This window comes from Jatropha curcas, chromosome 11 (genome assembly GCF_041381405.1).
Source record: "Jatropha curcas cultivar XTBG-Jc1 chromosome 11, XTBG_Jcur_1.0, whole genome shotgun sequence".
In the NCBI taxonomy this organism is placed as follows: domain Eukaryota; kingdom Viridiplantae; phylum Streptophyta; class Magnoliopsida; order Malpighiales; family Euphorbiaceae; genus Jatropha; species Jatropha curcas.
The window spans coordinates 23,201,797-23,273,885 of NC_143161.1; the positions used below are offsets into that span (position 1 = coordinate 23,201,797).

Here is a 72,089-nt window from a genome sequence, read left to right on the forward strand (position 1 = left end):
TAGTCTACTGCGACTAGAATGTATCTATTGTTGAATGATGGTTGGAAAGGTCCTATGAAGCCAATGCCCCAAACATTGAATAGTTCTACTTCCTGAATTCTTTTTTGTAGGATCTCATTTCTTCTGGATATATCCCCTATTCTTTGGCATTTGTCGCAGGTGGCAATGAATTGCTTCACGTCTTTAAAAAGATTAAGCTAAAAGAAACCAACATGTAGGATCTTAGCAGCTGTTTTTGCAATGCCGAAGTGCCCTCTGTATGGTGAAGAATGGCACTTAAAGATAGTGTGTAGTGATACGGATCGAATCAAAGGATGAGATGTAAGTTCGCCTCTATGGCACCCCTCGTTTATAATGAAACGGAAACACCAATAATCGAGATTAAATGCTCTATGGCACCCCACGTTTATAAGGAAACGGTAACATCAATAATCAAGCAAAGAACAAGATAAACGCCACAAACGAATTGATAAGTTTACCTTAAATTCTTGATGCAATTAGAGGAAGCAATCTCTCACTGTCACTCTAAGCAAATGGAACAAGCAAAGCTTGATCAAATGAAGTTTTTCAATTTGTCAAAAATTCCGTCCTTACATGGAAGACAAGTTATTTATACTAAATAAGGAATCTAGGTTTAACAAAGCATAAAACACACAAAACACGCCTAAGTCACTCCAAGCCTTCAAGTCGATGTCACTGTAGCGAGTCAAAGTTACTGTAGAAAAGTCAAATTTACTGTAGCAGTCAAGCTAGTTGGCGCGGGCACTGTAGCAGGCGTGCTTCCCTCCACTGTAGCAGGCGTGCTTTCCTCCACTGTAGCAAGTCAAACAAATTTATTGGAGTGCTTCAACTTCACATGCCACCAACAACATTAGAAGCCTAGGAATGCCTTCAAGTTCCTCACAACACTTGTTGAATGCGACATCATGAAGTTCTTGTGTTATTTGGGCTTGAACAAATAATGATATGGCTGCCCCATATCGCTTGGCACGGCTCCTTGTAATCGGTCCAATAGGAAGCACCAATGGATCTCCTTCGTCGTTCACCATGCCTCCTTGCGATCCAGTGACGAGTGATGATGGATCCATATCATCCCCCCACTTCATCTTCTAGGAGACATCTGTGGACAATTCTGTCCATGCATCTTTTGTAAAGGAGTGGTTCATACCAATAATAACTCCTCACCTCTCTGAGAAAGCATCTTCTTTGGTTAAAAGTGAGTTGATGGGGAATTATTTTGCTTGCTAAATTATTGGCGTAGTCTGTGAACCACTGTGCTCTTTTTTGATGGACAATAAAGATTTGCTCTCCTAGAAATGAATCATCAATGGGCACCAAAGAGTCGTCTTTGATATCTTCTTCTCTTCTGATTCTGGATAGATGGTCTGCTACAACGTTTTCTGATCCTTTCTTGTCTTTAATTTCATAGTCGAATTGCTGTATCAGCAGGACCCATCTAATCAATCTTGGCTTTGCATCTTTCTTCTCAATTAAGTATTTGATTGTCACATGGTCTGTATATATGGTAACTTTGGATCCAAATAGGTAGTCTCTGAATTTATCCAAAGCCCATACAACAACAAGAAACTCTTTTTCTGTTGTTGTGTAATTGGCCCGTGTCTAATCCAGTGTCTCACTTGCATAGAAGATGGCGTATCCTTTCTTATCTTTCCTTTGCCCAAGTACAGCTCCAATGGCTACGTCACTTGCATTGTACATCAATTCAAAAGGAAATGGCCAGTCCGGTGGCAAGATCACTAGTGTAGATATTAATGCTTTCTTTAACTTGCAAAAGGAGTTTATACAGTCATCGTCAAAGAGGAAAGGAATATCTTTACCTAACAGGTGGCACAATGGCTTTGATATTTTTGAGAAATCCTTAATGAATCTTCTGTAAAATCCAATATGTCCTACGAAGCTTCTGATTTCTTTTATGGATGACATTGGTGGTAGATTCTCTATGACCTCCACTTTAGCTCGATCAACTTCTATGCCTTTTTCTAAAATGATGTGTCCAAGGATAACTCCTTTTTGTACCAGAAAATGGCACTTTTCCCAATTTAGCACAAGGTTGGTCTCTTCACATCGTTTCAAGACTTTAATTAGATTTTCTAAACAAGCTTTAAATGTGAAGCTATAAACAGAAAAATTGTCCATAAGAACTTCCATGCATTCTTCAAGAAAATCTGAAAAAAATAGCCATCATACATATTTGAACACTAGTAGGCATTGCATAATATAAATGGCATACGTCTAAATGCATAAGTACCATAAGGATAAGTAAATGTGGTCTTTTCCTGATCTTGAGGGTGAACATAAATTTGATAAAATCCAGAAAATCCATCAAGAAAATAGAAATAAGAATTACCAGCTAGTCTTTCTAAAATTTGATCAATAAAAGGTAAAGGAAAATGATCATTCCAGGTGGCTTTATTTAATTTTATATAATCAACGCATAGTCGCCAACCGATCACAACTCTAGTGGCTAGGGTCATGTCATCTTCTCTTTTAACTACAATGATTCCTCCCTTTTTAGGCACTACATGAATTGGACTGGCCCATTGACTGTTGGAAATAGGATAAATGATACATGTGTCTAACAACTTAGTTATTTCCTCTTTAATAACTTTTTTAAGATTTGGGTTCAGTTTTCTTTGTGGCTCAATTGAAGGTGTAAATCCATCTTCAAATAAAATTCTATGCATGAAAATTGATGAACTTATACCTTTTATATCCTTAAAATTATACCTTATAATATTCTTATGTTGTTTAAGCAAATGCAACAGTTTTTCTTCTTGGTCCGCATTTAAAGAAAAATTGATTATCACAGGATAAGTATTATTAGAGGCTAAGAAATCCATACCTGAGTTCCTTAGGTAAGGGTTTCAGTTCTACCTTTTGTTTGATCTCTGCAATTGATGGCATGATTGGATCTCCTGTTGATGAATCATTAGGTGGAGGGTCTATTTTTATTTGTTTAGGATCTTCCTCTTCATCATTGTAAATAGTTGGAATGAACTTGTCGAAGCGATTTATCACACCCCAAAATTTATCACACCTCGTAAAACCCACAATTGAACCAATCAAATTGCACACATTACTTATCTTGATTAATTACTTAGGTGGGCTAATCAATTTATTTACTTTCACTTAATTCCAGGATCATTGAATTCAATCTTTTACACACTTTATATGATCATTTATCACACTCTTAAAGTACTGTTCACATTATAGCTTACATAGATACAATACTAATATCATTAAGAAAGATACTACGGAGCAACTAGAGTTCATATAACTTATCAACAACTTATAATATCTAACAACTATTTACATTATTCATAGGCTTCTTGTTAGAAGAAGGAAACCATAGATAACACTGAAGAAAACATATCACTATGTACATTCCAGTGCTATCACTGATAGAGATATACTATTAACCATGCATATGTAATAGTATAGCTATGAATGATTTTCTATTGACAATTATTTCTTTGTATTTAATTGGAAATTTGCATTAAATAAATGTTATTAGCATATGAACAATAATTGTGATTAGTACATTTTGTATGTATTTAATTGGACCAAGTAGAGAATGGATGTTTAGTACTGACTGTTAAACATATTCTCTAGGACATTAGAAATAATGTTTATTGTTCTTAATCTTGATTTATTTTAATATGAGCAAACATTGATTGTCTTGTGCTTTGATTCATTAAAGGGTGAGTTTCATTATTGGAATAATATTCTCGGTGAATTGGGCAAAGATATTTTGTGTTTGTGAAATATTAATTAATGATAGAATCCATGTCTCGGTATAAAGATTGATGATGCACTTTAAGTAAGCTTATAAGGTTTTATAGTGTAAACCCTGCAGATGGATATTGAATCCGACACATGAAATAAGTTGAGCGACAATCTTAAAGTTATATTGTGATTTAAATAAATTGTCAGTAAATTATTTAAATGACAGCATCTGTAATCTTAACGTGGGGAACATTATTTTATTATGTTGTGGAATTGTAAAATAAATAAGGAGTTCAGTCATGAGTTTTTAGTGGAATAATTCATGATTAATTATAATAAGAATATGTTGGTCTACATAGGTTCTTATTATAATTAGTAGCCTGATTTATTTTATTCCTGCAGTCCCTGTAGTGCCCTAATTATTTGGAAAGTTAAGGGTGTATTAAATAATAGATAAATTATTTAGTTTTAAAATAATTGATAATTATTTTAATTAAATAATTTTTTATTTAATTTATTTTATATTAAAAAATATCTTCCTATCGAAGAGAGTTTTTTTTTTAATATAAAATTGCAAAACCCTAAGAATAAAGAGACGCACGATATTCTATTCTCTGCCACTCAGAGAGTTCCAAAAGAGAGATAGTTAGGGATTACTGCAGAAGATCGTGGGTGACTCCAAGATCTCTGGAAAGAAGACCGGTGAGCGATTTTGCGCTTCAAGAGGTCAGTTTATTGATTTGTTCGATAATGTTTTTAGTTTGCCTCATATGGTTTCGAAGAGGGTTGTTTCCGCTTTATACCCGCTCCTATCAATTGGTATCAGAGCCATACGAAACTGTATGATGGTGGCTATTTTGTCATGTTTCAATCGTGTATCTATAATCTGTTTTGATTGTTTGATTGGTACATGGTTACAAAAGCTTCAAGAGTTTTTGAAGGACAGCAGCACAAAAGTGCAGTACCTGATACAATCTTTGTTTTTGAAACTGTGGTTTTTAATGGGCATTAATATATATATATATATATATATATATATATATATATATATATTAATATTTTGGGTTTTGTTTCGATGAAGAGGAGAGGGGCAAGAAAAGACGGAAAAAAAAAAAAAGGAAAAGATCAGTAAATGGAGGTTGAAGGGAAAAGGGGTAGCGGCGGCTAGGGCTCACGAAGCAGCTACTGCTTGCCAAAATTCCCGTCTGGTCCCTCAATTTTTTTAAATTTTATATTTTTGACCCTTGATCTTTAAGTTTTTATTTTTATTTTTTGACCCTGAATCTTTCTGTTTATTATATTTTAACCCCTGGACTTTAATTTTTTACATTTTGACCCAGAAAGTATCAGTTATTCTGTTTTGGCACCCTGGAGTTATTTAAATTATAAAGTGACCCTGATTGTTTTTGGTTTTATTAAAATTGCCTAGACTATTTCCGGTTTTTGCAATTTTGGCCCAATAGTTTCTGTTTTATGCAAAATAGTCCAAACAGGTTCTGAAATTTGCGAAATGGCCCAGACTTTTTCTGCTTTTGCAAGATAAACCCAGAATGTTTTAATTTTTTTTGCATAAATAGACCAGAACACTAAATTTTTAACATTTTCAACCAAAAATGTTAATTTTATTTGCAAAATTGTCTTAAAAATATATTATTTTGCAATTTTGATTATAATTAATTTATTTTAATTATATGAATTAATTTGTGAGTGGTTTTTTATTACTTTCTAGTTGTAATTATTTGCATTTCTTCCCCATCGGAAGATGTCATGTTTTAATATAATTACTGAACTAGTCTAATTTGTCTGTATTGATTTAACTCTCCATCTGAGTAAATTAATTAGTGACATGAATCAGATGTAATATTTTCTCACACATTAATGTTAATTTAAGAGGCATGTTATCTCCCATCGAGTAGTATGTGCCGGTCTTATCTAATTATAATATGCAAAACATGTGATTGGTTGAATTCTCCCATCGAGGTTGCTATTCATGAATGTTGTGAATGTGTATTTTTTTTGAATTGTGATATCAATGTTGTATATTTGCAATTTTGATTTATTCAATGTTTATTATTGATATGCTATTTTTGTTTAATGCATGATATAGAAATGGCATCATTCAGTCCCCTTGCAAACATCTTAACCCAAAACAAACTTGAGGGTCCAAACTATGTTGACTGGAAGAGGAATTTGGACATTTTGCTTAATGCTGAGTATAAGTTTGTGCTTACTGAAGTTTGTCCTGAAAAACCCGGTGAGGGTGCCTCTGAGGAGGTGACCAGAGCTTACCAGAAATGGGTTAAAGCTGATGAGATGGCGCGATGTTACATTTTGGCTTCTGTGTCAAATGTTTTGCAACATCAGCATCAGAAGATGGACACAGCTTTTGACATGCTCGAAAATCTCAAGGAGATGTTTGGAGATCAAACTAGTGCAGCAAGGCAAAACGCACTGAGGGAGATTCTTACTTCCAAAATGGAGGAGGGAGCTCCAGTTAGAACTCATGTCTTGAAGATGATGAGTCTTCTGAATGACATGGAGGTTCTTGGTGCTGAGGTTGACAATGCTACACAGATAGAAATGATCTTGAACACTTTGCCAGCCAGTTTTCAGCAGTTTCGTTTGAACTATAACATGAATAAGTTGGATTTCACTCTGTCTAAGTTGCTGAATGAGCTGGTGGCTGCTGAGACTATCATTAAGCAAGGAGCTGCACCTGTTGTGCTTAATGTTGAGCGAGGTTCTTCTTCTGCCCAGAACAAGGGTAAGAAGAAGAAAAATGCTCACAAGGCTAAGCCTAAAACAAGTGCTGCATCTACTAGTGCAAGTGTTGCTGTGAAAAAGCCTAAGGGTAAGTGTTTTCACTGCAAGCAACCTGGGCACTGGAAGTCACAATGTCCAATATGGTTAGCCAAGAAGAAGCAAGGTATGTCTCTGTTTTATATGCTGATAGTTGAAACTTGTTTAGCGGTGTTGACTACACTCCAATGGTGTGTAGATTCTGGAGCCACTAATCATGTCTGCAATTCACTGCAGCAGTTTCAGGTAACTCATCAGCTAAATAAAGGAGATGTAAGCATTTTTCTGGGAGATGGCACAGAAGTTGCAGTTCTAGCTATAGGAAATGTTTCTTTGAATTTTGAGAATAATAGAACATTATTTTTGAAGGATGTTTTATATGTACCTTCAATTAGAAGGAATTTAATTTCAGTTTCTAGTTTGAGCAAGAATGGATATTCGGTTTGTTTTAATGAATTTTATGATGATTCTGTCGTTATTAAATTTAGAAAACAAATGATATGTTCTGGCTCAATGATTGATGATCTTTTTATTCTCAAAGTTTCACCTGAACTGCGAATTCCTAATTCTGAAGTTAATAACTTTGATGTCATTGTTCCATTGAAAAGAAAACGTCCTATTGAATTTAGTCATACCTATTTGTGGCATTTAAGGCTTGGTCATATTAATTTAGATAGGATTTCTAGGTTGGTCAAGGATGGACCATTGAGTTCATTGAAAGTGGAGGCACTACCAACCTATGAATCTTGTTTAGAAGGTAAAATGACTAAGAGGCCTTTTCCTATAAAGGGTAATAGAACTAATGATGTACTTGAATTAATTCATTCTGATTTGTGTGGTCCAATGAGTGTCCAAGCTAGGGGTGGTTTTGAGTATTTTGTGACTTTCACAGATGATTACTCAAGATATGGATACATTTACCTGTTGCGCCGTAAGTCTGAATGCTTTGAGAAATTCAAAGAGTTCAAGGCAGAAACGGAGAAACGACATGGAAAATATATCAAGTCGTTACGGTCTGACCGTGGTGGCGAATACCTCTCTAGGGAATTCATTACTTATTTATCAGAACAAGGAATTACTTCACAGTTGTCTGCACCTGGTATGCCACAACAGAATGGTGTAGCAGAAAGAAGAAATAGGACGCTTATGGAAATGGTTCGATCAATGATGAGTTATTCAGATTTGCCCATTTCGTTTTGGGGGTATGCCATAGAAACAGCAGCATATATTCTGAATTTGGTTCCATCTAAGTCAGTACCTAAAACTCCTACAGAACTGTGGACTGGGCGAAAGCCAAGTCTAAGACATGTTCGGATGTGGGGTTGTCCAGCCCATGTGCTGAAAGGGAAAGCAGACAAGTTGGAATCAAAAACAGACTTATGCTTCTTTATTGGATATCCTAAAGGAACGAAAGGTGGTTTATTTTATAGTTCTCAAGATAAAACGGTCATTGTTAGCACCAATGCACATTATCTTGAGGAAGACTATATTAAAAACCATATTCCCAAAAGTCAATTAGCCTTGTATGAATTGAGAGGAGAAAATATACCAACTAGAACCTTTCCATTAGAACAACAACCTAAACCATCAATGGTTGGAGCTGACATTCCGTTGCCTAGTCGTAGTGGAAGAAATGTTAGTCGACCAGTAAATCAACATCAGCCTGAATATTCAGTACCTAACATTTCACTACCACCTGAAAGTAGTGGGAGTTATGTAGAAAGTGAAGTGGCAACTGTTGATCCAAATATACAGGAGCACAATGTTGGGGCTTCTAACATTTCATTGCCTCCTGGTGATGACAGACATGTTGAAGTTCCAGAACATGATCAAGATGTAGTCCCACCAGTCATGGACTTGCCGGCTTTACAGCCACAGCAAGATGAAGGTGTGATTGCAGAACCTGTAGTACTTCGTCGTAGTGGGAGAATTAGATGACCACCGGTTCGATATACACTTTTGGGAGAAGCTTTTGATAGAATCCCTGAAGAAGTGAATATTGAACCTATCTGTTACGATGAAGCACTACAAGATAAAGATGCTGATAAGTGGCTTGTAGCTATGAAATCTGAGATGGAGTCCATGTACTCTAATCAAGTCTAGGAACTTGTAGAACCACCTGAAAGGGTTAAACCCATCGGATGCAAGTGGATCTATAAGAAAAAGAGGGGTATAGACGGTAAAGTGCAAACTTATAAGGCAAGGCTTGTTGCGAAAGGGTTTACTCAGAAAGAAGGGATCGATTATGAGGAAACTTTTTCGCTGGTAGCCATGCTAAAGTCTATTAGAACTCTTCTATCCATTGCAGCTCATTATGATTATGAGATTTGGCAAATGGATGTCAAGACAGCTTTCCTAAATGGAAGTCTAGATGAATGCATCTATATGAAGCAACCAAAAGGTTTCATAAACAATGGACAAGAAAATTTGCTTTGCAAATTGAATAGGTCCATTTATGGGCTTAAACAAGCATCTAGGTCATGGAATACTTATTTTGACCAGGCGATTAAAAGTTTTGGCTTTGATCAGTGTCATGATGAGTCTTGTGTGTATAAGAAATGGAATGGTAGTAAGGTTGTTTTTCTGGTACTATATGTGGATGATATTCTGCTTATAGGGAATTGTGTAGGTATGTTGAATTCTGTCAAAGATTGGCTATCCCAACGTTTTGATATGAAGGATTTGGGAGAGGCTGCTCATATTCTTGGGATTAAGCTTATGCGAGATCGCAAGAAAAGGATGATTGGCTTATCTCAAGCACTTTATATTGATACCATTCTTGCTCGTTTCAGCATGCAGGATTCCAAGAAGGGTTTTCTTCCCTTCAGACATGGAATCACTCTATCTAAGGACCAATGTCCTAAGACACTTGAGGAGATAGAGAACATGAAGGCAGTTCCATATGCTTCTGCAGTTGGAAGCCTTATGTATGCAATGTTGTGTACCAGACCTGATATCTGTTTTGCTGTTGGCATGGTTAGCAGATTTCAATCTAATCCTGGGCGAGAACACTGGACTGCAGTCAAGCATATAATCAAGTACTTGAAAAGGACTAGGGATTATATGTTAGTTTATCAATCTGACGATCTTGTACCCATTGGGTATACAGATTCGGATTTTCAGACTGATAAGGACTCTCGGAAGTCAACCTCTGGTAATGTTTTTGTCTTGGGAGGTGGAGCCATAAGTTGGAGGAGTATTAAGCAAACTTGTGTTGCTGACTCCACCATGGAAGCTGAATATGTGGCAGCTTCTGAAGCTGCAAAGGAAGTTGTATGGCATAGGAACTTCCTTATGGATCTAGGCGTAGTTTCTTCAGTGCAATTGCCTATTACACTTTATTGTGATAATAGTGGGGCAGTTGCAAACTCGAAGGAGCCACGGAGCCATAAAAGGGCAAAACACATTGAGAGGAAGCATCATTTGATACGAGACATAGTTCAAAGGGGAGATGTGGTAGTGACAAAGATTGCATCGAAAAATAACCTGGCAGATCCTTTTACAAAAAGCTTACTAGCAAAGACTTTTGACAGTCATGTAGAAGGAATGGGAGTTAAAGTTATAGATGCATGGTTATGAGTCTAAGTGGGAGATTGATAGAGATATACTATTAACCATGCATATGTAATAGTATAGCTATGAATGATTTTTTATTGACAATTATTTCTTTGTATTTAATTGGAAATTTGCATTAAATAAATGTTATTAGCATATGAACAATAATTGTGATTAGTACATTTTGTATGTATTTAATTGGACCAAGTAGAGAATGGATGTTTAGTACTAACTGTTAAACATATTCTCTAGGACATTAGAAATAATGTTTATTGTTCTTAATCTTGATTTATTTTAATATGAGCAAACATTGATTGTCTTGTGCTTTGATTCATTAAAGGGTGAGTTTCATTATTGGAATAATATTCTCGGTGAATTGGGCAAAGATATTTTGTGTTTGTGAAATATTAATTAATGATAGAATCCATGTCTCGATTTAGAGATTGATGATGCACTTTAAGTAAGCTTATAAGGTTTCATAGTGTAAACCCTGCAGGTGGATATTGAATCCGACACATGAAATAAGTTGAGCGACAATCTTAAAGTTATATTGTGATTTAAATAAATTGTCAGTAAAATTATTTAAATGACAGCATCTGTAATCTTAACGTGGGAAACATTATTTTATTATGTTGTGGAATTGTAAAATAAATAAGGAGTTCAGTCATGAGTTTTTAGTGGAATAATTCATGATTAATTATAATAAGAATATGTTGGTCTACATAGGTTCTTATTATAATTAGTAGCCTAATTTATTTTATTCCTGCGGTCCCTGTAGTGCCCTAATTATTTGGAAAGTTAAGGGTGTATTAAATAATAGATAAATTATTTAGTTTTAAAATAATTGATAATTATTTTAATTAAATAATTTTTTATTTAATTTATTTTATATTAAAAAATATCTTCCTATCGAAGAGAGTTTTTTTTAATATAAAATTGCAAAACCCTAAGAATAAAGAGACGCACGTTATTCTATTCTCTGCCACTCAGAGAGTTCCAAAAGAGAAATAGTTAGGGATTACTGTAGAAGATCGTGGGTGACTCCAAGATCTCTGGAAAGAAGACCGGTGAGCGATTCTGCGCTTCAAGAGGTCAGTTTATTGATTTGTTCGATAATGTTTCTAGTTTGCTTCATATGGTTTCGAAGAGGATTGTTTCCGCTTTATACCCGCTCCCATCAATCACACACTACACACATTAGAGCAGTAACTTCTCCCTTTAATCACAAATCTCTATGTGCACGTAGTCTGATGGTATAGCCCCCATCAAGTTTGGATTCTGTCATATTGGCTAAACAAAACGCTTGGTATAATCAAATATGCCTAGAGGCCAAATAGGATCCACAATTCATAATCTCAATATCACAATTAACAAATGGTTTCAAATACCAATAATGGTATGCATTTGATCAAAAGTTCCAATGCAATAAGGAAGGGTTAGACACTATAACTCACCTTAAACTTGAGTATTCGATTCCTTTCGATCACTTACAATTTCGAAATGGTTTCGTGGCAAACCTCGACCAATATTCACATTTACACATATGTAGCACGCTTAGTTTTGTTTCTAGCTCTTTATAGACTACAAAGTTCTTTAATATTCTTATTCATTAAATTTACATTTGAAGTTTTAGGGTCAGAAAGTATGCATATTGAGCTTAATGTTCATCCACTTTATACTTATGTTCATGGTCAAATCATTTATATTTAAGTTTGCTCAACTTTAGTGCAAGTTAAGGAAATCCAGAATTTTCAACATGTGAGCTACTTGCATTCTTTTGATTATATCTTTATTTCACAAATCCTTTTACTCTGAAATTTTTATACAATATTCCTAACATCTCAGGTCACTTCTATATTAAATTTTATCAATTTTGGAGTTCATCAACCTATTCAAATAAATTAATTACATAACCAGAATTTTCAGCTTTCTCATACTAAGTAGTCTTCTTTATTTTATCAATATCTCCATTTTCCATTATCATTTGGACTTTTCCTTTTAACACAACTTATTAATATCTTAGCCTATATCTCTATAAAATTTCATAATTTTTGAAGTTCATTTACACGGTCAAACAGCCTAAACACAATACTGAAATCTGTTTAGAGTGTCACACTGAGCAGTCTATATTCACTTAGCTATAAATTATTTTCCTTCTATCTTCTGGACTTGTTCTTTTGCTAAAACCTTGCCAACATCCCAGCCTAGCTCTCAGTAAAATTTCATTAATTTGGAAGCTTGTTTACATATATTACTTAACAAAGTATAGTGGCTGAATTGAAGCAGCTTCATTGAGATAGTTTTGGAAATTGTAATTTGTAGCTTTCATATGATCAATTCTTTCAATCCAAATAAATTTCTAGGATTATAAATGATTAATTAACATGTTTAAAAGATAATTTCAACTTTTTAGTTATCAAATAAAAGATAATTTCAACTTTTTAGTCATCAAATTAAATATTTTAGTTTAGGAAAATATGAAAATCAAAGGTAGAATTTGAATTCCATACTTTTCTTTTAATTTCTTTTGCTTTCTCTTCTCTTGTTTCTTTCCTTCTTATATCTTGAACTTTGTGAGCTTTTGCAATTTCACTCTCTTTTATTGGTTCTATCAATTTTACATCAATTTCAACTTTGTAGTAATAATACTTTCAATTATAATTAAGGATGGAATTGCAAATAAAAAAATATTTCTTAATAATAAAAATAAAATTTTAAATGTCCTTTGGATAGCAAATTATATTCACATTAATTTGTGGTACATTTATAGAATTGAAATTATGACATTTGAGACGTGCAATTAAAAGAATTTTAAGAACTTTTTTATTTTTTTAACGAAGACTAATTTGACTATATCATTAATTCAAAAAATAACAAAAAATTAAGATTTTTTAATATTAAATTTATAGATGAAATGAAAGTAAAATATATAATTGGAAAAACTACATTCTATTAATTTAATGCTTTGAGATTTTCGGGCAAGTTACAGAATTGAAGTTATTAAATTGTTAATTAGCACAATTATTTCAAAATTAAAATTTAATTTGTGCAATTAATTGGATTGATTAATGAATTTTTTTAATTTTATTCTTTAAATTTATAACAATATTGCATGATGATTTAAAAAATGATGAAAATACTTTTTTTCTGTGCAATTTTATTCTTAATCACCGTTGAGGATGCTACTACTATAAAAAGTCGAAAAAGGTAAAATTGATAGAAATATCAAAATAGATTGAAATTGCAAAAGCTTAAAAATTAGGGCGTGTATATATAACTTTAAAAATATCAATAATCAATGCAATTTTTAAATGAAAATTTACTTTACATTGATTAATATATATTATAATTCCATACCAGCAATATCCCTAAACTATGCACGGTTAAAGAAAATAAAAAAAAAAAATTGAAAGAAAATAATATAATGTATATAGCTTGTTGAAAAGTTCTGGAATAAATTTTTTTATATTATGTTATTAAAAGATATAAACAATGAATAGTAAAAAATGTAGTTATGTTTTTTTATTATGAGAGTGAAATTAGTAGATAAAGATGTATGGAAGAGTATGCACCGAGAACGTGGAACTTAGAGATAAATAAAAAAATGGACAAAAGGTGAATTAATTAGTTTAATTTATTTTCTAATTAATATTAAAAATAACTCTTCATATCATTATAATCTACAAATTAAGAACCTCCTCTGTGTCTTTGATTGTTTATAACCTCTTCGGTGTTTCCAGTTCCTAAAATGTCTATTTTTTTTTATCTCTTCTTATTTTACTAAAACAAATATACAAATTAAGTAATTCATTTTAATTATGAGAAACTCCACCATATTTACTACAATTTAATTTTAAAAAGTAAATAATTATACAATTTACTTCCAAATTATTTATTCTAAAAGTAATATAAAATAATAATTTGAAATTAATATAAAAAAAATAATCGTTTGTATAATTAAAATCCATAAATTAAGTAAATTATTTATATCATTAAAATCTATATAAATTGTTACTTTATATGTTATTAATTTTCTAATCTTATACAATTCAGTTATACTTAATATAATTTAATTCAATCAATAAATAATTATAAATTCAATTTATGTTTAAATAGATATAAAGATAAACAATTAATTAAATCACATGTTATTACTTTGCAATTAAAATAAAGCCAAAAACAATTATAAACATTATACATGTCAATTTTTTAGAATCTTACCTGGTGCCACCATAGGAAAACCTACTTATTATGTATATATTATTTTACTGAAAGGACCTACCACAATATATATATATATATATATATATATATATATATATATATATTATAGTATAATTATTTTATTGAAAGTCCACATAATAAAATTTATTTATGAAATATTTATTAATACACATTATATATACATTATATATGAGTTATAAACTACAGTATGATAATTTTTCTTTAATAAAAAAGTAGAAAGAACAAGACTACACAACAATATATCAACATTTGAATTATAGATAAATAAACTATTTCACCTAATGACTGGATGAATAATTAAAATGTGAAAATTAATATATATATATATATATTTCAAGGTAAAAAAAGGTCCAATTTTTCTTTTAAAAATTTGGCATGTATACAAAATGCCTACATTTCAGTTTTTTGGCCATAAATCTCCATAACTCGTTTTAATTGACCCAATTTGCATAGTATTTTAGCTAGAGAGTGGCGTGGAGTACACACAGTCAGCATAAGCAAAAGAAAGGTAAATAATTATTTAAATAAATATTAATCATTTGTTGTAAAAATAGAGAGAAGAATTTTAGAGCATAGATCTCCAAAATCCTTGACTGGAGAACAAAATCTCTAATACCAGCAAACTGTCTGCGCCTGGCTTGATTATTTGTCTTCTCCAATCATTCTCTCTCTCTCTATCAACTGTAGTAGATAATTACGTCTCTTCTCTCTTCTTCCATATCTTCTCCAAATCCTTCTTCTCTTTATCAATTGCAGTAGATTGTTATGCTAGGAGGAGATTACATTTAGGCCAAGAGAGAATGATAACGAGGAGAGAAGATGATATAAATAACCTAATTTTGTAAAAAATTGGCATGTATTCAATTTATGCTTTTTCTCTCTCAACAGAGTCCTAATAGGCATCAATTCTTTTCTAAGTTTTTTCTTTTTTTTTTTTCTTCAAGAGTTCAATTGTCTTACATTTCTTTTTCAATTTTTGCACTGATTTTATATAAGTTTTACAGCCTAATTTTCCTTTTTTTTTTTGGTTTTTTTGTCGATTGATTTCTTTAAGAATAATTATAAATTTAGTGTTTAAAATTTTCTATTTTGGTGTCTGAATGAAAAATTTTTGTAATTGAGTGTCTAAATCATAAAAAAAATTTTCAATAAAGTATTTTACATGTATGTTACATACCTGAAAAATGATTAGGAGGACAATGGGCCTCCTATTTCATTTGTGAGCTATTGAGTTGTTAAAATAATAGTGATGTGGTTAAAATTCACCTGAGTAACACAAGACTATAGAAAGGAAAATATGTATTTGCCTATGTTTGAAAGAGGGTGAGATTGATCCATTGCATTTGATGTTTTAAAGAAAAGGGAGAGTAAAAGCACGATAAATTAGAGAATACAATGAAGGTGGAAACAAGCTTATGCAAAAAAGTAAACTATTTTTTGCCAAATTCGTTTCTTAAGAAACTTTATTCTACTTGTGCATTACTTTCTGACTCAAACAGGTCCAACTATTTATTCAACTCATACATAATAGGTTGAGCTTACTACTCAATACGATTAGTTTAAACATGTTGGCTTGCTTGATATGTTTGTGTAGAATAATAATTATGACTTTAATATATCGAAGAATAGTTTAGATACTGCCAAAATTTTGCAAATGATGTCGGTCAATAAATGGATCCCAAGTAATTATTTTTTGAATATTTCAATTATATTATATTTATATTTTTCTTTTGTTTTGTGTTGTTATGCCTAATTTTAGATTCTTGAATTGTATTGAAATAAGTTTTATCGCATTATGCATTCAATAAGATTCATATTTTCATTTTTCACATGTCTGGTAGTATATTGGCATTGTTTTCAGAATTTCTTGGTGCTAAAAATATATTCCATCTATTTGTAGATGGCAAGTGCTTTTTTTTTTTTTTTTTTTAACTTATAAATTTTTTATCTATTCCTTTTTTACTAATGATATTGATTCATATTGTTTTATTGGTAGTAGTTTGAAGGAATCCTTACTTAAATCATCATGGCTAAAATTGAATGAGCTCTTTGATTGAATAATCTTAACTTGACTTTATAGACTTTCTTTACATTTTACATAACCTTTTTAATACATACAAGATATGCAAGATGTTTATGCCCATCCCAAGACGGTGAATTAATAAAAAAAAAAACTCTCTTGGTCCATCACGTTCATCAATAAAAATGACTATGGTATTGTCGCCATTGAAAATATTAAGGAGTATGACATCGTCAATAAGGCAACTGGTGAGAGATAAATGTATACGAACCAAAATTTGCCATTTTTGGTTTAGTGAAAGAAATTGGTGAGTTGCCATCCATTTTTGGTTTAGTGAAAGAAATTGGTGAGTTGCCATTTTACAAACAATCACCCACCGAAGACTTCTAGATGTTGTGTCTCTAAATCCTTTACAAAAGAATATCATCTGCTCTTTTGAGGACTTCGAATAATTCAACATATATACAAACACATATGATATGTATATTTATTTTTATACTTAATTTCTAGATTCTTGGACTTTATTGAAATTTGTTTCTTCATATCTCACATTTGATAAGATTCATGTTTTTATTTTGGGTTAATTACAACAATGGTGTTTGCACTTTTTGAATTTTGCTATTTTGGTGTCTAAATAGAAAATATTTGCAATTAAGTGTACACAGGTTAAAATTTTCTTCAATCTGGTGCTTTTGTATATGTGGTAGACCTAAATTCACCTCTGGCTCAAAGAAGGCAACACGTTTGGGAATGATTTAATGAAGTCTATTTTAAGTAAAATGGCATGTGCAAAGCATGTGACGATCTTATTGGCATTATACGGTACACATCAGATAGCTTATGTGTCAAATTTTTAAGTCCCACTTTGAGCCAGAGGTGAATTCAGTCGTGCCATGTATGCAAAAAACACTAGATTGAAAAAAGTTTAACTGGTGTACATTTGATTGCAAATCATTTTTTTTTAGACACCAAAATAGCAAAAGTCAAAAAGTATAGACACCATTGTTGTAATTAACCCTTTTATTTTTCATCTGGTTGAATGGTATTGCTTATTTTCATTTGGTTTATCCATAAATGAGTTCATGGACTCGGTCGAAAGAAGTCAATCTCCTCCACTAATGCCCAAAATTTACATAATCACATTACGCAGGCATGAGCAATCCGTCTTACGCTGCTTCTAGAGAAAAATCTTGGACATTAATTTTATGAAATGAAGTTACCAGAATAAAAATTAGGGAAAAGTTTTTAATCCTTGAGTTTTGACCTAATTAACTAACTCGTTCCTCTGTTTTAGTAAATCTTATAAGTAGTCCCCTAGTATGGCTCCGTTGGATAAGTTAGTCCTTCTGTAAAAAAAAGAGTGCTTTTTTAAGTCAAATAAATAAAGTGAAGTTCAATGTGAGAGAATAAAAATTAAAGACCAAAATAACCTCAAGAAATATTTTTCTTTCACTTGTTGTATTCAACCTTCCATCATCATCAATGGCAATCACCGTATAGGAAGTAAAATATCATTTAAAAATTATAATTACAACAAGAATTTCTCTAAACCAATCCTTATTTTTATGCATTATCATTCCAACAAATTGTGCTAAACACCCCAATGTCTAGTAAATCGTATCAAGAAAAAAGAAAGATTGAATAATTTGAAAAAAAATTATACATCTCCCTAACTACTATTACAAATCATAGACATATGCATCTCCCACACCTCCATTTCTTTAATTTAAAACCCTATAATTCATTTAGCAATGATAAAAAATGACATAAGGTTTATATTATAATATTCATTACCAATTTCTTCGTTGTCTTTGTTTTCCAGCACCAAATGGGAGTTTTTTAACTTAGCCATATCTCTATTTCTAAGTTTTTATTAAGAAAAACTACTCATATGAAGCTGGGGATGCAGGAAAAATGGACTTGATCCTAAATCAAAAAGACCCCTAATTATACCTCAATTTCAACCTAGATTAAAATCTCAAATAATCAGGTAATAGGTTTTGTGAAAGAATTTTGAGCTTAGCATATCAGAAAAAGCTATAGAAATCTCTTAGTACAATTAGAGATCTGATAGTGATTTTCGCAAGTGTACGAAATTGCAACAACTAATATAAAGCGAGTAGAGTATTGTTCCTATGAGGATTGTATATTAAGTACCAAAATTATGTTAACCTACTATTATTTAAACAGCAATAAGGGAAGTTATCTTAAAAAATTTAAATTTAACAAATAAAAGAGAAAAGAAATCAAGCAAAGCAATTTTGATTAAAAGAAATTAAGGTTTAAAAGCTACTAGGGATTTTGACTTCACTTAATTCTATCCAATTTATTTTATTAGTTTGATAATCAATTTTAATTGTTCAAGTAGGGGAAACAACCCTAAAATCACTAACAAGCTCTCCCGATGTATTATTAGCTATTTTTAACCCGGTCTAATTACCTATCTTCCAATAGCGCAATCAAACATGAATTAAATCATTAAGTTTTGTGGTTTGTTTTATGAATTTATAACCTAAGGTTATTAACTTATGAAAATCTCCCATGAGTCAAACCATATAGCTTTCGCATCAAGTTGTTATTCTCATGTAATTTATTACCTTTTTCACATCAAAAACTCTTCTGCTGATAGTGATAAATGAAATAAATCAATCTAGGGGAGAAATTCTACCTGGAAGCATTAAGTTCAATAATAAATTATACTTTGAACAAAGAAAAGCAAATCTAATATTATAAATTGGAAAAGAAATTAAGCTACATCAAATTCCTAGTATGAGAGTTTAGTTCGACATAATAATTAAATAAAACTCAATTAAACTTTAATATAATTCCATAATCAATCTAAATAATGAAAGATAAAAACATGATTAAGAGTTTAGAGATAAAAACTAGTCAAAAAATAATGTGGACGGCTTCCTTGAATCTTGACACAAATCTTGAACACTTGAAGTCTTGGAGAGAGAGAGAAAAATAGAACAAAAAGATAGACATACAATGAATGGATTCTCTCTTTATATAGACTTCCTGGGAGAAAATCTGACTTCATTTAGGAAATAGAGTCTTCATTAAGTAAGAAATCTTTTGGAAATAGGAAACTGTTTAGGTTTTGAATTTCATCTCAATTAGGACTCTCCCATGTGCCTAAATAGGATTAGAAATTGATTTGCATTTCAGGAAATCATCTTATGTGGGCCCTTGCAAGTGGTAGGGACTGGCTGGCGTTCTCAACTCAAAACAAAACTTGATTTTCCGCATGGGTGTGCTGCGCGGCACCGTTTGGGCGTGCCGGAGCCTGAGTTCTAAGGATGGTTTAGCACAGGCCGTGCTCAGGGGCATGTCTAGAGAGGAATCTGTGGCACAGGGGTGCAAAATAGCTTAGCTAGGGCGTGCTAGGGTCTGAGTCTCCATGATGGAATGCAGCACGGGCCGTGCTCAGGTAAGCACGCCTTTGGATTGATTTCCTCTTGCGGCATAGGCGTGCTAGATAGCATGGCTAGGGCATGTTAGGGCCTAAGAGTTTCGCTTTATTTCGCTCTTTTCTGTGCGAAAATCCTACAAATTTCCTTAAGATCAAGCAAATTATGTTTCAAGGAAGCTTTGAATAAAAACATAAATAAAACTAAATAAAAATTAATTAAAGTAATTAAAACTACTAAAAAAACCTAATAAAAACTATATTAAAATACTATAAAAATAACACTTATCAAAATTCTCCAAACTTAAACCATTACTTGTCCTCAAGCAACAAAACTAAAAACTAAAAAGAAAAACACAAGCTAAACAAACGAACAAAACTAGTTTAATACGGTTGGGGATAATTGTTCACAATTTCAAAAGTATCAAAAATCATTAACATGAGAACAAATCAAGTGTTTCCTATGTTAATTATATTCCAGCAAAAATTCAATTTTCAATAAAACATATTCCTTAATTTAAATATGAGTTAATAAGATTTTTAACGCCAATAATTATTCAACCTATGACAAATAGAATATGAATTTCCACAAAAAATTATTTAACCATTTAATAAGATGTTTTAGTATAAGTTCAACATTCCTATAGGCAAAATTAGTCATCCATTCTCCACAATTGAAATGCATACAATTTAGAAAGATCAACAAATCTTTATTTCTGCTGTAATGGGATTTAGAGGTATAATTTTAGCTAAACAAAGAAAAAGGATAAAAAGATAGACAAAAAGCACAGAGAATGCATAATATCAAGATTTTCATTTATATCAAAACAAATTTTTATTTGTAAAAGGAGATTAGTCTTAAAGTTTCTTCACTAGCTCAAAAATTAGAGATACTTCACAAGGGCTTTTCATAATACGTTCATAATTTCCTCCTTGCTTTAATTTCCCAAACTTGAATTCTTGATTGATTGCTTCTTTTAAGGGGTGTTTCTCTTTAAGTTTTTCTACTTTGCTTCACTTGCTAGTATTAATGAAATTTTCTCCCTTTTGTTGCTATGTTTTGATAAAAATCAAATCCTTCAATTATACATTATTGCACTTAGGGCAGGAAATTAAGTTTATTTAATGGCTAGGTTTAATAAAGATGATCAATAAAATTTGGATATAGGTTTCAAATTGGATTCAAAAGTCATACTTTAATTTAGGTGGCCTAGGCTAAATATGAAATTCAACAAGGAATGCCTAAATCATCTCTTTCAAATGTAAACATTTAAAATTTTGCCTCAAAGAAAATTCTAATTTATTCTAGAAATGCCAAGGTTAAATAAATTTTGATTGAAACATATCTATATATCATAAAATTCATAAAAATTAGTATTCATAATCTTAAAAATAAATGGTTAAATCAAAGAATTATGTTATGTTAAAAATTAAAAATTAATCTAAATAGCAGCTAGCTTCGAAGAACAACTAAAGTCATCGCAGTTTAATGAATTATGATAATTTTCAAGCTTGCTCACAATTATTCCAACCATATTAAACCAATGAAACAAAAGAAAACTAAAATTTGAACTAAAATTTCCCTTCCCCCAACTTAATCTAGCACATTGTCCCCAATGAGCTTAAAATCAATTTCCCAAACTTATCATATTATCAATTATGTAATAAAAGAATATGAGAGTGTAGAAACAATTACCATCATTGTATTGCAAAATACAATAAGATTAAAGAAAAAATACGATAAGAGCCAGGTGCTGAAAATTATCAAAGCTATGAAAAAGAAAACACTAAAAACAAGAAAACATAATATCCAAATAACTTAGTACAAATAGATAAAAGGAACAAAAATAAAAAAAAAAAAACGAACTAAAAAGAACCAAAAATAATTAATCTTCAGGTGGTGGAGGTGGATGTGGATGCAGTAATTGAATCACTGTTTGGAGTTGGCTAGCAATTCCCTGATATTGGCCTTGCATGGTGTGTATACGAGAATCGAGGCTCCCATGCATAATCTCTATTGATTGGAAACGGTCAGTAATCATGGACTCCATTCCATTAAGGCGGGTATCAAACTTGTCCATTCTAGACATCATACGTGCAAGAACTTCATCATTAGATAAATTAGACGCTCCCTTAAAAGAAGGACCAGCTCCAGAAGTACCTGCACCAGAAGAAATACCAAAACCAGGGAAAGGATTCGGATTACCCTCCTCCATATTAGTGTCACCAACATCCTCAGCCTCCTCATCATCAGAACTCTCTTCTCGGGATCCCACAATACGGAACAAATCCCCTATCTTCTCTACCAGCTTCATATGCACCATGACATCTTAGTCAAGTCTAGTGCCCTTTCCTCCTCCCACACTATCATGAATTGGCCTAGCAGGGTTCCAAATTCTCAAATAAGATGCAATTCGGGTCACAAAACATCCCATCATAATAGCTCCCTTGTCAGCCTTTGCAACTCTAGCCCATCGTTGGCATAACCAATAGCAAACATTAAGAAATATGCCTTGATCTATTGCCCAGATAAAATATAATTCATTTAGACTCAACACTCCATCACTTTCGCTTTACCCAAAAATAATGTTGGCCAAAAATTTATGAATATACCTATAGGCTGGGTTTCTCAATTTAGACGCTTTTGACAATTTAGGATTATAATTATTCTCCCCAGTCAGTGTTGTCCATCTGCTTCGAGCTCTAAAATCCTTAGGTATTTATTAAGGGCATTTTCAGTGGGGAACCTAAAGATATGAATAACTTCGTTTATTGAAAGTCAATAATTTCTCCCGAAAAGCCCAAATTTAATTATGATAGGGAAATCAACAAGCAACAGACGAATAAGAGCAGAATATGAACTCAAATGGGATGGGCGTGCTAGGGTCTGACCTGTAAGACCAATTTACACCTTTTGAAGTATGGGCGAGCTGATTAGCATGGTTTAGGCATGCTAGACCCTGTGTCTCAACTTGTACCTAAAATAACTTGACTAAAAACAGAAAAACATGCATGATTTTAAAAATTTTGGGAAAAATGATAAAAAGAAATAACAAAAATAAACCAAAAGAAGAAAGTTAAGGAAAAGAGTATGGGTTGTCTCCCACAAGCGCTTTTGTTTAACGTCGTTAAGCTCGACACACTAGACCTAATTTAGGCAAGATTAAGCAACGCTTATAACGATTTTGATAGGATTGAAGTCTCCACTTTGGTAAACTTTTAACTGTTGAGCATTGATCTTGAAACTTCAATTTCCATCCACTATTTCAATTGCTCCATGTGGAAAAATTTCCTTAATTGTGAATGGTTCAGACCACCTAGAGTGCAATTTACCTAGAAAAAGACAGAGTCTAGAGTTATAGAACAATACCTATTGGCCTACCTTTAGATCCCTCAGAATAATATGCTTATCATGCCACTTTTTGGTGCGGTCTTTATAGATTTTGGCATTCTTATAAGCATGGAGTCTCATTTCATCCATCATATTCAATTGAAGCAACCTCTTTTGACCTACCTCTTTAGCATTAAAGTTAAGAAAATGGATTGCCCAATATGCCTTGTGTTCTAACTCAACAGGGAGGTGATAAGCCTTACCATAGACCATTCGATATGGATACATACCAATTGGTGTTTTAAATGCAGTTCTATAGGCCCAAAGAGCATCATTGAGTTTCTTGGACCAGTCCTTCCTTGATTGGCCAACTATGGTCTCTAACATCTTCTTGATTTCCCTATTTGTGATCTCATATTTCTTAATGAAGTTCATCACACTCTTGGCATCATTGTTTGGAAGTGCAACAGCTTTCGCCCACTTCAAGACATAATCCACCGCTACTAGAATGTATTGGTTGGAATAAAAGGATGGGAATGGTCCCACGAAATCCAAACCCCAAACATCAAAGATCTCCACTTCAAGGATATTATTTAATGGCATCTCATGTATCTTGGAGATATTACCTAACCTTTGACAACGATCACAAAATCGAACAAAGTTAAAAGCATCTTTAAATAAGTTAGGCCAATACAAACCGCTTTCTAAAATACGTGCCACCGACTTGCTTACTCCAAAATGTCCTCCACATTCCATTGAATGATAGACTCGAAGAACACTTTCCATTTCCTCTTCTGGTACACATCATCTAAAAAGTTGGTCACTACAATACTTGAACAAGAAAGGTTCCTCCCAATAATAATATATAAGATCATGAAAGAATTTTCTTTTGTTGATAAGAAAGATTAGGAGGAGTAATCTTACAAGCAAGGTAGTTAACTATGTCGGCATACCATGGAGCTTGTGGATTTGCTAGAAGAAGAAGAGGTTCATGGGGATAGTCTTCATTGATTTGCAACTCTGTCTACTCTTCTCCTCCCAACCCAAGCCCAGATAAGTGATCAAGCTACTAGGTTCTTGGTTCCCTTTTTATCACGAATCTCCAAATCAAACACCTGCAAAAGAAGAACCCAACAAATTAGTCTAGGCTTTGCATCTTTCTTTACTAACAAATATTTAATAGCTGAGTGATCTGTGTAAACTATTGTTAGCTCCAATTAAATATGCTCTAAATTTATCAAATGCAAAAACAATAGTTAGAAGCTCTTTTTCATTGGTGGCATAATTCAATTGTGCATCATTCAATGCTCGATTAGCACAATAAATGACATGCAACTTCTTTTCTTTTCTTTGCCCAAGAACAGCTCCTATAGCATGATCACTTGCATCACACATAAGTTCAAAAGGAAGACTCCAATCTGGTGTAGCAATGATAGGCGCTGAAATCAATTCTTTTTTCAACCTATTAAAAGCATTCAAACACTCTTTGTCAAAATCAAAAGGAACATCCTTAACTAACAAATTACAAAGAGGTTTTGTGATTTTGGAGAAATCTTGATAAATCTCCTATAGATTCCTGCATGGCTAAGAAAACTTCTTACTCCTTTTATTGAATTTGGAGGTGGTAGCTTTTCAATTACGTCAATCTTTGCTTTGTCCACTTCAATCCCTTTTTCTGAGATTTTTTGCCCTAAAACAATACATTCACTAACCATAAAATGACATTTTTCCCGATTCAAAATAAAGTTAGTGTCCTCACATCGCTACATTACTAAAGAGAGGTTATAAAGACAAGAATCAAAAGAAGAACCAAACACAAAAAAATCATCCATAAATACTTCAATGAACTTCTCTACCATGTCAGAAAATATGGACATCATGCACCTTTGAAAAGTCGCAAGAGCATTGCACAACCTAAAAGGCATTCTCCTATAAGTAAAAGTACCATAAGGGCAAGTGAAAGTGGTCTTCTCTTGATCCTCAGGAGCTATAGGTATTTGAAAATACCCTAAATAACTATCTAGAAAGCAATAGTAGGGGTAACATGCAAGTCTCTCAAGCATTTGATCAATAAAAGGTAGAGGAAAGTGATCTTTGCGTGTTGCTTTGTTCAATTTTCTATAATCAATACACACGCCAACCTGTGACAGTTCTAGTAGGAATTAACTCATTATTTTTGTTAGAAATAACTGTCATACCTCCTTTCTTTGGGACAACTTGAAAGGGACTTACCCAATTGCTATCGAAAATTGGATAGATAATGCCAACATCCAAAAGCTTTATGATCTCAGCCTTGACTACCTCTTTCATGTTTGGATTCAATCTCCTTTGATGCTCAATTGAAGGTTTATAGTCTTCTTCCATCAAGATCTTGTGCATGCACACATTTGGATTTATTCTTGCAAATCTGAAATTGACCATCCTAGGGCTTTCTTATGCTTTTGTAGAACCTGCAACAACCTTTCCTCTTGATCAAGTGTTAAGTGAGAAGAAATAATAACAGGAAAAGAATTATTCTCACCTAATAATGCATATTTTAAATGAGATGGAAGTTGTTTTAATTCTTGCTTTGGTGATTCACTTTCTTTCTTGTCTTTGATGCTTTGATTATTAATGTCACCTTTATCGGAGGTCAGTTTATTTTTATCATCCAAGGTGTCTTTTACACATTCATCAACAACATCAATCCTAAAGCAGTCATTATAATCCATGGGAAGTTTACAAGATTTAAGAACATTAAAAACAACTTCCTCTTAACCTACCTTCAAAGTTAATTTACCCTCATACACATCAATCAATGCTCTTGCAGTTGCAAGGAAAGGTCTTCCAAGGATTATGGATCCTTCTCTATCTTCATCAATGTCAAGAATAACAAAATCAACAGGAAAGATAAATTTACCTACCTTGATGAGCACATCTTCTACAATCCCTCTTGGGTATTTGATTGATCGATTTGCCAATTGCAGAGACATCCTTGTTGGTTTTAACTCTCCCATCCCTAGTATCTTAAAAACTTCATAAGACATAAGATTAATGCTAGCACCTAAATCTGCCAAAGCTTTTTCAAAATCAAGATTTCCAATATTATAAGGGGTAGAAAAACTTCCTAGATCTTTTTAAATTTGGAGGCAATTTATTTTGAATGATAGCACTACACTCTTCTGTCAACATTACCGTTCCTTGATCATCGATCTTCCTTTTCTTGCTCAGGATCTCTTTTACGAACTTCGCATAGCTGGGCATTTGAGTAAGGGCTTCAGCAAAAGGGATATTGATTTGAAGCTTTTTGAAGACAAAAAAAAACTTGAGGAAACTCTTGTCATCTTGTGTTTTCTTTAACCTTTAAGGAAAAGGAATAGGTGGAACATAAGGTTTTACTTCCTCCATCTCTTCAAGGTCAATGATGGGAATCTTTTTCTACTCTTCCTTCTCTTCCTCCTTTCTGGTTGGATCTTCCAATTGTTTGCCACTCCTCAAGGTGATAGCTTATACCTGTTCTTTAGGATTCTTTTAAGTATTACTAGGTAACGTACCTTGAGGTTGGGAAGCCATTATGTTTGCAAACTGTCCTATTTGAATCTCCAAATTCCTTATTGCAACTTGTTGGATTTTGTTGTTTTCTCGAGTTTCATTCATGAAGTCCATGTGAGATTTAGAGAAGGCAGTAAGGAGATCATCATGAGTCTTTTTCTCTTGAGGCAGAAAACCTGGTGGTGCATTCATGGTGTTGTTTGGATTCCCATAAGAAAGATTAGGATGATTCCTGAACTTGTTATCATAAGAGTTAGAATACGGGTAGCTCTTCCTTCCTTAATTCATCACACAGTTCACTTGCTCCAAAGTTTACGGATTTAAAGAATCCAACATGCATTCTCCAATCCCATGTTGCCCATTACACCTGTCACAGGCTTGTATAATAGAATTAATCGAGTTAGTAGTCAATAAGTCTAACTTCCTAACCATATTGTCTACCTTGGCATTGAGTGCGGTAATGGCATCAATCTCATAAACTCCTGCGGTCTTTTTCCTTTCAGAGTTGCTTTGATAATGGCTATTGCTTGCCATCTCTTCTATCAAGTCATAGGCCTCATCAATTTCTTTTCTTTCAAAAGATCCACCTGTAACTGCATTTAGAGTAATCTTTATATTAGGAGACAATGCATTATAAAAAGTTTGTACCTGTAACCACTTGGGCAAGCTGTGATGTGGGTACTTCCTAGTAGGTCCTTGAATCTCTCCCAAGCTTCATACAAACTCTCTTGGTCATGGTGGGCAAAGGTCATTATCTCATTGCGCAGCTTTGTGGTCTTTGAAGATGGAAAGAATTTCACCAAAAATTTGTGAGCTAATTCCTCCCATGTTGTAAAACTTCCAACAGGCAATGATTGTAACCAAGATCGTGCTTTATCCCTTAGAGTGAAAGGAAAGAGTCTTAATTTTATCGCATCCTCAAAAACTCCATTTTGTTTGAACATATCGCAAATCTCCAGGAAATTTGTGATATGGTCATTAGGATCTTCACTAGGCAGACCTCCATATTGAATTGAGGTGGAAAGCATTTGGATAATTGCAGGTTTAATCTCAAAATTGTTAGCTTCCACCCTAGGCCTAGTGATACTTGAGGTTGTTCCATTGAGAGAAAGAGTTGTGTAATCTCACAAGGTGCGGACATAAGGTTGAGGTCCGTCCTTTGGGTTGACTTCATCAGCCATATTTGCTTGCTGTTCTTGTTTGCTCTCATTTGCTCTTATAGCAGCGTTGTTCCTACGACAAGTCTTTTCGATTTCCGGATCAAAGACTAAGGGCTTAGTTCGACCGGATCTTCTTTGCATAAACACCTGAAATAATCTTCTAGAAAAATTAAAATAAGAATAAATGTCTAAATTAATAATAGGGTAATTAGTATTGATATTGGCAGCGCCAATTCCCGGCAACGGCGCCAAAAACTTGACAGTGACTTTCACAAGCGTTCGAAATCACAACAAATAATATAGAATGATTAGAGTATCGCTCCCACGAGGATTGTATACCAAGTACCAAAATTATGTTAACCTACTATTATTTAAACGGCAATAAGGGGAGTTAATTTCAAGAAATTTAAATTCAACAAATAAAAGAAAAAAGAAATCAAGCAAAGCAATTTTCATTAAAAGAAATCAAGGTTTGAAAGTGTTTTCGTACCGCCCCCGAGCGATCCGAAGAATGTGTTCCAACTTTTTGTTTGGAAATGGAAAAGTGATTTTTATTTGAACAGTGGTGACAAAACACTTTTTGGACACGATGCCAATAAATCGGTCTTATAAAATATTTTTGAGTCGCCACCCATTTTTTCGGCAATGGGACTGTTTCCAATTTTATTTTATAAAAATAACTCCATTTTAAACCCAATTTTATTAAAGGCCTAATAATTTAGAAAACTGGTCGGGCGCATCAAGGCGATTCTGGCTAAGGAAATTGGGTACGCCGACCCGTTAGAAGCCGACGCCGGGAAAATTCGGCCTCTTTTAACATTACGATTTCTAATTTATTTTATTTAGGAAAGCCAATTTATTTATTTAAACCCAACCCGAATGAATAGAACCGAGTTCTTATATGGAAAATTATTTAATCGTCCCAATTAAAATCAATCATTGCATTCATACTCATCCAAATCATCCATAATCATCCAAATCAAAGTAGTTAAATCAAAATAAATAAAAGACCCGCTCTTGCCTTATGGTTAAAGGCGGGCCACAAACCAAACCTAAAAAATACATTCTACCCAAATAAAAATTTGAACCCAAAAACCCTAAAACCAAAATCATGCATAATTACATTTTAATATTCTAAACTTAATTAAATTATAATCTGTCCATAATTGGTCATTTTCAGATTTATTGGGAAAAATTAAATTTTATTTTTGTACAAAATTTATTATTTTTTCGAAAGAATGAAAAAATGTTTTTGGACCCTAGAACAGTCGCGTCACGCAGCTGTTCTTTGAAGAACAGTTGCGTGACGCAGCCGATAGCTGCATGACGCGACTCTTCTGGGTAAAAGAAATGAAATTTTGGACATGAACAGTTCCGTCACGCAACTGCCAGCTCCATTACGGATCTACTGGATGCGTGACGCAACTGCTCTGGTCCGAATTCTATTTTTAAATTGTTTGTTTAAAGTGCTTTTTATTTAAATATGATTCAAGACAGCCTCGAATGACCAAAACGAACAGAATACAATTCAATTAAGACTAAACTACTAAAACAACAATAAAATAAATAATCAATGAATAAAAACACAAAAGGTGTAAAGAAATTACCTAATCCTCAGATTGAGGATTGTAAACGGTTTAACGGATAAACGTTACGGCGATCCAGAAGCTTTGTCACCAAGGATTTAAGTGTTTACTCTTTTCTCTCTTTTTTCTTGTTTAATTCACCTAAAGTTGATCTCTAATGCAATTCTCCTTCAAACGAACTCAAAAGAGCTTTTGGAGGAGAATGTGGCCGCAAAATATCTTTGTAGGGTTTTCAAGACGCTTACTTAAGTTGTCAAAAGTCCCTTCAACGTGAATTAAAAAGATCTATTTATATAAGTAGGTCACAGAGCACAGCTGCGTGACGCAGCTCACTTGCTGTATCAGAGCTATATGTCGTTTAATATAAAAATGGCATGTAGTCTAACATAGCTGCGTGACGCAGCTATGACCCAGTCAGACACTTAAAATTGATTTTATTTAAATCATTGGATTAAAAGACTTCTAGGTAGCATTAACCTTTCATTCCACATCCTCGTATCATCATTTGGATTAGGGGGGGCATAAAAAGATGCGTCAACAGAAAGCTACTAGGGATTTTGACTTCACTTAATTCTATCCAATTTATTTTATTAGTTTGATAATCAATTTTAATTGTTCAAGTAGATAAAACATCCCTAAAATAATTAACAAGCTCTCCCGATGTATTTTAGCTATTTTAACCCGGTCTAATTACCTATTTTCTAATAGCATCATCAAACATGAATTAAATCATTAAGATTTATGGTTTGTTTTGTGAATTCATAACCTAAAGTTATTAACTTATGAAAATCCCTTATGAGTCAAACCATATAGCTTCCACATCAAGTTGTAATTTATTACCTTTTTAATATCAAAAACCCTTTTGCCGATAGTGATTAATGAAATAAATCAATCTAGGGGAGAAATTCTGCCTGGAAGCATTAAGGTCAATAATAAATTATACTTTGAACAAAGAAAAACAAATCTAATATTATAAATTGGAAAAGAAATTAAGTTACATCAAATCCCTATTATGAAAGTTTAGGTCAACATCATAATTAAATAAAACTCAATTAAACTTGAATATAATTCCATAATCAATCTGAATAATGAAAGATAAAAACATGATTAAGAGTTTAGAGATAAAAATTAGTCAAGAAATAACGTGGACGGCTTCCTTGAATCTTGACACAAATCTTGAACACTTGAAGTCTTAGAGAGAGTGAGAAAAATAGAACAAAAAGATAGATATACAATGAATGGATTCTCTCTTTATATAGACTTTCTGGGAGAAAATCCGACTTCGTTTAGGAAATAAAGTCTTCATTGAGTAAGAAATCTTTTGGAAATAGGAAACTATTTAGGCTTTGAATTTCTTCTCAATTAGGACTCTCCCATGCGCCTAAATAGGATTAGAAATTGATTTGCACATTAGGAAATCATCTTATGTGGGCCCTTGCAAGTGGTAGCGACTGGCTGGCGTTCTCAACTCAAAATAAAACTTGATTTTCCGCACAAGTGTGTTGCGCTGCACGGTTTGGGCGTGCCGAAGCCTGAGTTCTAAGGATGGTTCAGCACAGGTCGTGCTCAGGGGCACGTCTAGAGAGGAATCTGTGGCACGGGCGTGCAAAATAGCACGGCTAGGGCATGCTAGGGCCTGAGTCTCTGTGATGGAATACAGCACAGGCCGCGCTCAGGTAAGTATGCCTTTGGATTGATGTCCTCTTGCGGCACGGGCGTGCTAGGGCCTGAGAGTTTCACTTTATTTTATTCTTTTTGTGTGAAATCCTACAAATTTCCTTAAGATCAAGCAAAGTATGTTTCAAGGAAGCTTTGAACAAAAACATAAATAATACTAAATAAAAACTAATTAAAGTAATTAAAACTACTAAACATCCTAATAAAAACTATATTAAAAATAGTATAAAAATAACACTTATCAAGATCAATTGTCAATATCTTACTCCCTCTTTGACATGAGAAAAGAGAGCTGGGAAACAAAATAAGCTAGTATGTGGCATGGAGAGGAAGCCGAAGATGGGCTTAGGTGAAGGAAATGAATGGCTTGGTCATTGGTTGGTGGGGAGCAAAGGAGTAAGGGCTAAATGGGGTCGTGCGTGTAACATCCTGGACCTGAAACACCATACCATGATCATACATTGATATTTATGAACATGACATACGTGATATGAATGTATATACACATGCCTTTGCAATTCTTTTGTGATAAATATTAGGCAATGATATGCCTAATCATGGTTATGCACATAAAGCATCTGATAAGAATGTGAATATGCAAATGTATGGATTTGAATAAGCTCTAAATCCCAAGAAGCTTGGTACTCTATCCTAGATACAGAGGATACATACATGTTCTTAAAAGCCTCTCAGTACATCTATAAAAGGTGTTTAAGGATAAATGAACTCAAGTAAGTATACTTGGATTATTAAGGGGAAATATGCTTGTTTTGATGATTAAATTGATGAATGCCTTAATATGTTAGTAAGAGATTGTTAATCACAAGAATATAAGTTAATTAAGGTAGAAAATGATGATGGAGATTAATTAGAAGAAGGTTAAATGTGCTCAAGTCATAAAGATGATAAGCTAGCACGTGGAGCACCTCAATTAGTGTTTTGATTAAGTACTTAATGATTTAATGTTAAATCATCTAAGATTTTAGTTAAGGCCTAAATGAGATTAATTAAGTGTTAATGGAAGATTATGGATTTGATTAACATAAAAAGAAAGTTATAATTACAAGTGTGGGTGAAAATATATATATATATATATATATATATATATATATATATATATATATATATATATATAAAAGAGACTTTAAGGAGTTAAGAAGAATTAGTAGTCATGTGACTTGCACATGACATGCTAATATATGTATTAAGCATAATTAGTTGCTCAAATCAAATGAACAAAAGAAAAAGTAAGGAGAGAAGAGGAGACCAACGCATAAGTAGAGAAGAAGAAGAAGAAGAAATTAGGAGCTTAAGGAGTCAACAAGATTTTCAAAGGGTTTTTGCTAAAAATCACCTAAGGTAAACTAATCTCTACCTAGCTTATGTTATTTTCATGGTTTGGAGAAGTTTGTGTTAAGGTTACAAAGTAGATATTTTAAAGGGGAGATTGATTTTGATGATAATAAGTGGAGTAAACATGATTTAAGTTGTTAATTAGTTAGTATCGATTGAATAAATGAATTGAACTTTTAATTTGATTGAATTGAGAAAATCATACTTAAGGCTAAGGATGGACGTTCTGCCAAGTTGAGATGATCATGGAGATGATCATTTTGATTTGAATTGAAGAATTTAATTAGTTAATTAAGCATACTAATGATGTTATTGAGTATTGGATTGAAAGGAATTATGCTTGAACTGAAGTTACCGTATTTACATGGTTATGGAAGTTTAAGAAACTTAAGAAATGTTCATTAAATAGTGTTGTATTTATTGAATTTTAATGATGTTAATTGATGAATAGTTGGATGAGTTGAGATTACAATGCTGTTAAATGAATTTTGAAGAATAAACATAATTTTCCGGGAGTTGAAAATGCAAAGAGAAATAAAAATGTTAAGCATTTAAGTCATGCACACCAAGTGTGTGATTAAATCCCTACATGAATATTGAGGCCCTTGCTTATTCATATAGGTAAACACATCTTAGAAGGAGGTGAAGAAGGGAGCTCTTCTAGGCCTTGAAATTGCAGCTTTATATACTGTGAATAAAAGCTTATAATGACTATTCGTACATAATGAATGAATGCCTATAATGTATGTTTCGCTACATGACATATTTGATATCTTTCACAAAAAATCCTATGGCACCCTTAACTTTGCAAGGGACCATTTATACACTTGAAGTTCACTTTTTTGCATCATTTGTACACCTCTTAAGCTGGGAGCTCACAAGTGAAGCGTGCACACACTAACATGGATAAATAAGTGAAAATGGAGCCCACATTTTATTGCCACATCTACAACTTTTATTGCCACATTAGCAATTTTTGAAGTAAAATAGGTTTTATTTGTGCTTTTGTTAGAAAACGGATTCTTCATCTTCTTTCATCAATATCAAAGATGCAGGATATAGAATCAAAGAAATAAGAAAAGGTTTCTCTCACCTGAAGCAAAATAATTTTCATTTTGAGTAGCTTTGCTCATAAGAGGTTAAGGTTCATGAGGCACAAATAATAAAAAATCATGCAATGTGCCCGCTTTATTCAATAATTTTCTTTACACTCATGAAAAGAAAGAAGATGAATAATTAAGCCTTATCTTCTCCATTCCCATTTTCTTTACACTCAGATCACTTCCAGCTATAATGAAATTGCTCAAAAATAAACTTAACAATCAATCCAAGTAATGTAAAAGAATAACTGTAAAAGAATAAGTGAAACAGATATCATTGAAAACATAAATCTAGGCATGCGATAGAATAGAAAATGAAATCATTCCATAACAACATGCCATCGCAGTCCACATCGAAGGGGAGATAGAAGAGAGACCTGAGAAGGAGGAGGTGCAACAAAAAATCCAAGATCGATGGCAGTGGAGAGGTCACCGAACATGCCTCCGATGCATTTGACAAGCATTTTACCAACCAATGTTATAGAGAGAGAAAAAAGCGTGAGAACAGAGAGAGACCCATTGGAGAAGGAGATGAATGTTTGTGTTGGCAAATCATAAAAACGACATCATTTGTGCTAAGATTGGAAAAGATTTTTCATGTTGGCATAATTCTATTTGCCTCGCACTTCTATCTGCGATTGACTACACACTGCCATCTACTAGCGTGGATAAGTGCATAGATGATGCACAAAAATGAACTTCAAGTGCATAAGTGGCCTCCTGCAAAGTTAAGGGTGCTGTAGGGCATTTTCGTGAAAGTTCAGGGGGTAATCTATTTATTTGGCCTATTTTGTTGTGATAAGAATATAATTCTTATCTTGGAAAAAAGGCAAGCTAAGAAAAAAGGTATGTACTATCTTAAGGTCGATTAAGCGAATATGTGATGAATGTCTATTTGAGATATCTGTTATGACAGTATACTGTATTTGATATTCTGCTTTGAAAAGAGTATGATGTGATACTGAACAGTGAAAGATTAAGCAAAAAGTTATGTCTTACTTCGAGGCCAATGAGCCTAAGCTGTGAATTCAATTGTGTTAATTCGACATCTGAGATAAAAGGAAGTTATGACTATCATTACCAACTCATAAATCTGATCTGTATCTAGAGCTCAGTGCTCATAATCTGAATCTGGAGCTATAAGCTCAAAATCTATATCTGGAGCTATATGCTCAAAATCTGACCTGGAGCTACGTGCTCAAAATATTTGATCTAAAAGCTAGTCAGCTAAATCTAATATCTAAAATATGCTATTTGATACCCGGGGCGAGTTTGGTTTGATAAGTCATAACATAAGTAATCTGACAATCATCTGCATTATATTTCTGAATTATGTCTCTATGGCATCGAATCTGTTATGCCTTGAATGTCTGTGATCAATATTTCGATCAATGAGAATGACATGATATCTGCACGTTATTGCTGTGAATGATTTGGTGAATGGTTATTATTATCTGATGATGGTTGATGCCGGGCATTGATGGCCCAAGGAGTTTGAGATATTTGGATTATTAGGAGTGCATTATGTGCTTATTTGAGATGCTTTTGATATACTATGCCGTTTCAATTAATCATTATGATGATTTTTACTCATTGAGTGACATCTTATATAAAATGCTAATGTTTTACCAGATTTTGGCTCTAGGAGGCATTAGCAGCCAAAATTCCTTTTGTTCAGACTGACAGAAATAGAACCAAGGTCGGGATCAGTGTGTCTGCATATGTCACCTCCTCAGTTTTATGTATATGTTTTGAAGTAGTTTGCACTTCATAATGTCCATCATGTATTAAGTTACACTTAAAATATGCTTTGTCATGTATATAATTATATATGACTATATGTAAATAGTAAAAATTTTCTAATATTGGTTTCTGCTATTTCACACATGGTGTGACTTATATGACCCATAAATGGATTTGTACGATATGTTATGTAGCATCCCAACACTGTTTATCCTTGGACATACAGTGTTAGGGTGTTACAGCGTGATTGCTAAGAAAAAAGGGAGAAGAAGGTGATTTCAGTCCAATTTTCATATATTTAAATGATTCTAAGGTTCGATTCAATAGAAGGACCTAGACTCTATTGGTTTTCTTTGGTTCGAGTTGGTTTCAAATGAGGATATTTTGGTCTTTTTCCTTTTGTTTACCATCGAAATTGCTCTTTTTTAACAGCAGGATGAAATAGTTTGATGAAGCTACACCTCAAGGACTACTGATGGTGTTTATCAGAATAAAGAACGAGTTAGTTAATTAAGTCAAATTAAAAAGTAATTTTTCCTCAAAATTATAATCACCAGCATGATAAACTATATTATCTATGTTAAAACTTTTGTTATACTTTCCTTAAGAGTGTAAATATAGGAGTCCAGGCACTAAAAATCTTAACCCATATTTTACAGGCTCTTTTATGTATGTTGTAACATCAGACACTTTAATATGAACGTAAGCAATTGAATTTAAATTTGTCATACTCCAGGTATCAATGCTGGTGACACCTTCCGAAGAATATAGGATATAATTCACTCTCAAGGATACAATATATACTTCTCTTTCAAATTAATCAAGAGTACCTTCAAAAGCCGTAGTTGTTAATAAATGGTAAAAATTATTGCCCCTTAATATCTTTCACCCTATGGACGAAAATTGGAAAGTCACTCAGCTTTCTCTCACTACTTTGAGCATCCATCGAGTAGCAGACATTTCCTTTGTATTCAATCATTTTGTATGGCTCATTGCAGAACACATAAGCTCATCACTAAACCATTCAATAGAAAACCAACTCGGAGTTCACCAGGCTTATAAATTTGCGTTTAGTATCTTTTTTCTTTCTTTTGGCTAAAAATTTCATTTGAGGACTTAGAATATTTCAACATATATACATATTGATAACCTCTAAAATATCAGGGACTGTTTTTAGAGACTTAGAATATTTCAACATATATACATATTGATAACCTCTAAAATATCAGGGACTGTTTTTAGAGAAAGATTAATTCTATTTAGAGTCTTATTGCTTTGAGAGCGATCTCCTCTTTTGAGAAATAAAGTTGTATATATAGGATTCTTTCTTGAACCCAAGTCAGTATTTAATTAGGAAAACATATATGTTGCTAATTAGGATTCTATGTTAAATATTCATATTAGCCCTTATAATTGTTGGAGATTTGCATATAAATTATCACTAAGTCCATGGTAAATATTTATATTCTATCAGATGTTCCCCCCTCGATTTTAAATATTTATGTCTAAATTATTATTCACTTTCTATCTATGTACTATTATTTCCATTATTATTTTATTTCAAAGCTCACCCTTATTAATTTATATGTTTAGAAATTAACTTTTTAAGGCACTTAGCATTTTTCAGTTAACTTAGAGCATGACGAGTTGAGCCCATAGCTCAGAGAATGTGCTTAACCTTTTTAAGGTACTTATCCTTTCTCGTTTTTTAGAGCATCACAAGTTGAACCCATATCTTGGAGAAGGTGCTTAAACTTTTTTTAAGGCACTTAGCTTTTTTTGTCTCACTTAGAGCATGACGAGTTGAGCCCGTAGCTTGGAGAAGGTGCTTAACCTTTTTAAGGCACTTGGTTTTTTTCAGTTCACTTAGAGCATGATGAGTTGAGCTTGTAGCTCAGAGAATGTGCTTAACCTTTTTAAGGCATTTAGCCTTTTTCAGCTCACTTAGAGCATCGTAAGTTGAGCCCGTAACATGGAGAAATCAAGCACTTAGCCTTCGAGAAACTGAGCACTTAGCTACTTATAACAAATAATAAATAATAAATTTAAATTTAATTCTAAATTTTCATTTGAAACATAGCATTAAGCTACAAAATAATATAATGGCAAGGTTCAACTAAATAAATAAACAAATATTAAAAAATATAAAGAAAGAAAACTTATCTCTTTTTTCCTTTTCTTTTGAATAAGGTCTCCTTTATCTCAAATGTTTGAAATACTTAACCTTTTCTTTTATATCGGACTCTTTACTACCAAATAATGTAGTTATATAGCTCAAATAATAAATAAATAAATGATCAATATACTATTATCTTCATCATAAGAGGATTAGATAATGGTCAACATAAATTATTAGAATAATCAATAACTCATGACATATTATATATATCCGCATTTACAATGGTGGTAAAAATATAATCTCATTAAAATAAAAAAATACTTGATATATTTAAGGCTTATGCAAGTGTATAGCATCAAGCTAAATTAAACAAGATGAATAAAAATAATATATATGATGCCATATGAATGCCTAAGTGTATGCTTGGAATGGCTAGGCCCTCGCATGTGATTTTAAGTGAACAAAATGTATTGATTATACCAATAGATTTACTTGATGAAGATTACTTGTAACAATGATTGACCAATTCAATATATTGCTTTAACAATTTAATTTAGCTTCAAACTGATAATTACAAAAAAAAAAAATAATTTTGGCCTATTCAGTCAATCACTGTTCTAGAGATTGGCCTTATCCATCTTTCCCCATTTCAAGCAGCATCAAACACCTGGTGATTGATTATGAACTGTGGACATTAGATAATAAGTTTCCAATGAAATCAATGCATGCATACACCGCCCTTGTCAAACTATATATATATATATATATATATATATATATATATATATATATATATATATATATATACACGAGATTGTTTAAAAACTATGATAATATAAATCATAAAACAATAAAAAAAAACTATGATAAGACAATCCAAAAAGAGTCGAAACTAGCTGGAACCTTCTCTCCACATGAAATCCTTTTTTTTAAATATTATTTGATTATATGTAAAAACCAAGGCAATTGCTTTGGTTGCAGGCTTCTCAGACTAAATGCAATGAAGTTTTTTATGGATGACATATATAGAAACCCAGGGCCCTTCAATTTGAAGGTCCAGGTGCTGATGCTAAGCCAATAACTCTCTGTGTAGAAGATCAGGATTACAAGGGCAGGATAAAGAAATTGCAGGAATACCTTGACCATGTGTCTATATTAATATATTCTCTCAATTCTTTAATTGCTATTTTACATTACATGAAAGTCAAAGCTAGAATGATTATTCAAGACGATGAGATTTACATGGTGTAGACACCTAGCATTCCCAATCCCAAACAGCAGTAGTCAGTCCCCTTGCCCACACATAGCAGATTCGAGTTATGTAAATGACAAATGGTTCACACATCGAAATAAGAAGGATAAAATTCCATTGTTTAATTCTTTTCCTATTTTCCTCTTTGCAAGTGAAAGAATTAGTATTTTCCAGATGTTACTCCATTTTCAACATAATATTGACAGACTTTTCCTTTGCACTTTTATAATGTTGTTGTATCTTGATACATTTGGGAAAAGCCAACAGTGGTTGGGGTAAAAGGAGAGAAACAAAAGAACTTAAAAGCCTAACTGCACTACGGCTTCTTAGTGTGAATTCTAACCAATACTTTTTATAATTAATAATGTTTGAATTTTGTCTAAACTTTATGTTTAATGATATCCCATCATTGCATCTAAAAAACCTAATTGATCCATCCTCCACTTAGGTTTTCCATCCTATTATATTTTTTTATGAAACATGTTTATTTTCGTTGATTATACAAATCATCAGAGGTATATTTCCTTTTCGGTCGGCAAAGTGTAAATCAAAGCAAAAGATGTTTTTTTTTCTTTTTTACATCTATCAATATCCCATGGGTACAATGAATAAAGCACAAATATTATCACCATGAATGTTAAAGAATACATGGAATATTTGCTTCCCAAAAGGCCAAATTAACATTCATGCTTAACCTCTTATATGCTGAGATTTGAATTAATGTCGTTGTCGGAAGAGAGAAATAAAATATTTATAAAATAGAAATATCATTATGCACATATTAAAGGAAAAAGATGGAGAGTAAGATCTTATCTTTGTATTTTAGAAGGAGATGCACTCAATATTTATGGATGGTGTTGTTGTGGAAGGTGTGTTCTACGCTCACTGCACCAATTGATAACCTCTAGGATATCATAGTATTTTCAGAGAAAGATCAATAATAATTAATGTTTTATTACTTCGAGGGTGATCCCCTCTTTTGAGAAATAAGGTTGTATATAGAGGATTCTTTCTTGAACTCAAGTAGTATTTAATTAGGAAAACATATATGTTCCTAATTAGGATTCTATGTTAAATATTCATATTAGTCGCTATAATTATTGGAGAATTGCGTATAAATTATCACTAAGTCCATGGTAAACCGAGGCTTGTGTGTGTGTGTATATATATCCTTTCTTTTGTGTTTTTATGCCTGATTTATGGATTCTTAGATTTTATTGAAATGAGTTTATTCGTATTTTACATTCAATAGGATTCATATTTTTATTTTTCACATGGCTGATAGTCAATGGTATATTTTTATTTTCATTGATTTCGTTCAAAGATGGGATTGTAAACCCAGTTTAGGAAAGTCAATCTCCTCCATTGATGCCCAAAATTTCTATAATCATATTACGCGGGCATGTGAAATCCATCTTGCGTGGTTCTAGAAAAAATCTTGGACATTATTTTTTTTTTAACCTATAGTTCCTAGAATAAAAATTAAAATCACCAACATGGTAAACTATGTTACCAATGCTAAAAAATTTCATGTACTTTTCTAAAGAGTGTAAATATAAGCGTTCAAAAGCTAAACATCTTAACTTATATTTTATAGATATGTTGTTGTAGCATCATACATTCAAATTTGAACGTAAGAAACTAGATTTAAATTTGTCATCCTTCAGGTATTAATGGTGGTGAGGATGAGTGATTTTTCCAACCTTTCCATAAAGAGGAAAGATGGAAGCGGGACGGGCTTGGTCAATTTTATTTATTTTTAAAGCGATTTTCTTTTATTAAACCCGTTTATTAATTCTCAGAAATGATGATCCTTTTGAAAAGGATTTAATAAAAAGGTCTCTTACATTGGTAAGAATTTTAATTTGGAGTCGCCACCCTGTTTAGGGAAAATTCTCATATTAGTCTATTCCAAACTCGATTTTAAACTAGAGATAAGGTTCAGGAGTGAGGTACGATACTGGGAAGGTGTTAGGCAACCATATCGCCCGGTTAAACCAGCCTCCTCGTTGTCCATTAATTCACAATGAATAACAATACAACTAACTAGAATTGAGATCAAAAATGGTTTTAATACAATTTTGAAGAAATGACAATCATACAAATAATCTCAAACATTTGATATAAAATTAAATCATGCGAAGAATGGGGTAAGGAGAAAAGATTACAAACCAAAACCTAGTCGTACAATCTACCCTTTAAGCCTCCAAATTTCCCAACCCATTAAAAGTTATAAGCAAGCAATAATAGGAATCCAATTAGGACCCTTTACATTTAGCCAATATATAAAAGAAAACCAAAGTAATAAATAATCATTCATCAATCACAATCTCATACACAGAATTTATATAATACACTGAGAACCATAAGACATTCATTCATCCAAATAATGATTAAATGATGCATGTTAATCTTCAAGGGTTAATGAATAATGGATTAGTGCAACAATAATCATAATACAATAAATAAAAGGGCATAATTAAAGGATAGAATATTAAAAGTGCTTGAAAGTAAATGACATTAATCACTACAAAAAAAACGCTCAATTGCGACCGATTTTTGCGACCGACATATAAGGGTCGCAATTTTGCGACCGATTTGCGACTTCTAGTACATCGGTCGCTAATATTGGCGCTGAAAAATTCCCGCGAGAATGGTTAGTGATTTGCGACCTCCTTACTACGGATTTGCGACCTATTTTGCGACCGATTTGCGACTACGTTTTATCGGTCGCAAAATTTCGCGCTTAAAAAATGCGGCAAAGTTCTGAGACCGATTTGAGACTGAATTGCGACTGATTTTTTTGCGACCGATATGTTTTGTCGCAAATCGGTCGCAAAACTTGTGCCTAGTCAAACGACGTCGGCTCATTAAAAATTGCGACCGAGTTTATGGAAATTGCGACCGATAAGTCGGTCGCAAAAATTAGGGCTTTAAACAAGCCGCGCCCTCTCTTTTTTCTTTCTTCTTCTTTCTCTCTTCTCCTTCTCCTCTCCTCTCCTCCGTCCGCAGCGCCACACAGCCCCTTCCTCACACCGTTCCAGCTCGCCTGACGCCGCCAGTCCCGCCCCCTTTGCTCTCCGCCAGCCACACAGGTTAGTTTTATTTTGCGATTAATTTGTCAAAATTTTTTTTTTCGAATTTATTTGTTTTTCGAATTTATTTATTTTTATTATATTAAGTTATATATGGTTGATTTTGTATATTGTTGTTAGAATTTTGTATATGGTTGCGATTAATTTATTTTGTATATGGTTAATTTATTTTATTATTATTATAATTATTAGCTAGTATTATTGCTGTTGTTATTATTATTATTATTATTATTATTATTATTATTATTGTGATTGTTATTATTATTATTATTATTATTATTATTATTATTGTTATTATTATAATTATTACTGCTGTTCTTATTATTATTATTATTATTATTGTTATTATTATAATTATTATATACTGCTGTTCTTATTATTATTATTATTATTATTATTATTATTATTATTATTATTATTATTATTGTTATTATTAAAATTATTACTACTGTTCTTATTATTATTATTATTATTATTATTAGTATTAGTATTATTAGTATTATTGTTGTTGTTATTAATATTATTATTAATGTTATTATTATTATTATTGTGATTGTAATTATTATTATTATTATTATTATTATTAGTATTATTGTAGCTTCATATAATAATTCAGATATTAAATTCATGATATCACAAATTTTTTTTTATCAAAATTCAGATATTAAATTATTACATCCGGTTTATATAGGATAAACAATTATTTAATTTATCAGATTTTGGTGGTAATCATCTTATTTGCTAAACCCATTTATTAGTCACTGGTTTAATTTTGTTAAAGTATTTAAAGATAAATGACCTATTTGATTCTTTAAAAAAAAAAAAGATTTATTTGATGTCACAATTTAAAAAAAAAAATGATTATTTTCAAAAAAACGTAATCAGAAGTGTATTGCTATGGATAGAAAAAAATAATAATATAAAAAAATCGATTATATAGAAGACAAACCAAATCCAACTAAAACAACAATTTTTTTTTTTTCAAAATTGTGCTGAGCCTTAATTAACAGCTTATTTGAAATAAATAAAATCTATAGTTTGTCTATATTTATGATTTCCTTACAAGGAGCCTTATGCCATGTTCAGGCACTAACAACATCTTATACAGAGGGGAATGACGATACTTTGGTTTGCAATAGAATATAATGAGAATATATTTATACACTTCGTTCAAGTTTCAAAGTCTGCTTTGACAGAATATAATATAGATTTTTGAAGAATAATTGGAATTTATATAAACTATTTTTTGTGTGTTTAGGTTATTACATGTTCTTAATTATTGGCAACTCTTTCTTGATAAGTTTTGGCTGTGTTTTTCTTTAATTTATATTATTGTCATTATTACTCTTAAGTATGTTTTTGACTTAAATGAATGATGAGTTTGGATTGGAGGCCTAGTAGTGGCCATATTGCCTTTGGAGAATGTTGGTATGATATAGAAGTGTTTATTGATTTGTTTTTGTATTTGAGTTGAGATTTGATTGTGTTGTGTCGAAATGCTGCCGAATTTTTTTCCGGAAAATTCAATAATTGGAATAGTACACTGACCTTTATTATAGTAGTCTTTGTATTCAATAAATGAACTTAGTGATTTTACATTTATATATAGTTACCCTTATTATAGAAATAACCTTAGTTAGTTATAAGTGTTGCAAATTGAACTTTACATTAGGTGCATGTTTTAAGGATGATTTAGACTAATGCAATTACATGACATGACCCCCTTTATAAACACATTGTTAATTAGGTAAAAAAAATGCAAAATAATCGAGATTGGATGTACTGGAGGTTCGAGGTCAATGGGATATTAAGACAAGAGTTCCTGCAAGGATTGGAGGCGTTTATACAGTTTGCAGTTGGTAATCCCAGTTTTATGGATGGTAATAAGTTGAGGTGTCCATGTAATCACAAGAAGTGTCGAAATCGAGCCTTCTTAGACATCGATACAGTGAAACTTCATTTGTGCAAACATGGGTTCGTGGAAAATTATTATGAATGGATACATCATGGTGAAGCTCGAGTTGTCAGTGGGTCAGGCCACTCCATTCCGGTAAGTTTAGAAGTTCAGCCTTATCAATTTCTGTATGGTAATCAATGCAATGATATGGTAATCGATGCGAGTAGAGTACAATGTGATTGGGATAATATGGAGGAATCGCCAAATGTAGCAGCACAACAATTGTTTGACATGCTAAGTGCAGCTAACAGTGAATTGTGGCCTGGATGCGAGAATCATTCAGTTCTGTCTGTTGTTGCACGATTACTACACATGAAAGCGGAGCACCATTTTTCAGAAAGGTGTTACGATGATTTTGTGCAGTTAGCAAAAGAAATGTTGCCTGAAGGCCATTCCATGGTTGATAATTTTTATCGCACAAAAAAATTAGTTCGGGGGTTGGGACTACCGGTAGAAAAGATTGATTGCTGTCGTAATAATTGTATGATATTCTGGGGTGATGACTCGGAATTCAGAGAATGCAAGTTTTGTAATCTTCCAAGATATCAACGGCGGGGTCAAGGGACTGGTAGAGAGCAAAAAGAGAAGGCTTTCAATAAGATGTATTATTTCCCTCTTATTCCTCGCCTTCAAAGGTTATATTCCTCGCCTTCTACAGCCAGCGCAGCACCGCAGCCGGAGCACACTGACTCGCACTGTGATGATGATATACGGGCTCAGCTTGCTGATCAGCAGAGACAGATTGCAGAGCTTAGAGCGCATGTGCTGCGGCTGTCCGGTGAGCACCGTGCTGGTACTTCTTCCTCTGATCCTGCGCCTGCTACAGACCGACATGTTTCGACGTCTCAGCAGCAGCCACTATCGGCTCCTGATCCCGATGCTGCAGGCGATACCTTGCTCACCCCTCCTGGCGCTACATCACATCCAGCAGGTACTCCTCCCGGCGATCCGACATCGGATCCTGCAGATGAGCAGCAGCATATATAGATTTGATTTCCGACCTTTTATTTTTTCATTTGTATTTTCATTTTTTAATTTGTTCAGAACAATAAAAATTACATTTTTATACTGTTCTTGAATTGAGTGTGTATATATGCATTTATGTCAACTTTCACAGGTGTAGAAAAATTTTGGTTTCAAAATAATATTTAATTTTTTTTATTCCCTTTTTCATTTTTGCGACCGATTTGCGACCGATTCACGACCAAAAAAAACTTTTTGAATTTATAAATTGCGACCGATTTGCGACCGATTTTAAACATTTGCGACCGATATTCTGCGACCAAATTTGCGACTGAATTTCCAATTAAATCACGACCAAAATTTGCGACCGATTATTCAATTTTGCGACCGACTTATCGGTCTCTAATTTGCGACCGATTTTCTCATCGGTCGCAATTTAGATTTGCGACCAGTTATTTTGCGACCGACTTTTGTCGGTCGCAAATCGGTCGCAGAGTACAAATAGCGACCGATTTTTGCCATTTTGCGACCGATTGGTCGGTCGCAAAATGGCGTTTTTTTTGTAGTGAATTTAAAAGACAATAATTTAAAGGTTAAGGCAAGATTAGAGTTTAACGTCTTGATGTTCATCAAGAATGATGAACAAATACACCCATCATTCTCAAGATATAGTTTATGACTTTTATTAAATCCATTCGTAAATAAAAACACAACCTAGACCAATAAAGGCTAGAGCTTTGCCACTGAATATCCGAATCGGGTCAGTTCTATTAATTATTAATGTTCTTGACCTCTGAAATGAAATGTCTGGTGCCACAAGCAAAGTTGCGTGTGCCACAAGATAAGTTGTGTGTGCCACATAAGTGTGGCGTGCGCCACACGTAATGGCCCTAGGTCCTTCCCTGATTAGGAAGGTTCTAGATTGAAACAGAACCAACATGGGGTAAGTCTGTGGTGAAGTGGTGTGGGCCACTTGCTTGTGCCACTATGGCTATTAGCATGTTACTTCAACACAGAAAGCCTCTTTTGGTTGATCCCAGGTTTTCCTCACAACCAGGCTCAAAAACGGTGATTTAACACCAAAACAAAATGAAAAAGAGATGAAAAAAAGGATTAGAGGCCCTTAGAAATTACCTTTTTGAAGATTTTCAAAGGTTTGAATAAGAATGGATAAAAGAAACCCAAAGGTTGGGTTCTGGATCTAATAATCTGAGTTTGAGATTAGATCTACATGTTTCTGGACTTTTTAGTGAATCCTTACGGTTTTTTATGATTAGAAATGGATGAATCACAACCTCAACCAAAGAGAAAACACAAGTTTAGCTTTGATTTTTAATTGAGTTTTCCAAAATACAAGAGTTTTCTTAAGGTTCCATGAAAAATCTCCAACACAATTCCCAATGCCCCATTTATAGGCAAATGGGAATGTTTTGCCCCATTCAAGGGCTTATGTGGCAAAAATGCCACTGATGGGCCCCAATTTAGGGTCAAGCCCACTTTTACAACATCAGACCAGGTGGCATACAAAACGAGGCGGTGCATCGGGAAGTACGCCGGGTGGGCTCGATGCACTTCTCAAACCCAATTTCATCACAAAACACTCGATGACCCAAAAAAGTAAAGATGGTTAAACACGTGTATTATCTCAGCCACGGACCATTGGTCTGAAAACTAGGATGATAGGAAATCCAGAGCCACACTTATGTAAAAAAAACGGTTTATTATCATTGAGCCTAGAGGGGCAAAATTCAAGCGTATACAGTTTGCCCCCACTTTGATGATATTTTATTTTTTGAGCAAGATGTTGTCAAAGTATAAAGTAGACGCGCAAGTAAGAAAATACTTACCTGGTAGCTGGGGAAATGCCGAGTCTAGTTGAGACAAGGCTGATGTCCTTCGGACAGGATTTGCGTTCTTTGAACGACTTGGATGGATGGAGTGCGTCATTTCGGCGGCTTTCCTGATGTGAGGTGCCATTTTGGCGGTGTTGGCTGGAATGCTCCACAGTGGGAGGTTTGTCGCTGAGGACATGGAATGCGGATGAACTGCGCCATGGTGATTGTCAACGGCTTCAACAGATGTGTGCCTTCTTTGAAGGGCTTAGGTGCGCCACTTGGGATAACTTGATTCTGAAATGCTCCACTGTGGGAGGTTGTCACTTGGGACATAAAATGCGAATGAACTACACCATGGTGATTGTCGGCGGCTTCAACAGATGCGTGCCTTCTTTGAAGGGCTTAGGTGTGCCACCTGGGATGGCTTGATTCTGAAATGCTCCACTGTGAGAGGTTGTCACTGAGGACATGAAATGCGGATGAACTGTGCCATGGTGATTGTCGGCGGCTTCAACGGATGTGTGCCTTCTTTGAAGAGTTAGGTTGCCTCGGGGACTTTGGATGCTTGCCTCAGGGGACTTACGGTGCCTCGAGGGACTTTGGTTGGGTGCCTCAGGGGACTTACGCTACCTCAGGGGACTTTGGTTGCCTCAGGGGACTGATGGTTTGAAATACTCCACTTTTGGAGGTACTTGCAAAAACAATTTTTAGTGACAAGAAAATAGGCCTTTGGCAGATGGTTAGAGTTAAAAATTCCATGATTAGGCCCGGAAAAACATTCACGTGTAAAGCGTGATTTTGCATAAAATTGTGTGAATTTATGTGATTGTGTGTGAAACATATTACTTTGGATAGAAATGAAATCGAGAAAACTTACCTGCTATTAATCGAGAAAACATATGACTTTTTCATATAAACTGAAAGTTTGGAATTTATGTTCATGTTGTTTGATATTTTACATATATATATTAATCAGATTTGGATAGGTCGAATCCGGTATTTTAAATTTATTGAAAAAATTATTTTTTTTGTTGAAAAAAATAAATAAATCTTTTTTTAATTGAATAGTCAATAATTCAAATTAAAATATTTTCCTTAATTAAATATTTATAATCAATAAAGGAAAAATATTAACTTAATAAAAAAGTATTACAACATTATGACTATTAACTTAATTAGGAATACCAGCTTAATTTTAATATATTGTATAAAAATTTAAAAACTCATAAAAATATAATGTTAACGAATAGGGTTATCGAAGTTGGGTTCCGCTATTTATATTAACTCATGATGCGCTATTGATGCATTTATCTCTCTGCAAAGGTAAAATTCTCCTTATCCACATTTAAATTTATCCTTATGGGGATCATTTACTTGCTTTCACTTGTCTTTTTTCCTTTTCTTTTTTTTTTTTTTTTTATTATTAGTGCATAGAGTATTTTGCTCACTTTCAGATTGTAAGCTGAATTTATTATGAGTTATCTTTTATGAAGTATTTGAGTTCATGGTACGAAATTATTTTTGTGCGTTTTATATATATTCTTTTTTTTTTTTTCGTTTTGAGTATATGAATATTTAATTTGATTCAATAGATTTTTTTTATCTCCGCTTATTGTCCAAACTTTTGTGTTTCTTATCAATCTTTGATAATAACCCATAGAAAAATTATTTCAGAAATTAAAATTTGTTGGTTAAAAAAAATAAATGTTTAAATTCAGTTAAGAATCATATTAGGTTTACCACATTAATATTTTTCCTTAATTAGAAACCATAATATTTTAACCAAGAATATTCTTAATAGTTTATTATGTTGACAATACTTAATTAAAAAGAAGAATATTTTTATTAATTAAATAAACATAAAATTTTTGTCTATCCACAAAAAAAAAAAAAAATCATTATTATATTGGATATCAATAAAATTTTTGATATATTTACCTCCTCATTCAAAAGGGTAAAAGTTAAACTTTTTAATAAAAATAAATAAATAATTAAAACTTAATATGAATATATGATTCAATTAGGAAAATCAAAAATATAATTATTGTAACCTTTATTATTCTCTTAGCCACTAAATTTAAGGATTATTAATTACCAGCTTTTAAGTAGTTGTTCTTACAATATAAATTGCAATTTAATCACTGATAAAGGATCAATACTTAAATTTAATTTCTTCTGAAAAAAAAAAAAAACCTAAATTTTTTATACTAATGGTTTTATTAGTTCGTTCAAACTTTTGTGATGTTTTTATAATATATATAAAAATTAGATTACGAGTATATAGAATAAATATAAATAACGTGCAACACACTTTGAATCAAACCTACTATATATAAATCTTTAAATACAACCAAACTCAAACCATGAACAACACTTGAAGAAATTACTAGCTTATTATACAACAAATACAAACTGGACCAACTTCTTTTCATTGCGAAAGCTCAACAGCAAGGAATATACGCAAAGCCTCCAATCCTTGAGGCTAATTTAGAATCTAAAAGCCTTATACCGGAATAATTATGTTGCATCAGAGTGGATAAATCACAAAATTTTCTTATATAAATTTGTTAACATTCACCAATTTATCTTAGAGATAGAAATTTTAACAAGCTTACCCTTTTTTTTCTCCCTTCAAACCTTCAGGTACATCTTCATTTTGTTCTGCATTTTGGTCTTCTACTCATGATAAAAGTCTACAAACTATTAGAGTAGTTATTCGTTTACCCATACGTCGTATTCAAAATTAACATGAAGAGCACCATAAAATAGAATGTTATTGACAAAGAATAAGAATTGCCTACGCCAGTATATATGCCTTCTATATACCAAACTAATCAGTTAAGAGATTTTTTAAATTTTATTTTTATTTTATTTCTTTTTAGTCAATGGTCATAAATACAATCATTTCAATCAAACAATTAATTTTGATATTTAGATGAGTTCAGCCATTGGGCAAAGTAATTCTTTCTCTTCGATAAATAAGTAAAGAATTTTTTAGATATAATAAGAGGAAGAGAATTTTCAATTTTAGCTTTTTTTTTTTTTTAAAGGGAGAATTTTCAAATCGTAGCTTGATAATATGTAAAAGTACTACAACTATAGCAATAAAAAAGCTATCATAAAATGAAAATTATACACATAAATTAGTCCATAATGTAACATAAAACTCAATATAACATTAAAATTAATATATAAAATGAAAAAATATTGGAATAAGCAATTACAATAATAAAAAAAATTCCAGGAGTACACAGAAAAATAAAATATTTCTCTTTGGTCTATAGTATACACACTTAAGTAACCTTACTTCATAAATATATATGGACCAATATATTACGGATATTCAGTTATGGAGGACAGCAAATAAGCACAGTTGCTCCTTAGGGAGTGAGACTATACGGTATATACACCTATTGCTAGTGTAAGTAATGATCTACTTTATGATTGTTAGCGTGCTTTGTATATTGGACAAATAGTGGGGTAGCAATTTTCCTTTTTGCATGTGCTTCAGCCACAACCAATGGAAAGAACACGTCTTTGGACCCCAAATCCAATCCTATAAATACCCATCTTCACTTCATGCTCAAAACCAAGCTTGTGGGAATTCAAACGCTTCCCAATGGCTACTCACAAAGTTTTAGGTTCAGTTTTCTTTGTGTTGTTAGGTTTAGGCATATGCTCTGGCACTAGAGCGCTCCTCAATCTTGACTATGGCCTTGGCCACGGAGGAGGAGGGGGCTCAGGGGGAGGGTACGGAGGTTTAGGTGCGCACGTTGGAACCTACGGAGGTGGTAGTGGTGGCGGAGAAGGTGGGGGTGTTGGCGGAGAAGGTGGGGGTGTTGGCTATGGTGCTGGTGGTGGACACGGTGGTGGTGGAGATGTTGGTTATGGTGTTGGAGGCGAGCAAGGTGTGGGATATGGAAGTGGTGCTGGACAAGGTGGTGGTGCTGGACAAGGTGGTGGTGCTGGCTATGGTGCTGCTGGTGGGTATGCAGGTGGCGGCGGAGGTGGTAGCGGCGGAGGTGGTGGAGTTGGTTATAGTGTGGGAGGTGATCATGGTGTAGGATATGGAAGTGGTAGTGGCATAGGTGGTGGAGTAGGATATGGGACTGGTGGTGATCATGGTGCAGGATATGGTGGAGGTGGTGGCAGTGGAGGTGGTAATGGTGGTGGATATGGTAGTGGAGGTGAACATGGTGCTGGGTATGGAGGTGGTAGTGGTGGTGGCGCTGGTGGTGGTGCTGGTGGAGGTGAACATGGTGCTGGGTATGGAAGTGGTAGTGGTGGTGGCGCTGGTGGTGGTGCTGGTGGAGGACAAGGCGGTGGTCATGGTGGTGGAGCTATTGGTGGATATGGTGGTACTGGTGGAGGACGCGGTAGTGGAACTGGTGCTGGCGGAGGTGGAGGTTATGGTTCAGGAGGAGCACAAGGAGGGGGATATGGTGGAGGTGAAGGGCAAGGAGGTGGTCATGGAGGTGGAGCCGTTGGCGGATACGGCGGTGTTGGTGGAGGAGGCGGTGGTGGAAGTGGTGCTGGAGGAGGTGGAGGTTACGGTTCAGGAGGAGCACATGGAGGGGGATATGGTGGAGGTGAAGGGGAAGGAGGTGGTCATGGAGGTGGGGCCATTGGTGGATATGGCGGTGTTGGTGGAGGAGGAGGAGGTGGAAGTGGTGCTGGTGGAGGTTATGGAGGAGCACAAGGAGGAGGATATGGCGGAGGTGAAGGAGGTGGCCATGGAGGTGGAGCCATTGGTGGATACGGCGGTGTTGGTGGAGGAGGAGGTGGTGGAAGTGGTGCTGGTGGTGGAGGAGGTTATGGTTCAGGAGGAGCACATGGAGGGGGATCTGGAGGAGGAGAAGGAGGTGGCTACGGGGGAGGAGCCACAGGTGGCTACAGTGGTGGCGGTGGCGGAGGCGGCTCTGGCGGTGGAAGTGGTGGTGGATATGGTGCTGGAAATGTGCATGAAGGTGGCTACGGAGGTGGTGGAGGTCAGGGTGGTGGCCATGGTGGTGGATATGCTCCTTGAGATCAGCATCTTTCGATTGCTATTCACTCTCCAAAGAGATTATCTTCTCACCGAAGGTGGTGTGGAAATAGGAGACTAATTGGTTTAATTAATTAGGATCCAAGTTTACAATAATTATTATTGTTATTATTAAAATGTTTATTTACTGAATGCTGTCATGAAGTTGTATCAGATTATTATATAACTAATGCGATTCCACTTTGCCTCTTAAGTTTCATTATCACCTGTTAAAATGGAAATTGATGATTGAAAAAGTAAAAATAAACCTATTTAATTAATTAATTTGGTTTTAATTTTAGTTTTGAAAATAGCTAATAAAATTGTTTTTTGGCTTTTTTTTTTTTTTTTTATAATCAAGATTTAGCTGTTCTTCCTTTCAGTATTAGATAAGAGCATTAAATTTTTTTAAAAAAAAATTATGTAGTTTATTTAGCTTTTCTGTATATTCTTATGAGTTACATGCTAATGCTATATTATTATCAAAAGATAAATGCTTAACACTTACAATTGATTTTTGTTTAAACATTTGAATCCCAAGAGTTTAAGTTGGTTCGGTCAAAATCGAAATAAATCGATTTTTAGCAAGTGTCACGTAGAATGTAAAATAAATATATTTTTAATATAAATATTACACTAAAAATGTACATCAAATATCATTCAAAATTTATGATAAATTAAGTTTTCAAAACAAACTGAAGCAAACCAAATAGTTTTGATTAAATATTGTTTTTGTTTTGTAATATTTTAAGATTAGAATTAATAAAGATTTCACCAGGCTGTTAAAAAACTCCCTCTCAGCAGTGAAACAACAAAATGCAATGCCTTGACTTTGTTTTGAACTTGCAGCTCTTTTGTGCCACAGTAATTATTCCAATAAAATACAACAGAAGAGCTGAGGTGGTAAAATCTTTAAGCTATTTGGGTACAGCAGAAGTTTGTTCTGTAAGTATTAGAAGAATTTTTGCGACACCCATATCTACTAAAATGTATCATGCATTAAGGAGTGACACCCAAGAAATGGCTCTCCAGCAAAAATTTGAATTCGAGATTTCCGAATAAATTTTACTGAAGCAACAATCTAGGTACATGATATATTGCTAGTTGTTTAATGCATAAATAATATTAATTTATCCAACTTGAGATGTTTAAAAATTAATATACAAAATTAATTCTGGAAAGTGACTTTCTATATCAATATACAAAGTGAATAAGCATTTACGATCGAATAAAATAATCAAATTTTCTAGTTAAACTTTTCTTTTTTGTTGCATACCAAAACATTAAATGCCGTCTCTTTATTTTATAGTGTCATTGGAAACCATATAAAGGTTGTTCTTATTAATATAGCTATTTGTGCAAAGTATTTTACCATTAACAAGCAATTTCTCGTGGCAAAATAAAATATTATGTAATTAAATACGATGAAAATATAAGTATTTAATTTGTAGAAACACTTATGAAAAATATAGTCATAAAATCAACGAACATTGATATGAGCAGTTTGACAGTTTTCCCTCTTAAATGATGTCGCGAATTTGATAAATGTGGATGGAGCAAATAATTGCTCGAGCATTTTATTCTTTGGTGACCAATTCGGTGGGGGGTGTTAACCATTTTTGTTTACCTCCTAGAAACCTAATGAGTGTCATTTTGATGACTTTGAGGGGTGGCTTATAACCGCAATTGTGTATTTTGAATTTTAATTTTTAAGCTTTGGCTCCCCTGTTGTACTAAATGTACACATGGACAACGTAACTAAGCACAGTAACTACTTAGACTAAGTATACACACTATCGTTAGTGTAAGTAAAGTAATGATCTACTTTGCGATGTTCTGTGTGTGCTTTACATATTGGACCAAACAGTGGGCTGCCGTTTCCCTTTTGCATGTGTGGCTCAGCCATTTTCAATGGAAACAACACGTCTTTGACCCCAAATTTAATTGTTATAACTACCCACCTTCACTTCATGCTCAAAACCAAGGAGGGGAAAGTGGTGGCCATGGAGGAAGGTGTGGTGATGGCGGTGTTGTAGGAGACTATGCTGATACAAGAGACCAACATTATTATCAAGGTCATTATGGTTCAGGTCCTTCAGATGGAGCACATGGAGGGGGATATAGCTGAGCCACAGAGAAGAAGAAGGTGGATATGGAGGAGAAGCCATAAGTGGCTATATATGGTGATGGTGGTGGTGCTAAGAACGACTAAATGCGCATGAGGGTGAGTACGAAGATGGTGGAGGAATTAGGTTGAATATAAAAATGTCAAACACTAATTGCAAATTTTTTTGTTATTCTTTTTTGTTTTTTTTTTGATAAGCTGGGGTTTTTATTAATCAAAGGGAGGCAAAAGCCCTAGAAGTTACAGCCATAGCTTCAGGAGTTTTACAATAAAAAGCTAATTAATATACAGTAGCACAGCGACAAAGAAAACTTAGTCACCTTGACCCATCATAACAACTCGATGCACCAAAACATAATGCTCAGTTAAAAAATGAACAGGAGAGAAAAGTAGTGTAACTGAGCTACAAAGTTTTTGCCAGGAAATCATTATTTCGCAGTACACCTTGTTTAACCATTGAATCTGCAAAAGAAGTTGCAGTTCTAGAATGAGCCCAAAGGAGAGGTTTGAGATTTTGAGGATAAGAGTCTGGATTTGATGAAACTCATCCCACATCTGCCATGGCGGAGAAGAGGAGCCATTAATCCAAGAGATAGTGTTTGAGGAGTCTGACTCAGTAAAAATTCTTTTGTCTGTTAGATTTTCATTAATAGAAATCTTTAGTGCTTGAAGGGCTACAAGAACCTCTGCCAAATTGGAGTCTTGTAAACAATGGGGCAAGAAACAAGAAGAGAACCAGCCTAATGGAGTTTCGAAGAACCCACCAAGACCTGCCAATCCTGGTTTACCACGAGGCACCATCAACATTCCACTTCAAGGAATCATAATCAGGAGGGCACCATTGAACAGTCGGTTTGACAGATATAGCTTCATTCCAATAGCTGATTGTAGTTCTTGAGGCAATGACTTTGATTAAGAGTATAAGGAAAATTCGAATAAGCTGCTTTAGTCCAGATGAAAGCCCAATAAAGCACTATATCAAAAAGCTTGTTATCCTTCAATACTAAATTATTGAAAATCAGTTCATTTTGCTCCTTCCAAATGGTCCAAATGATAGAAAAAAATACAGAGAACCAAAATCTGGATTGAAATTTTCCTCTAGCCATCAATGCGCATTGTGAAAAAAGATCCAGAAAATTGTTTGCAAAACAGAATGAGAACCCCACCAATCTAGACATTTGCACTATAAATTCCAAGAAAACGGGCAAAGAATAAAGAGATGTAAATCAGTCTCTAAATCCTTTCTTGCAAAAAGAAGAAAGACCTTGACCTGGATGAATAATTCCTCTTTGAATTAGAAGAGCCTTTATAGAAATTCCCCCTTTAAGCAAGAACCAGAAAAGGAATTCCACGTTAGGCGGAACATATCCATGCCAAATATTCGGGAAAGTATAGGTAGAAATATGTTAAATTCCTGATGACCACTTACAAGTTTTTACAAAAAAAGTACCTTTGGCGTTGGGAGCCCAAATAACACGATCACAAGAGTTTTTCCTAGGCTTGATGTCTTTGATCAGAGAAAGAAGACCAGTTGTGAGAGATAAATCCCTATCGCGCAAAGTCCTAGTCCAAGACAACTTCCAGATCTAAATATCATTATCCTAAGATCCAAATTGAGCTATTGTTCCATGCTTGCATAACAAGATCCTGAAAAGCCTAGGGAAGCATTCTTTCAAAATAAAATCTCCTGCCCATTTATCTAACCAGAAACGAAGTTTCTCTCCATTACCCGAAAAGAATTTCAGATTTGAACATGCCCAATTGGAGAATACTGAGTCATTGAGAATGCCAGTAATCGAAGTCCACACTGAGAAATTTTTACCTCTACTAGAATCAAATGAGAATTGGAAGCAATCTGAGGGAAGATTATACTCGTGTCTCACAACTTTCTTCCGAAGAGCATTGTTATCTTCGTTCAATCTCCATATCCATTTAAAAAGTAAAGCCAAATTTTTCTCAAGTAAAGAACCAGTACCAAGACCTCCAAGATGTTTGTCCTTCCTAACCACATCCCATGAAATAGTAGCAAAGAGTTTTTTATTTTCAGAGCCATTCCAGAAGAACCTTCTTCGAATTTTTTTTCAATTTCATAAGCTACTTCTTTTGGCATACGAAAAAGAGACATATAATACAGAGGTAAACTAATCAAAATGGATTTTATAAGCACCAAATGACCAGCTTTAGAGAGCAATTTTCCTTTCCAACAAGACAACTTTGAGTTTACTTTGGTGATGACAGGCTCCCAATTCTCTTTTTATGGGGGTTAGCTCCTATAGGAACGCCAAGATATTTAATAGGCCAACTGCCAAGACTACAATTGATGGATTTAGCCCAAGATGCAATTACATGTGAATCCACATTAATTCCAAGAAGGTTGCTCTTATGAAAATTGATCTTCGAACTAGAAATTAACTCAAAGATATGAAGAATTCTTTTAACATTGAGCAGGTTGCCTTGTGATGCACTGGAAAAAATGAGGGTATCATCCGCGAATTGTAAGTGAGAAAGTGGATCACGACTATTGTTGAAAGCAATCCCCGAGAATAGATCGAAGCCCGTAGCACATGGCTTGAAGGTACCCAAGCCTGCGATGTACAATGGTACACGTAGTGCCTCGATGGTGGAGAACTTTCTCTTTGGCCTTGACCAGTACTTTGAGGCCATGGGGGTACATGATGATACTGCCAAGATTGGCAATGCCCCTACGTTCCTCCGGGACGCTGCTCAATTATGGTGGCGAAGGAAGCATGCGGAGCGTGAGAAAGGCATTTGTGTTATCAACACGTGGGAGCAATTCAAGTCAGAACTGCGGAAGCACTTTGTGCCTCACAACGCAGAAACTGAAGCAAGGGGTAGGCTACGTCGCCTACGACAAAGCGGTAGCATCTCCGACTACATCAAGGAGTTTACTACCCTTATGTTGGAAATCGATGATCTGTCCGACAAAGACGCTCTCTTCTACTTTAAGGATGGGCTCAAAGATTGGGCGAGGGTAGAGTTAGAGCGGCGCGGCGTGCAAACACTTGATGATGCCATTGCCGTAGCTGAAACTCTAACCGACTACTCCACCCAAGCCAAAAGTAAAAAGCCCAATCCTGGCAAGAGTGGGGGAGAGAGACATAGTCAGAAGAAGGATCAAAGCCACAAGGAGGGCGGTTCATCCAAATCTTTCGGTGGAAAACATGACAAACCATTTAAGAGGTATGACTCCAAACCTCCGAAACCTTGCTTCATCTGCGAAGGGCCACATTGGACAAAAGATTGCCCCAATAAGAAGGCAATAAACGCAATGTGTGCCGAATACAAAAAGCAAGAGGCAGAGGGAACCAATGCCAACTTGGGATCCCTGCAATACTTAAGCTCCATAACAAGGCCCCTTCCTGCTGATCTCCCTGAGATGAAGGGATTGTTATATGCTGATGTAGTCGTCAATGAAAAATCGGCTAGCGTAATGCTAGACACAGGGGCTACAGATAATTTCATAGATGTTGGGGAAGCTAAACGCCTGGGCCTCAACATCGTTGGAGGCAGTGGCACAGTTAAGACCGTGAATGCCAAAGAAAAGCCAATTATGGGATTCACAAAGGCTGTGAATGTTAAGATCGGCTCATGGTGTGGGAAGTTGGACTTCACTGTCGTGCCCATGGACGATTTTGACATTGTGTTGGGACTAGCATTCTTCCGCAAGGTACGTGCACTCCCTTTCCCTTATGCAAGTTCCTTAATTATACTTGAAGGAGAAAGGCCTTGTATCGTCCCATTAAAGTGCATAGAGAAATCTCCATCTACGATCTCTGCTATGCAATTTAAGAGGGGCCTAAGCAAAGCCGAAAACTTCATAGCATCAATAAGGGAACTAAATGAGGGAGAAGAATCAACAAGTCCTAAACAATCTTTGCCCGAATGTGTGCAAGCGGTCTTGGAAGAATATAAGGATGTCATGCCTCCCGAGCTGCCTAAAAAGCTCCCTCCTAGAAGGGAGATTGATCATGAGATTGAGCTAGAGCCTGGTGCCAAGCCACCAGCCATGGCTCCTTATCGCATGTCACCTCCGGAGTTGGATGAATTGAGGAAGCAACTCCAAGACCTCATTGATGCAGGGTACATCCAACCCTCCAAGGCTCCCTATGGCGCACCAGTCCTCTTCCAAAAGAAGAAGGATGGCTCTTTGCGGATGTGCATAGATTATCGGGCCTTAAACAAGATCACTATCAAGAACAAATACCCAATACCTTTGATAGCTGATCTCTTCGATCAACTGGGGAATGCTAGATGGTTCTCTAAGCTGGACTTGCGGTCGGGTTACTACCAAGTATGCATAGCGGCAGGAGATGAGCCCAAGACGACTTGTGTAACTCGGTATGGCGCATTCGAGTTCTTAGTAATGCCTTTCGGCCTAACCAATGCCCCAGTAACATTCTGCACTCTTATGAACAAGCTGTTCCACCCATTCCTTGATAAGTTTGTGGTGGTGTACTTGGATGATATTGTGGTGTATAACACTACCCTTGAAGAGCATGTGCAACACCTCAAACAAGTCTTCCAAGTCCTCCGAGAAAACGAGCTCTATGTGAAGGTGGAAAAATGCTGCTTTGCTCAACAAGAAGTGGAATTTCTTGGGCATCGGATTAAAGAAGGCAAGCTAATGATGGATCCAGCGAAGGTGAAGGCCATCCAAGAGTGGCAACCTCCATCAAAAGTCCCCGAGCTAAGATCCTTCCTAGGCCTGGTGAACTACTATCGCCGCTTTATAAAGGGATATTCAGCCATTGCAGCGCCCCTGACCAATCTGCTCAAAAAGAACTGCACATGGCACTGGACATCGCAATGCCAAGATGCCTTTGAGAAATTGAAGCAGATGGTGTCTGAAGAGCCTGTCATGGTGTTGCCCGACTATACAAAGCCTTTCGAGGTACACACTGATGCCTCGGATTATGCTCTTGGTGGGGTACTTATGCAAGAAGGCCATCCCATTGCTTATGAAAGTCGAAAACTGAACGATACCGAGCGATGGTACACTGTCCAAGAAAAGGAGATGACAGCCATCGTTCACTGCCTACGGACATGGCGACACTACTTGCTTGGTAATAAGTTCATCGTCAAGACAGACAATGTAGCTACTAGCTACTTCCAGACTCAAAAGAAGCTGAGTCCCAAGCAAGCCCGATGGTAAGATTTCTTGGCGGAATTTGACTATCGGCTCGAGTACAAGCCAGGGAAGGCCAATGTTGTGGCTGATGCACTGAGTCGCAAGGCAGAATTAGCCAACATCAGTGCCAGCACCCCACAGAGCAACCTGCTGGAGCGCATCCGAGAAGGGATGCAACACGACCCCTTTGCCAAAAACTTGCTCAAACTTGCAAAGGAAGGCAAGACACGAAGATTTTGGGAGCAAGATGGTGTGCTATATACTCATGGCAACCGCATCTTCGTGCCGAAATGGGGGAACCTTCGCAAGGAAATTCTCAAGGAGTCCCACGATTCAAAATGGGCTGGACATCCTGGTGAAGCACGAACAATGGCATTAGTAAAAGTTCACTACTATTGGCCAAGGATGCATGATGATTGTGACATCCTACACCGAGTCGAGTCTTAGCATAGAGTTGAGTAGTCGAGTTGAGTCGAGTTGAACCAAACCCGGTTGGGGTAGAATGAGATTATAAGTGGACTTATTTGAGTGAGAGAAAAAGATCAAGCACATGGGTGAGGAGTGATTTGCATTAAAAGATTGAGCTTGGGTATTAAGTTGTAGCCTGTTTACAATTGAGGTACCAGTTAGAACTTTTACACACAAATCTCTTGATTTTTGATAGCCTACCCGTAATACTCATTTTCACTTTCCCATTTTCATCTTTATCTTCATCTTCTTCATTTTCTTCCTTTCCTCTTCCACCTTACTTTCAATTTTAATGGTAGTCAAGCCTTAACTTCAACTTCTCTTTTATCCAAGTAAGTAAACCTTCTTGAAGTTCATAATTGAATCATTTGGTGTTATTATTTTAGAATTCATAAGAATTCTTATTTATAGGTGAAGGGAGTTCTAAGAGTGTAGAGAAAAGAAGCTAAAGAGGAACTCAAGCTTTTGGAGTAAAGGTTTGGTATCTCTTGTTGATTTTTCATTTTCTTTGCATGAGAATTGTGTGGTGTGTTGCTATTGAGACAATATTGCTTCATGTTGAGTGGGAGGACTAGTAATGGTGAGAAAACAGGGGAAAACAGGGGAGGTATTGAATAAATGAAGTGAATATTGAGTTTATGTTGAAACAGGTTTTGCTGGAAAGTTTACCAGTAACTTCATCTTGATTTTGACCCCATTTAATGATGGAATTAGGAAGTGTCATAGACGAGTTATTTGTTCCTCTATGTGTTAGCTTTACATGGGTTTCTGAATCATTCAAATTGGAGTTGTATATTGAGAGATATGACCAAAAGAGTACAGACAGTGCAGGCTGGAAGCGCGCGCGCGAATGCTCGCGTTGCCTTCTCACGCTCGCGAATTTGAACTACGCGCTCGCGACTTTCACCTGAAACTCTCTGACTCTCATTTAGCACATCTCGCGCTCGTGACTTTCAAGTATGTGCTCGCGACTTGTGCTCGCAAACCCTCTGACTCTCATTTGGCACATCTCGCGCTCGCGACTGTGAAGTGCGAGCTCGCGTACTTGGCTTTTGGCCTGTAAACGCTCGCGACCTTCATCGCACTTCTCGCACTCGCGACTTTCAAGTACGCGCTCGCGTCTTGTGCCCGATAACTCACTGTCTCTCATTTTGCATTCTACGCGCTCGCGACTTGTGTTTTCATGCACTTTTGGACTTCTTTTTCAATGCAATTGTATTCCTTTGCTTCACTTATATGCCTCCAATCATTTTAACATCACATACCACATTAGAACATGTATCAAAACAACATGCAAGCATGCAAATGATGTGAAATCAAATAAACATTATGAATTATGAAGTTATGAACTATTAATGTGATGTTGTGTTATATTATTGACATACCAACATTATGCTCCATTGAGGTTAGGTAGAAACCATGTAGATAAGGCTATGTCGCGACATAGGATAGCAGATCTGCACCTCATACAGTTTGATACTCCGGCTACAGGCCGTTGAGTGGATATGATTATATATGGGCCATAGCAGCCAAGCATACAGTATTCATCCAGTTTCATACAGTTTTTCTTATCACTTCGGTTTCTCTATAACCTTATGGAGCCATACAGATATCTTGACATAACATTTCATGAATTATACAGTATTATAAACAGTACAAAAGATAATCAAGGTATCATGAAAGTATCATAATGTGTGAGCTTATATGTGCCATATATGTTTACATGGTTCTTTCTATACATGTATGTGTTTAATTGTTTCCTTATCTGTTGAGATATCCACTGAGCATTATTTGCTCAGCGAGTTACCTGTTTAACTCGCAGGTTTTGAGATTGGACCATAGAGAGTCGGCTTACAACTGCTGCAGTTCATCTGTAGAAGACTCAGTCTTCAGGGTAGCTACTCGTACGGATGTGTATTTTTGTTTATCCTTTTCATGGCATGTACAGGGCACTCAGTTGGGCCCATTTCATTTTGTAAACTAGTATCATGTTTTGTAAATATAAATTACATTATTTTTGTATACAGTATCGGCATGCTATTATATTCAATATACATTATGATTTCATCATGTCAGACCATACAGTCAACCAGTTTGTAGCGCCTCGGTCCGGTTCATTCGGGTTTACGGGTGGACCGGGAAGGGGTGTTACAAATTTTGGTATCAGAGCCCTAGGTTTAGTTTCCCCGGGCTTGCATTCATAAGTCAGTATAGTGTACATGCCATGTCTACCCTGATGAACTAAGCAGTTGTTGTTCTTTTAGGAGGATGTCACAAGAAGGTGAGAGCGAGTCACACGCCTCCAGGCCAGTGGAGGGTGAGGCTCCAATAGCACCAGGTCAAGAGGTGTTGTTAAAGCAACTTGCAGATACTTTTAGACAGATTGCAGGGGTGATACCTCAAGCACCAATAGTAGTAGAAAGAGAAAGAAAGCCCCCACTAGAGAAGCTTCGGAAATATGGGGCGAAAGAATTCAGTGCTAACAAGGATGACAGTCCAGAAAGAGCTGAGTATTGGTTAGATGAGACATCGAGAGTTCTGGAACAATTACAATGTACACCAGAGGATAAGTTGGTTTGTGCCACATCATTGCTCATAGATGAGGCATATACCTGGTGGACTACTGTTCAGCAGCGGGTATCAACAGAGCAGTGTACATGGCAATTCTTCTTGGATGAATTCAAGAAAAAGTTCATAACAGAGGCTTACCTAGATGCGAGAAGGAAAGAATTCTTATACCTGAGGCAGAACAGACTGTCAGTTGCCGAATATGAGCGAGAATTTACCAGGCTCAGCAGGTATGGTAAGGGGATAGTGGCTACAGAAGCCGAGAGGTGTAAAAAGTTTCAAGAAGGCCTGAACGATGAGATTCAGATGGGAGTGGTAGCTTCCAGATTCAGAGAGTTCTCAGCTTTGGTGGAGGCAGCTCAGGAGATAGAGCGAATTCAGGCCAGTCAGCGTACCAGACGCCAGCGGTCTCAGCAGAGGAGAGACCAGACTCAGAGTGCACCCAGTGCATATCAGTCAGAAAGCAAAAGATTCAGAGGTGCTAGTGGTTCAGCTAGTGCTAGACCTTCCTTTAGCCAAGGCACAGCTAGGGGTGCTAACATGCCAGCGGTATCAGTTGTGGCTAGTTCTGTCGGTGGTAGTCGAGGATCAGGCAGAGGAATTGGTAGAGGCACCAGTAGAGGTGTAGAGTCAGCCGGTTATACTTTTCCACCTTGTGAGCATTGTGGCAGACGGCATGGTGGAGATTGTTGGTTGATGACTGGTAAATGTTGGATATACGGAGCATCAGACCATCAGAAGAAGGATTGTCCGAAGAGGGCAAAAGTTCCTACACAGTTCATAGCAGGCAGAGGAAGAGGTGAGAGCTCCGGAGGGCAGAGACAGCAGTCAGAGACTGTGGACAGACCTGATACTAGAGGCCCAGCCAGGGTCTATGCTATGCGAACCAGGGAAGATGAGGAAGCTCCAGATGTAATAGTTGGTGAGTTTTCCTTATGTGATCATACAGTTTATGCTTTAATTGATCCTGGCTCATCTCATTCATACATTAGTGTACCTAAACCTTGGGTTAAAGGGTTAGAAGTTGCATATGTGAGTCAGGGTATGGTAGTTACTAATCCATTAGGCGATGTAGTACAAACTCATACAGTGGTCGAAGGATGTCCAATTGTTATTCATGGAAAAGAGTTTCCAGGAGATCTTATGGAGTTGCCATTTAGAGAATTTGATGTTATTCTGGGTATGGATTGGCTATCCAGACATCAGGCTATAGTTGATTGTGCAAAGAAAAGGGTGACATTATATACAACAGCAGGGGAAGAGATTATAGTAGTCGGGAAGCGGCGAGATTTTCTGGGTAATGTGATAGCAGCCATGGCAGCAAAGAGATTAATTCAGAAGGGTTGTGAAGCATACTTGGTATGTGCATTACAAGCAGAGAAAGAACAGTCCAAAGTGCAAGATATACCAACAGTGTGTGATTATCCAGATGTATTTCCAGAACAGTTACCAGGGTTACCACCAAGGAGGGAAGTGGAGTTTACCATAGATGTCTATCCTGGAGCAGCACCAGTATCAATTGCACCTTACAGAATGGCACCAGCAGAGCTAAAAGAGTTAAAGATTCAGCTCCAGGAGTTATTGGATAAAGGCTTTATCAGACCCAGTGTATCACCTTAGGGAGCACCGGTATTATTTGTAAAGAAGAAAGATGGATCATTCCGATTGTGCATTGACTACAGACAACTGAACAAACTGACAATCAAGAATAAGTATCCATTGCCTCGAATCGATGATTTGTTTGATCAGCTAAAAGGTACAGGTATGTTTTCTAAGATCGACCTTAGGTCGGGATACCATCAGTTGCGGATAAAGGAAGAAGATATCGTTAAGACTGCATTCAGGACCCGATATGGTCACTATGAATTTTTAGTCATGCCATTCGGTCTCACAAATGCACCAGCAGTTTTCATGGATCTCATGAACCGCGTGTTTCATTCATATCTGGATCAGTTTGTGGTGGTGTTTATAGATGACATTCTGGTCTACTCCAAAGATAAGGTCGAACATGATAAACATTTGCGGATTGTACTTCAGACACTGAGGGATAAACAGCTGTATGCCAAGCTCAGTAAGTGTGAGTTTTGGCTGGAAGAAGTTTCTTTCTTAGGACATGTGGTGTCATCGGAGGGTATCAGAGTGGATCCTAAGAAGATTGAAGCTATTGTTGAGTGGAGACCACCCAGAAATGTCACAGAAGTTCGAAGTTTTCTGGGGTTAGCCGGCTATTACAGAAGGTTTGTAAAGGGATTCTCCATCATTGCATCACCTTTAACAAGATTGTTGAAGAAAGAGGTTGTATTCTAATGGGATGATAGATGTCAGCAGAGTTTTGAAACTTTGAAGAAAAAGTTGACTGAAGCACCAGTGTTGACCCAGCCAGTGTCAGGTAAAGACTTTGAGATTTACAGTGATGCCTCTCATACTGGGTTAGGATGTGTACTCATGCAAGACAGGAAAGTGGTAGCTTATGTCTCCAGACAATTGAAACCACATGAATTGAATTATCCAACCCATGATTTAGAATTGGCGGCCATTGTTCTAGCATTCAAGGTATGGCGGCATTATCTGTACGGTGAAAAGTGTTACATTTACACAGATCATCAGAGTTTAAAGTATTTACCGACACAGAAAGATTTGAATTCAAGACAACAGAAGTGGATGCAGATTCTGGCTAATTATGATTATGTCATTAATTACCATCCGGGCAAAGCTAACGTGGTAGCTGATGCCCTTAGCCGCAAATCATTGTTTGCTTTGAGAGCAATGAGAATTAGCATGGAGTTGCAACAGCAGGGAGTTATCCTAGGATAGATGTAAGTACAGCCATCTTGGGTTCAGGAAGTTGCAGAGGCACAGAAGAAAGATGCACAAACAGTACTATGGGTGAAACAAGTACAGGAAGATCATGGTGGGAAATTCAGACTGGATAACAGTGGAGTCTTATTCTATGAAGACAGAGTTGTTGTACCACAGATAGGGGAGCTTAGACAAAAGATTCTGCATGAAGCTCATAACAGTCCATATACAATGCATCCCAGTAGTACCAAGATGTATCAAGATTTGAAGAAAGGCTATTGGTGGTCGGGCATGAAGAGAGATATCGGACATGTTGTAACAAGATGTTTAACATGTCAACAAGTAAAAGTAGAACATCAACTGCCATCTGGGTTACTTCATCCAATAACAGTGCCAACATGGAAGTGGGATCAGATCACGATGGATTTTGTTACTGGATTACCTCAGACGCAGCGGAAGCATGATGCAGTATGGGTGATCGTGGACAGATTAACTAAGTCCGCACACTTTCTACCAGTTCGGATGGACTATTCTCTGGACAAGTTAGCAGACATTTATGTTAGCGAAATAGTTCGACTACATGGAGTTCCATCATCCATTATATCTGATCGTGATCCAAGGTTTACATCGAAGTTTTGGGGTAAACTGCAGGAAGCATTAGGGATGAGATTGCATTTCAGCACTGCATTTCATCCTCAAACAGATGGCCAATCAGAGAGAGTAATTAAGATCCTGGAAGACATGATGAGATCATGTGTTATAGAATTTGAAGGCAGTTGGGACAGATATGTACCTCTCATGGAGTTTGCCTACAACAACAGCTACCAATCAAGCATCAAGATGGCACCATATGAAGCATTGTATGGTAGACCATGCAGGACCCCTGTGTGTTGGACAGAACTGAGTGAGAAGAAGATTTTGGGTCCAGATTTGGTTAGAGAAATGGAAGAGAAAGTGGAAATCATCAGAAAACGGCTGAAAGAAGCAAGTGATCGACAGAAGTCTTATGCTGATTTAAAGAGAAAGGATATTGAGTACTCGGTGGGTGATAAGGTATTTCTGAAAGTTTCACGATGGAAAAAGATCCTAAGGTTTGGACGGAAGGGTAAGCTTAGCTCTAGGTTCATTGGTCCATACGAGATTGTTGAACGCGTAGGACCATTAGCCTATCGCCTAGCGTTACCTTCAACCTTAGATCGAATTCATAATGTCTTTCACGTATCAATGTTAAGGAGGTATCGATCAGACCCATCGCACGTGTTATCAGCAGAAGAGATTGAAATTCAGCCGGATCTCACTTATGAAGAAGAACCTGTTCAGATCCTAGCCAGAGAAACTAAAGAATTGCGGAACAAGAAGATAGCATTGGTAAAAGTTCTTTGGAGGAATCATAAGACAGAAGAAGCAACTTAGGAATCTGAAGACACCATGCGACAACAGTATCCGCAGTTGTTTACAGCAGGTAAACTTCGGGACGAAGTTTTTATTTAGGAGGGGAGAATTGTGACATCCTACACCGAGTCGAGTCTTAGCATAGAGTTGAGTAGTCGAGTTGAGTCGAGTTGAACCAAACCCGGTTGGGGTAGAATGAGATTATAAGTGGACTTATTTGAGTGAGAGAAAAAGATCAAGCACATGGGTGAGGAGTGATTTGCATTAAAAGATTGAGCTTGGGTATTAAGTTGTAGCCTGTTTACAATTGAGGTACCAATTAGAACTTTTACACACAAATCCCTTGATTTTTGATAGCCTACCCGTAATACTCATTTTCACTTTCCCATTTTCATCTTTATCTTCATCTTCTTCATTTTCTTCCTTTCCTCTTCCACCTTACTTTCAATTTTAATGGTAGTCAAGCCTTAACTTCAACTTCTCTTTTATCCAAGTAAGTAAACCTTCTTGAAGTTCATAATTGAATCATTTGGTGTTATTATTTTAGAATTCATAAGAATTCTTATTTATAGGTGAAGGGAGTTCTAAGAGTGTAGAGAAAAGAAGCTAAAGAGGAACTCAAGCTTTTGGAGTAAAGGTTTGGTATCTCTTGTTGATTTTTCATTTTCTTTGCATGAGAATTGTGTCATGTGTTGCTATTGAGACAATATTGCTTCATGTTGAGTGGGAGGACTAGTAATGGTGAGAAAACAGGGGAAAACAGGGGAGGTATTGAATAAATGAAGTGAATATTGAGTTTATGTTGAAACAGGTTTTGCTGGAAAGTTTACTAGTAACTTCATCTTGATTTTGACCCCATTTAATGATGGAATTAGGAAGTGTCATAGAAGAGTTATTTGTTCCTCTATGTGTTAGATTTACATGGGTTTTTGAATCATTCAAATTGGAGTTGTATATTGAGAGATATGACCAAAAGAGTACAGATAGTGCAGGATAGAAGCGCGCGTGCGAATGCTCGCGTTGCCTTCTCGCGCTCGCGAATTTGAACTACGCGCTCGCGACTTTCACCTGAAACTCTCTGACTCTCATTTAGCACATCTCGCGCTCACGACTTTCAAGTACGCGCTCGCGACTTGTGCTCGCAAACTCTCTGACTCTCATTTGGCACATCTCGTGCTCGCGACTGTGAAGTGCGCGCTCGCGTACTTGGCCCTTGGCCTGTAAACGCTCGCGACCTTCATCGCGCGCTCGCGAGTTTGGCCTGGGAACTCACTGTCTCTCATTTGGCACTTCTCGCGCTCATGACTTTCAAGTACGCGCTCGCGACTTGTGCCCGATAACTCACTGTCTCTCATTTTGCATTCTACGCGCTCGCGACTTTGAAGTACGTGCTCGCGACTTGTGTTTTCATGCACTTTTGGACTTCTTTTTCAATGCAATTGTATTCCTTTGCTTCACTTATATGCCTCCAATCATTTTAACATCACATACCACATTAGAACATGTATCAAAACAACATGCAAGCATGCAAATGATGTGAAATCAAATAAACATTATGAATTATGAAGTTATGAACTATTAATGTGATGTTGTGTTATATTATTAACATACCAACATTATGCTCCATTGAGGTTAGGTAGAAACCATGTAGATAAGGCTATGTCGCGACATAGGATAGCAGATCTGCACCTCATACAGTTTGATACTCTGGCTACAGGCCGTTGAGTGGATATGATTATATATGGGCCATAGCAGCCAAGCATACAGTATTCATCCAGTTTCATACAGTTTTTCTTATCACTTCGGTTTCACTATAACCTTATGGAGCCATACAGATATCTTGACATAACATTTCATGAATTATACAGTATTATAAACAGTACAAAAGATAATCAAGGTATCATGAAAGTATCATAATGTGTGAGCTTATATGTGCCATATATGTTTACATGGTTCTTTCTATACATGTATGTGTTTAATTGTTTCCTTATCTATTGAGATATCCACTGAGCATTATTTGCTCAGCGAGTTACCTGTTTAACTCGCAGGTTTTGAGATTGGACCATAGAGAGTCGGCTTACAACTGCTGCAGTTCATCTGTAGAAGACTCAGTCTTCAGGGTAGCTACTCGTACGGATGTGTATTTTTGTTTATCCTTTTCATGGCATGTACAGGGCACTCAGTTGGGCCCATTTCATTTTGTAAACTAGTATCATGTTTTGTAAATATAAATTACATTATTTTTGTATACAGTATCAGCATGTTATTATATTCAATATACATTATGATTTCATCATGTCAGACCATACAGTCAACCAGTTTGTAGTGCCTCGGTCTGGTTCATTCGGGTTTACGGGTGGACCGGGAAGGGGTGTTACAATGATGTCGAGACATATGTTAAGACTTGCCTTGTTTGTCAACAAGACAAGGTAGAACAGCAACCTCCTGCGGGCTTACTTGAACCTCTTCCCATTGCAGAGCGTCCTTGGGAGAGTGTCTCGATGGATTTCATCACTGCACTACCAAAATCGGAAGGGTACGGTAGCATTATGGTGGTTGTTGATCGATTCAGTAAGTATGCTACCTTCATCCCCGCACCAGTCGAATGCAAGGCTGATGATGCAGCCCGTATGTTCTTCAAAAATGTGGTGAAATTGTGGGGACTTCCACGAAATATTGTGAGCGACCGAGACCCCCGCTTCACAGGCAAGTTTTGGCGAGAATTGTTCAAGCTAATGGGGACAGACTTGAACTTTTCAACCAGCTTCCATCCCCAAAGTGATGGGCAAACTGAACGTGTCAATGCATTGCTGGAGCTGTATCTCCGACATTATGTTAGTGCCCATCAGCGAGATTGGGCTAAGTTGCTTGATATCGCCCAATTCTCATATAACCTCCAAAGGAGTGAATCCACAGGCAAAAGTCCCTTCGAGATCATCATGGGACAGCAGCCCCTCACTCCTAATGCCATTGCAGCTTCTTATACCGGCACCAATCCAGCAGCTCACAAGTTTGCGAGAGAATGGCATGAAGAGGCTGACGAAACTCGTGCCTGTCTCGACAAGGCTGCTCGACGGATGAAGAAATGGGCTGACATCAAGCGGCGCCCAAGAGAGTATGCCGAGGGAGACAAGGTGCTGATCAAACTCCTCCCTAACCAATTTAAGGCAATGCGCAAGCTACACAAAGGGTTAGCAAGGAGGTATGAGGGACCATTCCCTATCATCAAACGAATAGGGAAGGCCGCCTATCGAGTTGAACTGCCGCCCAAGTTGAAGATTCATGATGTCTTCCATGTTAGCATGTTGAAGCCTTATCATGCGGATGATGAGGACCCAAGTAGGGGCGAGTCTACTAGAGCGCCAACTGCTGTTGTTACCGAATTTAACAAGGAGGTTGACAGCATACTAGACTCACGAGTGGTGCGGCGACGCAGGGTGCCAGCCTATCGCGAGTACCTGGTTAAGTGGAAGAACTTGCCCGAATCTGAAGCTAGCTGGGAGCATGAGGATACTCTTTGGCAGTTCAAAGACAAGATAAAAGAATTTGAGGCTCAAGACGCGATGAGGACGCCGCGAGATTGAGTGGGGGAGGGTGTTACGCCCCGCACAAGAAGCTAGCAAAAATGCAAAGGCAGCCTCACAATTTATAGGCAAGACTTAGAAGGGTGCCAATTGGGCTGCCACACTTGAGCCCGTTTTCTAGAATTCCCTACACTACTCTATATTATTCTACTCAATAGATATTTCTTGTAATATCTACATTATTCTAGAATTGTCCATGTAATCTTAGCCGTTCATTTGTATAGATTAAATCCTAGCCGTCCATTGAGGAGGTGGAAGTGGCTATAAATACCACCCCTCACTTCACTTGTAAATCATCCAAGCTCATTCAAGCAATACAAAGCATTTAAGTGTTAAGAGTTCTCTTGTGTGCTCTCTTCTCTTCTTTGCTTCCATATTTGCTCCATTGCGATTCTAGGCTTACTTAGCTCGTCCTAGCACCCAAAGGCGACTAAGTGCCGTGGGGATAGGTGTAGCAAAATCCTATCTCCGTGACACGTAGCCTTTTTTAAAATAGAATTCAGCCCCTCTGCACAGATTAAGAAAGCATTGGAGATAACGGACATCCCTGTTTCAATCCTCGATTTGGATGAAATTCGGAAGTGGGAGAGCCGTTCACTATTACAGATAGCCTCGATGATGTAACACACTTCATAATCCATTTTTTCCAATTGTTGCCAAAGTTCATAATATCTAGCATATCAAACAAGGAGCCCCAATCAACCGAATCAAAGGCTTTTTCAAAGTCTAATTTAAAAACTAAACCAGCTTTCCCTGATTTCTTCAAATTGTGAATCACTTCATTAGCAATGAGGGCTCCGTCCAAGATTTGTTTGCCTTGAACAAAGGTGCTTTGAGATTCTGAAATTAATTCTCCCAGGACTTTTTTCAAACGAATGGAAAGGATCTTGGAGATTATTTTGTAAATGGAACTAATTAAGGAAATAGGCCAAAAATCCTTAATTGAAGAAGCACCGGGAATCTTTGGTATCAATGCGATGAAGGAGGAAAAAATCTCATCTGGTGTGGAGTTGAAATAAAAGAACGACAATACACAATTGACTAAATCTTCACTCACAACATCCCACATTTTCATTAAAAAGTTGACGTTGAATCCATTGGGGCTTTAGAGCACTTCAAATGTTTATTTTATATACGGCAAATATTTTAAACTTTTATAATTTTCTCTATACAATGTCCTGAAAAATATATCTTAACCTGTTAGAAATATTTTTTTCTTGTATTTAATTAATGAAGGATAATTATTTTAAGGTAACACAAGGATATAGTATTTTAAGGATAAGTATTGTCTGATACTATATTTTTGTGATTCACACACATTTTTGCCAATTCTAACTTCACGTTGGAAGTTTAAGGATGCCACAAGGTTGAAAGCATAAATTTCAGGGCAAATTTATGCATTGCCATTATTAAATGTGTTCCCATACCATACATGCAATGCAATCCCATTTCATCATTCACCAGTAGTTTTAACTCTTTTTTTTTTTTTTTGACATTTAATTTTATTATTAAGAGAAAAAACGAGCAATACAAGTGGGAACAATATCCCAAGTTCGAAAACAAGCCCCATGAGGAACTGATTTAGCCAATACATATGCTATATCATTTGCTTGTCTTCTTATCCAAGCCAAGGTGACATTTGGCAATCGAACTAAAAGTAGCTTACATTCAGAAATAACTACTCCAAACTCAAACCAATCTTGGACAGAATTTCTCATAGCACAGTAAACCTACAGACAATCGGTCTCAATCTGAATCTTCAGGCTGGAGTAGCTCGATATCAACCAAGACAACACCGTTCTTAGTGCCTGAGCTTCTGCTACTGCTGGAGAAGAACAACCTTGCAATGAAGACGTTGCTGCTGATACAAACCCGCTGTTGCAATTTGAAATGACAGCGCCGACGGCTCCATGGCCAACAGAGGGGAAAAGAGTTGCATCAAAATTGATTTTAAAAGTACCAACAGGTGGTGGGAACCATTGACTACCTGCAGGAGCATCTGTACCTGTACCTGAACCTGGCAACTTCAGCTGGGCTTTCTTCCAAGATGCGAGCATACTTCTGGCTCGAGTAACCACATGATAAGGTCCTTCTTCCACTTGATTCCATTTCAGCTCATTACGGCTTGACCAAACACTCCATAGTCCCATAACAAAACTTTCAAAAAATTCGTTCTCCCACACCTTGTGTAAATGTTCCAACAATTGTAAGAAAGTTGGAAAATTCCCAGTAGTAAGCTGAATACCGAAAAACTGCCAACAAAATCTCACTCATGGACACTCAACAAGAGCATGGACTAACGTTTCAGTGTTACCACAGTAATCGCATCTTGTATCAAGCTCCAGTCCCCTTCTTGCAAAAGTTTCTTTAACTGGCAGAATGTCTCGACAACACCTCTAGAGAAAATGTCTCACTTTCGTTGGAATTTTCAGTGACCAAAGGATTTTCCAAAAACTCGACCTCCAAACATCTTCAGGATCCACATATTGAGATGCTACTAA

The 72,089-nt window shown here is 35.5% G+C and overlaps 2 protein-coding genes, 1 non-coding gene and 1 pseudogene across 3 annotated transcripts; 3 read left to right on the forward strand and 1 right to left on the reverse strand.

Moving 5' to 3' along the window:
- Positions 1–9,432: 9,432 nt before the first annotated feature.
- Positions 9,433–10,125, forward strand: LOC149492764 (secreted RxLR effector protein 161 pseudogene; annotated as a pseudogene).
- Positions 10,126–22,212: 12,087 nt separating this feature from the next.
- LOC149492765 (uncharacterized) lies at positions 22,213–23,712 on the reverse strand. Its single transcript, XM_089715946.1, has 2 exons — positions 23,161–23,712; positions 22,213–22,296 (listed from the first exon to the last, which is right to left on the reverse strand). Exons 1-2 carry the CDS (start codon positions 23,710–23,712, stop codon positions 22,213–22,215), a joined length of 636 nt encoding a protein of 211 aa, XP_089572072.1.
- A 3,592-nt stretch (positions 23,713–27,304) lies between these two features.
- LOC119371051 (small nucleolar RNA R71) lies at positions 27,305–27,410 on the forward strand. Its single transcript, XR_005178608.1, has one exon. It is a non-coding gene; the product is annotated as a small nucleolar RNA R71 (small nucleolar RNA).
- A 22,646-nt stretch (positions 27,411–50,056) lies between these two features.
- LOC105637393 (uncharacterized) lies at positions 50,057–51,717 on the forward strand. Its single transcript, XM_020680626.3, has one exon. It carries the CDS (start codon positions 50,100–50,102, stop codon positions 51,504–51,506), a length of 1,407 nt encoding a protein of 468 aa, XP_020536285.3. The 5' UTR covers positions 50,057–50,099; the 3' UTR covers positions 51,507–51,717.
- The last annotated feature ends 20,372 nt before the right edge of the window (positions 51,718–72,089 follow it).

Coding starts and splice junctions, on each gene's coding strand:
- LOC149492765 (XM_089715946.1), bottom strand. CDS start 23,712: ATGCCATTAAATAATATCCTTGAAGTGGAGATCTTTGATGTTTGGGGT. Junction 22,297..23,160: donor TTATTCTGAGGGATCTAAAG/GTAGGCCAATAG, acceptor TCTGGGCAATAG/ATCAAGGCATATTTCTTAAT.
- LOC105637393 (XM_020680626.3), top strand. CDS start 50,100: ATGGCTACTCACAAAGTTTTAGGTTCAGTTTTCTTTGTGTTGTTAGGT.